This window comes from Bufo bufo, chromosome 10 (genome assembly GCF_905171765.1).
Source record: "Bufo bufo chromosome 10, aBufBuf1.1, whole genome shotgun sequence".
NCBI lineage: Eukaryota > Metazoa > Chordata > Amphibia > Anura > Bufonidae > Bufo > Bufo bufo.
This window is the reverse complement of record NC_053398.1, coordinates 141,119,799-141,191,887: the sequence shown is the minus strand read 5'-3', so window position 1 is coordinate 141,191,887 and position 72,089 is coordinate 141,119,799. Positions and strand designations below refer to the sequence as shown.

Here is a 72,089-nt window from a genome sequence, read left to right as displayed (position 1 = left end):
CTAAATTTAATTATGGATTCCGTTTGGTGAAGAGAGCAAATAATGAAAAGGACTATTTCGTCCATATATTTGCCATATCTATAAGGTACATTCTACATTATGGTTTAATTCCTGTTCACTGAAGACATTTGTGAACAGAATACCATTACACAGTTTGTGGATATGTGCGGAAAAGATGTTACCAACCAGTGCAACTACCAAGAACTTTTTGGATTCTCCACTCAAGAAAAGACCATATCTGAATACTGGATTATCTACTCGTGAAGAAGAAATTACTACAGAAGGGATTGAGACTCTTTCTCCGATCCATTATAACCAAGTTGTGGAAGAAAATAATTCTGAAGACTTATCCCAAAATGTTTCTGAAATTCGAACTGATAAAGATGATGAAGGCTACGCTCCCGAAATGCATAGTATGGATACGTTGGACCTCCATGATTGTGCTTCACTTTTTCCCGACCTCCTGAAGCTTCCACCGTTATCTTTTGAAACAAGCGACGAACTCACCATTGTCGGTGATCGAAAATTCCTTGTTTTTGAGTCGTGTTTGGACAGTCTCATCCTAAAAGTTAAGTGTCAGCATAAAGAAGATTGGAATTATATAGTTCACAGCTTCAAGAAAAAGATAGAAGCTACATACTGTAAAATTACCGGAAAATGTTATCAAGGCCACACGTTTACTATATTCGAGAGTCAGCCAAGAGTTGGTAGGTATTGTGCCGGTAATGTTCTAACCGCAGCAGCAATCCTCTTCAGTGGGCAACTCAAGAGTTTTTAAATATATTGGGCATGGTAAGCATCAGATATCAAAGTCTATTCCTTTTTCCAGCGATAGATAAGGCTTGGACAGCTGAAAAAGAAGAAATGCAAGCATCCATGCAAAGCAGACCATTGTGTATTGCAGGAGACGGACAGTGCGATAGCGCCGGTCACAGCGCAAAGTATTGCGTTTACACCATGATGAACACGCTTAACGACAAAATCATCAACTTTGAAGTGATTCAAAAAACACAGTGTGCATCTTCGGTTGCAATGGAAACATTGGGATTTGAGAATGTAATGGACGGAATCATCGCCTCTGGTTCCAAAATAAAGAGCTTTGCTTCGGATCGTCATGTGAGTATAAGAAAAAAGATGCGTACAGACTACTCCACGATAAACCATCAATTTGATGTCTGGCACTTTGCTAAATCCATCAAGAAGAAGCTTCATAATGCCAGTAAACTGAAGTTCTGTAAAGAGATCACACCATGAGTGGTTAAAGTCGCGCTACACTTTTGGTGGTGTGTGAAGACCTGCGACAACAATCCTGATTTACTGCAAGAAAAATGGCTTTCCCTGCTACATCACATCGTGGACGTGCACCAGTGGGATGGAGGACTTTATGGTGAGTGCAAGCACGGTCCCCTTGAAAACAAAATCTTTTGGCTGTCAAAAGAAAATCCATCATATAACAATATAATGAAGATAGTCTCCAGTGATGTTCTACTAAAGGATTTGCCTCATTTGACTCACAACTGCCATACCGGCCTATTAGAAAATTTCCATAGACTTGCACTGAAATTCCGTTCAAAGCGCATCCATTTTGGAATTGATGCAATGACCACATTGTTGGTAGACAGCAAGCAATTGTGAATGTGTCCCGAATAAATGCAGAAACAGTGGGAGCAAAGCGTCCTAGAGTCATTCTCCCCAAAGGAAATTCCCGGTGGATCATTAGAAACATATGTGAAAAGGTGTCTGTGAAATTTATGGAAGACATTTGTATGGATGTGCTTAAAATCTCCAAAGGATCCTTGCAATCTGATTGGAAGTCAAGAGCTCCCAACACAATACAGCAAACATGGAGAAACCGACCAAGGAGGATGTAAAGAGGCAACAAATTAGTCGATATCGAGCGACGGCAACACCAACGGTGTAACTTTTAAAATAGGTATAATCCTTTTAATCGATCAGTTTTCAATGTCCTAATTGTTATTTTACCTTACTTTGTGCGTGTTTTTGTTTTTAGGCAAACCGTTTAGTTGCAGAACACTAACAGTTATTTATTTCTGATACTATGAAAACCAGACAGTATAAGGAAATAATTTGGTAATTTTTACCAATATATTTTTATTTCTATAGTGTAATAAATGATTATATCATTGTGTATTAATCTATATTTTTTTCTTTTAACAGGATGCAGCAAGAGGTCAAGATATTTTCGAATGATGTTATGAGAGTTAGTTACCAGCCTATTTATTTTGGTCCCTAAACTTTAAGTTTACTCCTTTTAACGATTTTTAAGTATATAATCAAAATATCCAAAAATATAAGTAACGATCTATAGAAAGATAGAGTAATATCACTTCTAATATAATACAATACTGTACTTCTTTAACTGATATTTTCTGAACTCTAATAACATTAGATTAGCTAATATCGGTACATGTAGTTGAAAATTATAAGATATGTAACCTAATAGACCATAGTTTTAGTTACGTTTATAGGTTTTGTTGGTTTTGCCGGTTTACGTAAATTTCACAAATTTCCAATAAAATATTTTCATTATTGTAATCTTTGATTCAATTATTTTAATATAACAAAAACCTGCTAAATTCCGGGATTTTTGACCTATGCAAAAAATGTCAATTCGTAGTAAGTAATGGATAAGTAACGCAGGCTAGCCGATTTGAGTGGGCACAAGATAAATGTGTATTTTTAAAAGGTTACCCTTAATCTGACAAATCCAGGTTAGGGTTAAAAAAAATTAATATGTATATTGACCTTTTTTACACTACATGTGTTTAGCCTCCAAATAATGTCCTATCTCAGAATCAGTAATGGCAAATCGATGACCAAATCGCTGATGAGATGTAATGGCTATCAGTATAAGTAAAAAATGCTTTTATTATCTTATATCTATGATGTGTTAGTGTAGTTATTAAAGTTTATTTTAAAAAAATGGCAAAATTTGATCGGCCTAATACTAAATAAAAAGGGTTGGTCGAGTTCAGAGCTGAACCCAGAAATACATATTTAGTTCGCCCATGGAGCCACACTGAATTTAAACAAAGTAGCAAAAATATATACAATCAAACACTGCGACATGGGATTTCAAGCGCTAAAGCCCGGCCATCGGAGCCAAAGACGTCAATGAATAGACTGCTGGGTGGAATCCTCAGTCTGGCAGCCGCACCGAGATCCCGGTACGTCTCCGTAATTATTAAAAACGGCTTTGTCCTGTGCAATTCGACGCATGACAATGGAGAGCATTGGAGCATGAAATGCTCCAATGCTCAAGTTAGTCTTGGGCTGTGGCTTAAAATATGGGCATGTATGTGTTCAGCTGTGACATTTTAATTAAATATTTGAGATTGGCATGTGATTTAATAAAAAAAAAATCGAAACTAGTTTGGACTCTGGACTCTTTATTTTTAGATGTGACATATAAACAAAGGTATTTTGAAGATGTGATAACACATAATGGCAATGAAGATACAATGTCACTTGGGACATCCTTGATAAACAACTTTATACTGCTTTGGGGGTTAGTTTAGCTAACATGCAAAATTCTATAAGGCCGACTTTGTATCGGCTATTACTACGTCATATCAACAGTATGTTGACGTGGACTAAATTCAATGTCAGGTGGCTACCTAGCAAATAAGCCATCAAATCAAATTGTGTGACGTCAATGCCATTCGCATCGATGCATCTAACAACTCCCAAAGCATATAAAGAAAAACAGTATTATTTTGAACAACATCAGAGGTGTATAGTTGTGGAGGGGAAACATAACTTATTGAAAGTAATAACTTTGAACTAAAATTGATTAACTGTTTTTTCTAGAATATGTCAAGTCCTAAAGACTAATAAAACTCTCTGCGTAACCTTTACTTTGACTGATCTATGATGCAACACTTGGTTGTGTCTATCTGTATAGAAGAGTTTATTGTCTCAATAATGGATGTCCGAAAGTACAGTATCCAGAGTGTGGAAACCATTCACAGTACGATGTGCTGTACGCTTCTGTTTGTCTCTCCACCGGACTCGGTGCATGACCTCACCAATAACCATTTGTGCTGGCCAAAACGTTGAAAGTTTACTGGTGACCCTATGCATCGATTCACCGAGAAGTAGCGCACTCTCTAATCATTAAGTTAGAATTGGGAAGGGATGGTGTTTACACTGCACCGACATTCCACTGCGTGGCAGATTGTGAAAATGTACTTTCCAATCAACCAATAACGGTCGAGTATAGAAGAAGATTGGAACTTTAGACATAATAGACCATTTTGACTGTATGATCACGTGCCTTAGGTTGTTAACCGATTCAGTTTATCGTTATGTTTGTAATTACACGAGTAAAATACAATCAAGTACAAATGAGGAAGTGCTTTTAACGTATTTCAAAGAAAAGTGCTATCAAGGATGGCTTTTCCATAGGAACAAGTCCCTTTAGGGAATCTGGAGACAGACATGAGAATGATCCTCTTCTCAGGACACTGCTTTTATTGAAAGAGCAAAAGTCATTTTCATGATTTAGAATTCGGTGTGCGCCTCTGCATGATCTTACCTCTATAGCTTCAACGTAGCAACTTTTATTCTGTGTATTCTTTGATAGAAAACAAGGAGGCACTCATCATCGTAGTGAACATTCCTGGTGTATTCTAACATACATAAAACATGCTCCTGCTGACAGTTTTTTATGTAGGTTTGTCCGCCACAGCTTTGTAATCCAGTAAGTATATATAAAGGATAAAACGAAGATTTTTCAGTACGATGTAGAGTCCTTCTGTCACCGCCAGTTCTGTGAGAAGGTCTGTTAGACGTTCTTCTCTACCTCTTGCATGAGGTTCTTTGTTTTGGTTTCACTTTGTCATCTTCTTTCCTTCTCCCAGCTGTCACCTATTTACACTAATTGTCTCCCTTTATATTCCCTCCCATACTGCCTCACTTTGCGGTTTAAACTTCTTCCTGGATGAGTTGTTCACTGCTGGAGGCTGCTACTGCTGATTCCTCAGATAAGTCCTTTTCCTTTATTTGTCTTTCCTTGCTGGCTTGATTCTAGGTGACCCTGACTCCGTCCGTATTAAGTGCAGGTAGCCGGTGGTCGTGTCCCCTCACTATTATAGGGTTTTCAGGTTTCACACAATATAAGGTACGTGGGCATGCAATCGTCTACCATAAAGACCTTTGCATGGGCATAGCAGTCAGGGAGAGCTCTAAGGGTTTTATAGGGCTCACCCATATGCTCCTTAGTTTGTGATTAAGCCAGTCGGATGTTTATTTATAAGTTTCAGCTTTCTGCAACACCATCCGTGACACCCTCCTTGTGTTCTATTCATAATTATTCAAACTTTTTCCATGTGCATTAGCAACATCAGTAGTGTGATAGAAGGCCCGCAACGGAGACGAAGTATGCTATCGTAATAGAGTACAGTTCATAGGTAAGCAAGCACTGCCACCGCAATTTTGATTTTTATTCTTGACTTTCAGTATGAATTGGTATACGAAAGGTCAAGCAGAGTCACCAAACATTAGAAATCACGAACATTACATAACCAGGCATAATAAACATGGTGCAGGATTCACGCAAGTGATTTGCTCAATTTAGAGAGCCAAAAAGAAAGACATCAATAGAAAATGTTTTGTCTTATTCAAAGGCCATGAACTCGGCAGGGCTATCAGGATGCGGTTTGTAATCCATGTATTCATGGTCAGGGTCTGGAAAAACAATTCCGTACAGTTTTCAAAACGCACGATGGAATTGGACGCCCAAGTATCCATGTATCCAAGCAGTGAATGACCTGTACGCTGCCTTTCTTTGAAGTCTGTGAAAATAAAGATAAAAGAATATTCTTAGTCTAATCAACAAAACGAAGGAGGGATGTTGACAACTCTATGACCATTATAAAATGTAATTTGGAATCATAATGATTTTTTTTTAACTGTTATCAACAGCTACTAGCAATGTCCCATCAGCACCAACCCAAAAAACTTCTCATGGTCCCTGCACCTACACGGTGTGTCTGCTTTAACCCTTTCCCAAGGCTCTTGAGCTAATGAACTGTCTGTACGCTGACACTGCACCCCCGGTCATCTCCACCGTCCTTTTCCAATTTCCTTGCAAACAATGCCAGACATGATCTTTCCATCTTCCCAGACGCACAGACTTGCAGACTCCGGCACAGCCATGCCATCAGGAAATACCAGATGGATACTTTTCTTGCCTGCAGGGCAGTGCCACGCTCCCTGTGTTCTATGCCTCCGCCACATCTGGTGACAACTGTCAGTAAATGGCCACTAACTTCATAGGAGTCAAGCGTCGAACAGAGTCAAGTGACGGTTGCCTTACTTTATTTTTGGAGACACAGCAGGATGGAATACTAACGTCTACTACTCTATTCCATACTTGTACCAGTCCGATAGAGGGCAGAAGGATACTATTTAGTACTCAATCACACTAATGGACCTCTATTCATATGTTTTAGGTGTCCATCTTGAGGTTCACAAGTGTTCATGATAAACCTGTTGTGCACCCGCCCGAGGACAATGTAAATCATCTATTAGTCGGTCATTACTTTATCGGTTTTGATTATAAGTTAATTCAAAAACACAAAAGGAATCCTTCTAGAGGCATTTCATTTTGTTAAATTTAAAAAATATATATATGTGCAGCATAATGGATCACTCTGGTTTGTGCCGACAGGACTCTGTTTTTCCCGTTAGTACAAGGTAAAACAGACGGATCCATTATGCTGGCCAATAGACTGCTACTCTGTTTGATCAAAATGTTTCAAAAAGGCTTACATTTTGAATTCTATCTGGGAAGTCATTATATTCTGTTATAAACAGAAACTGCATCGGAATACTGTAAACCTTGTGTAAACTGTGCAATTCAGCGGTTATGATATGATAGCAGTCAGTCCTTAGAACAAAATTCAGTTTAAACTTGGATCACAAAGCGCTAAAGTCATAAAATGCATGGTAATGCATAGGCGGCGGCAGTGGCAGGTAGTCCCTGGTACGCCAGTTGTCAGACTGCTGCACATGTATCCCCATGATATGTTGACAATGCACCGCAAAGTGCACATAAAAGGGAAAAGCACCTCTCCCGTTGACATCCTTTTCAGCTGGTGTTGTTCGAACTTGTCCAGTTGTCCTTAAAACAATATTTACTGTGTCCTCTCGCTGACAAAAAATGTCAAAATACTCATGTTGAATAATGCAATTAAAGTCACAAAGGTAGGGTTCCGCATTGGCCAATTTCTTGACAACAAATTGACTCTATTGTTGGTCGGCATCTGTGTACAGTTAGAACAAGTACACCAATTCAATACTCCACTTCGCTGTTCTGTCACCTCCGATGGAAAGATAATGTAGGTGGAATTTTGGCTCAATAGTGGATTCGATCGAAAACATTCTAGATCAGATGCATATTTTAGCTTTAGTTTGTTTAATAAGGTCAGCATCTAAAAAACAAATATATATTATTATTTACTTTAAATGATACTTTATATCATTTGAAATAGTATTAAAATACTAAAATTTGTGGGAAATTAAGGTGCTTACATGACCTCCTCATCCGTTCCACTTCTTTGTGATTCAACATTTTTATTTGCAATGTTGGTCAATAATAATGGTTGGGTACAATTAGTGTTGGTGTCATTATTTTCAAATAGCCCCTTTAGAAAAAGATAAATACTTTGTCATTCTACATACGTCCATGTCACCGAAAAATAATACACTAGAGACTGACTTAATTATCTCCGCAACCCAACAAATATGCAGAAAGGTTTAGGGAGGAAACGCAATGTGTGCAGCCTGATTTAGGTGGTTCTTTCTTGCCATAATAGGGGGGTTGTGTGTACCCCCTAATAGGGCATATGGCCAGGGGTCTCCTTTATGAGAAGCCCCTTTAAGTGGCACCCTCGTCTGCAGACAGTGGGCAGCACCTTCATTCCTAGAGAAGAGCACAGTGACGGTCACCTTAGGAGATCGGTCCCCAACAGCTTCCTTACCTACAGCAGAACAGAATCAATGGCGGGAAAAGCGATCTAGACCGAAACACCTGAATGATTGAATGAAGAGCCTCTAGAAGCCCAACACTCCGGAACGTTCCGCAGCTGACCGTGACGTGAAAGAACCAGCCTCTCAGTGGGAGTTGTTACTTAATGTTCTGGAAAGTACCAGAATATCTATGAATTTCCTTATATACCCCCTAATACGGTATATGGCCATGGTCCGACGTTTAGATGGATTGCCGGGGTCAATAGTGTAGTCCATTCCTAATAGATATGGCTGGATGTTATGCTTATGACATCATCCTGCCGTATCTTGGTAACGCTAAGTTGAAACTATCATCCTGGACATAGCAAGCCAAGACTTCATCATTTCTATTGACACGAATGGAAGGATTGTCTGGGCTAATTCTTAGTTCTAAGTCCTCATCTTGCAAGATGATTTCTCCGTCAATCTTTTAAAAAAATATTATAAATATGTAATTATTAACGTATAATTTTTACATTGTACATGAGTCACAAGATACTTAAACTTTCACTACCAAAATTGCTAACAAGTAATCTATTGCAATGATTAAGATCCGCATTAGTTATTGTTAAAACCTGGTGGAGCGAGAGAAAAACAGTACATTGGCGCCATTATATATATTGGTACTGATAGAGCTGTTGCCACAAACATGTATATTTATATATATATATATATATATATATATATATATATATACACACATACATACATGACCTGTGAAGGCCTTTATTAGGCTAGGGCACTTCATTGACAGTTCACAAAGACTGTTCCCTTGCCAAAATAGGCAGCAGAATTTGCTACCACTGTAAACTCTATTAATATGTTATTATTGTTGTATCACACACCTATTGTCCATTACACTTCATAGGTGCCGAGTTCAGCTAATATATTGGGCCAATTTTATTATAATACTTCATATACATTCCTCATATCTTTGGACCTTGTGAAGCCACCGTATGGACAGCATGAATGTGCAATAGTTTTGTTGTCACTGTAGTAACATAGGCACCAATAATTGTAAAGTATAATAGTATAATAACCTCGCTTACAGATTCTAGCTGTACTGAAGTGGATGGTTGCATGTCCTCCGACTTTAGACATTTTTTTTTTCTATTAAGCTATACAGAACATATATTAAACAATAACTTTTATAGCAATTTTTTGGTATATTATAATAGATCGAAACACACATACTAAGTGAACAATGGCCCCCTCCATTGATTTAAGTGTGTTTCGAAGTGCTGCCATATGTTCCTTGTCTCTGTGCCACCACTACCACCACCGCCATACCCCATGTGACTGTGGCCAAACACCTTGATGCATGTTTATGTGCCACCGCCATACCCCATGTGACTGTAGCCAAACACCTTGATGCATGTCTATGTGCCACCGCCATACCCCATGTGACTGTGCCCAAACACCTTGATGCATGTCTGTGCCACCGCCATACCCCATGTGACTGTGGCCAAACACCTTGATGCATGTCTATGTGCCACCGCCATACCCCATGTGACTGTGCCCAAACACCTTGATGCATGTCTATGTGCCACCGCCATACCCCATGTGACCAAACACCTTGATGCATGTCTATGTGCCACCGTCATACGCCATGTGACTGTGCCCAAACACCTTGATGCATGTCTATGTGCCACCGCCATACGCCATGTGACTGTTCCCAAACACCTTGATGCATGTCTATGTGCCACCGTCATACGCCATGTGACTGTGCCCAAACACCTTGATGCATGTCTATGTGCCACCGCCATACGCCATGTGACTGTTCCCAAACACCTTGATGCATGTCTATGTGCCACCGTCATACGCCATGTGACTGTACCCAAACACCTTGATGCATGTCTGTGCCACCGCCATACCCCATGTGACTGTGGCCAAACACCTTGATGCATGTCTATGTGCCACCGCCATACCCCATGTGACTGTGCCCAAACACCTTGATGCATGTCTATGTGCCACCGCCATACCCCATGTGACTGTGCCCAAACACCTTGATGCATGTCTATGTGCCACCGTCATACGCCATGTGACTGTACCCAAACACCTTGATGCATGTCTGTGCCACCGCCATACCCCATGTGACTGTGGCCAAACACCTTGATGCATGTCTATGTGCCACCGCCATACCCCATGTGACTGTGCCCAAACACCTTGATGCATGTCTATGTGCCACCGCCATACCCCATGTGACTGTGCCCAAACACCTTGATGCATGTCTATGTGCCACCGCCATACCCCAAGTGACTGTGCCCAAACACCTTGATGCAGGTCTCTGTGACAACTCCATAGACCATGTGACATTGCCCCCCGAACACCTTGATATCTGTTTGTGTGAGAAATTGAGCCACCCCATGTGTCACTGATCTGTGACATGGATTTTACTGTAGCCTGTATGCAGCTGAAATGTTTATTGCTGCAGGGGCCCCACATCATTTAGGGTATACATGAGCACCCGACCACTATGGTTTTCTAAGTCCAGGATGATTTATTTTTGAATAATGTCTCCCATTATGACCTTTCTAGGATCTACCAGAATAATGATAGCTCCTTGAGGAAACGCCGGGCGGGCAGAAAACATCGGAGGTCCACAGCGACCCCCGCAACCGAATGTGACAACGCGGTCTCAGGTAGGCGACCCTCGGTGGTAATCTATCTTCTAAATCTATCGATGTGAACACTATGAATATGTCGGAGAGGGGCTTGTCATTTTCCCCGATTAGTCACTTTGATACATTCCAGATGGACATTAACCTCCAACAATTGTTTCGGAGGGTGAGATTGAAGGCGCACTTTTCTGGGAGGGATTCTCCTTCACGGATGGTGAATGCCAGTGATAATAAAGAGGGATCGGTGTTGAAGCTGATGGATATAAGCTTACATTTGAAAAGTAAATTTACACCCCCTAAAGTGCATCACCCTGTTGAGACATTTGTCCATCTCGTGACCAAAGAGATTCAATCTAAGATGGAGGCGGCTAGAAGAGGCGAGCTACGTATAACTAGCAATATCTCCACTGAAGAACGACAGGCAGTATATAATTTGATGAAGGACCAATCCTTGGTGGTGAAGCCCGCCGATAAGGGCGGCTCCATTGTGATTATGGATAAGGATAAATATATACAAGAAGCTGATCGCCAATTATCCGATACCACCACGTATAAAAGATTGGACTATAACCCGGTATTTCGCATTAAAGCGAAAATTATGGAACTAGCATCGGGCTATAAGATTCGTGGGGTTATTGATGACAAGTTATACGAGTTTTTGATTAACCGTTCACCGGTGACACCTGTGTTTTATCTTTTGCCAAACGTGCACAAAACACTTATAAATCCACCCGGACGGCCAATCGTGGCCTCGGCCGACTCTGTACTGTCTCCCTTGGCAATTGTATTGGAGAAAGTTTTGACACCGTTGGTAAAAAACACTGAATCATTTTTGTTGGACACGTCCCACTTTCTGACTATCATTAAGGAGTTAAATAATATCCCAAATGACTGCTTGCTTGTGACGATAGATGTGGTGAGCCTCTACGCCTCTATAGAGCCTTCTAAGGGGTGGAGGCGAGTGGCTACTCCAGTGAACAACAGCAATTTTTGGGGGATTGGTTACATTCAGTTCTCCATGAGAACTATTTCCTATTTGGCGACCAATTTTATGTGCAGGAACGCGGGACGGCGATCTGCTCGAATGTGGCCCTGCCCTACGCAAATATATATATGTCGTCATTCGAAAAGCACCATGTTTATACACATGAATACTTTAAGAGTTTTGTCATGGTATGGAAAAGATACATTGACAACATTTTTTGCGTATGGGCGAGGCCCCTCGAGCCCCTCCTCGTACTGCTGGAACATCTAAATAACGTCTGGGAAGAATTTAAAATTGACTATGACGTATGATTGCCATACCATTAGATTTTTGGACGTACAAATATCCAAACAGACGGATGGGTGTTTGGCCACAGATTAGTTTCTTAAAGAAACAGATAGGAATAGCGCACTACACTACCAGAGGGCACATCCACTTCCCCTGAAAAAGGCTATTCCCCAAGTCCCAATTATTAAGGGTTAAAAGGATAGTGTCAACTCCTGAGATACAAACCTTGAGAATGGAAGAGATGTCTTCCAGGTTCCGGGACAGAGGTTACCCAGAGGGGATACTCAGGGAAGCGAGGAGGGCTAGTGAAGGTATAATTGCAGCCAGGGACAGGGATGCAGGTGCCCGTATACCATCTGTTCATAAATATCATCCATATAACCATCTTTTTGATAATATTGTGCTCAAACACTGGCATATTCTGGGCAACCCTATGGTTGAGGAGTTTAAAAATCCACCTCTCATATGCAATAAACGTAGCCCCAACCTGAGGGATCATTTGGTTCACTCAGATATTGGAACCAGTACGAAAACACGGATTCAGAGAACTTTGGTCAGTCAAAAGGGAGGTACAGTCAAAAGGGAGGTACATTTCCTTGTCTCCACTGCATGCAATGCAGTAATGTACAAAAAGGACAATATTTCCATCATCCACGCACTGGGAAGGCCTATAAGATTAGAGGCTACTACACCTGTGACACAAAAAATGTCAATTATCTTATCAAATGCCCGTGCGGGTTATTGTATGTGGGAGAGACAATGCAAATGGTCAAAGATCGCATATCTAAACATAAATCCACAATACGGAAACAAAATTTGCTGTTACCTATTCCTTCTCATTTTCACAACCATAATCATTCTATCGCACAATTGAAATATCAAGTCATAGCGCAGGTAGGTCAACCAAGGAGGGGAGGTGATCTGAAGAGATTGTTTTGGATTCATACGTTGGATACATTATATCCAAGGGGGCTTAATAGCGATTATGAGGTCATGTGTTTTTAATTTGGTTTTCACATTTGTTATTTTCCGCAGACTGCAATGCCACGAAGTTGGCTTAAAAAGACACGAATCAGGACGTCAGGTGTTTGTACCATTAGCTAGTGATGTCAGTTCCTGTGTTACTAATTGATTGATGATGTCATGATCATGTGACTGCGATCCATGTCTATAAAATGTGAGAAAGTATCAGTTTGTACTGTGCAGTTGAGGAAGGCTGACATGCCGAAACGCGTTCTGTGAACCGTTTAATAAAGCATATTCTGAAGAGCAAGTACGTCTGCTGGGATCATTTCTTATGCATCTTATGGGGATTGCTCCTTTCCCGTGCGGACCTCGATACTGAGGTCGTGAGCTGTCTGATTTTGGAATCCTTTGTAGTACAAGACTTGAGTTCCTTGTACCTTTTATGTAGGGTAGTTTTCCCCAAATGGCTCCCCAGTGGCTGGCTCTGTGGCGTTGCTCTGCTGCTTCACCTACGTCCTCCTCCTGTGAGGTGAACCCGCGCCACTCCGCAGAAAGCCGGCGCATGCGCGATTCCCCTGCATCAGGCTGCTGCCAGGACACCGCGCGGGCCCTGACGTGCGTATCAAGGGCGCATGCGCGAGATTACGGCACACCGGGAAAAAAATAAAAAGCCGAGGAGAGGAGTGAATAAATAATAGCGGGGCGGCGCTGGGCTCCAAGATAAGGGGCGGCACTGGGCTCCAAGATAAGGGGCGGCACTGGGCTCCAAGATAAGGGGCACGGCTGGGCTCCAAGATAAGGGGCGGCACTGGGCTCCAAGATAAAGGGGCGGCGCTGGGGTCCAAGATAAGGGGTGGAGCTGGGCTCCAAGATAAGGGGTGGAGCTGGGCTCCAAGATAAGGGGTGGCGCTGGGCTCCAAGATAAGGGGCGGCGCTGGGGTCCAAGATAAGGGGTGGAGCTGGGCTCCAAGATAAGGGGTGGAGCTGGGCTCCAAGATAAGGGGTGGCGCTGGGCTCCAAGATAAGGGGCGGCGCTGGGCTCCAAGATAAGGGGCGGCGCTGGGCTCCAAGATAAGGGGCGGCGCTGGGCTCCAAGATAAGGGGCGGCGCTGGGCTCCAAGATAAGGGGTGGCACTGGGCTCCAAGATAAGGGGCGGCACTGGGCTCCAAGATAAAGGGCGGCACTGGGCTCCAAGATAAGGGGCGGCGCTGGGCTCCAAGATAAGGGGTGGCGCTGGGCTCCAAGATAAGGAACGGCGCTGGGCTCCAAGATAAGGGGCGGCGCTGGGCTCCAAGATAAGGGGCGCTCCAACGGCCGGAGGGACAGCCCCTTGGGCTCCTTATGAAGGTTATTACCATATGAATAAAAGCGATTTTTAGCAAAAACGAAAAGACATGTGGGGGTAAGACTAGTATATTTGTATCTAGATCAAGGAGACTGATGTGATAATATTTAAAGCTCTGCAACTAAAATCTGGCTGACAGAATCCCTTTAACATCACTACATTGAATGAAGTGGGTCTAGACAAGGAAGGCCATGCCTATCTTAAAGGGGTTTTCCGCGGCTCTCTGGAACAGGCACAGTCTGTACATGGGTTGGTGGCCATGACTGGTACTGCAGCTCTCTTCTGATTCGGCATTATTAATCAGATTATTATTTTTTTAAGCACCTTTAGGAGGAGAACCCCCAATGGTGTACTTCTGCTCATCTGCAGTTTAGGATGTCTTGTACTCTATTCACATCCAGAGCTGCATTCCAATTGTGAACTTATTTCCTTGAAAGAACTGCTGCTAAAACAGCAAATCCATGGACAAGTAATGTGCACACAATCCCTATGGATGCACTTTATGTAAGCAAACACAGCAGTGCCAGTAGCCGTGGGGCCTGACACTACATCTCAGAGACCAGTCTGTGACATATAGCATATTACAAAGCTATACCGCGTCCTGCACGCTCCTCAATAAACGTTATTTACATCACCCAACAGAGGCTGCAGTTTGTATTGACAGAATCACTGTTACAAAATCACTAGTGTGTCGGCGGTCATAAAAGGTTATAAGTATCTACTGGAAGCGGAGACAGATGGCGGTATTTCTATAAAATTATTGCTTCTCAAGATAAAGGAGATCCTATAGTAAAGGAAAAACGTACAACATTAATGTGTGGCCTTATACCAGTGTATATACAGTACATGTAATGGATTACATAGTTATATTCTCCTACAAACAAGACAGTATTATAGCAGTTATATTCTTGTGCATAGGAGGCAGTATTATAGTAGTTATATTCTTGTACATATGAGCAGTATTATAGTAGTTATATTCTTGTACATAGGAGCAGTATTATAGTAGTTATATTCTTGTACATAGGAGCAGTATTATAGTAGTTATATTCTTGTACATAGGAGGCAGTATTATAGTAGTTATATTCTTGTACATATGAGCAGTATTATAGTAGTTATATTCTTAACCAAATTTATTTTTATTCAAAGTAAGTAAGGCATATCAATCGATCACAAACCATCGTAGCATCACTTGTAAGGCAAAGTCACAAATCGGTCATGGAAGTGACCACAAATGCATGTCAGTGCAACACATGTTGTACAAAATGATACATCAAATGTGACAGACAATAAAAATCTAATATAACACAAATAAGAGGAAAAGAGAGGGACAGGAAGGGAAAGGAAAGGGGGGGGGGGGTAGGGGAGTTTTCCCCAACTCCGTCAGGGGAACTTCCTATATGTCTTCCAGGGCGACCAGATTTTCAGAAAGCGGGAACGCGTGCAAGATTCCCAGTGGGCCAGCTCTTCAAACCTGTAGATCTGATCCACCTTATCCCTCCACATCGAAACAGTGGGAGGTTCAGTATCCTTCCAAAGCAGCGGGATGAGCAGTCTCGCCGCCGTGATGAGCATAGTAGGAAGATCGGATCTACAGGGGGAAAGCGAGTCATTAGGGCACCAAAGCAGAATCAGTTTAGGATCCAGCTTAACCTGCTTAGCACACACCTCATTTATCAGAGCTTCTATACTGGTCCAGAACGCTTTAATCTTTTCACAGTGCCACCAAATGTGTGACAGAGAGCCTACGTCTTTTCTACACCTCCAGCACTCACTTGGGAAATCTGCATTAAGCCTATGCAAGAACTCCGGGGACTTGTACCATCTCGTGAGCAGCTTATACGAGTTTTCTTGTACCTTAATACAGCGGCTAAAGCCGTGAGAGTGTGTAAGGACAAAAGCCCTTTCCGGGTCTGTAAGGTGGATGGACAATTCCCTTTCCCATGAAGAAAGGAAATGTAGCTCAGGAGGGGAGGCTGAGAGTAACTCCTTATATATGGTAGACAGCGGTTTAGGGATCCTACGGGCATCTGATAGTCTCTTAGACAGCCAAGAGGGGGTTCCAGAGGTGGTGGGGGGTGGTAGCTTAATCATCTTAATCTCCTTCTGCAGGGCAAAACTCTGTAGGAAGGAAGCTTTTTTGACTTTAGGGTCATTCAAGACCGTGGACCAATCCAGGGACCCATCCGGGGACCTAATCTCACTTAAAGGGATCTCGGCCAAAAGAGGCCAGATACCTGAGGGCTTCTCGGCTTCCGGATGGACATAAAACTGTAAAGAGGAAAGCGGAGTACCCGGTATGGGAAACTCAATTGTTCTATCCTTAAACTGCTTGGCCCACTCAACAAACATACCCTTCCATAGGAGTGGCAAAGAGGAACTACCCGGAGAACAAGGGGACAGCCCCCAGAGAATCCGCTTCATTCTAGTGGAGAGCAGAGAGCGCTCAAGACACACATATGGAGCACTATAAGTGCTATTGAGGAGGGATAGACCTCTAAATAGTTGAAAGGCCACATAGTAGGAACGTATGTCGGGCAGACCAAAGCCGCCAAACCTCCTCTCTCTGGTCAGCACCGAATAAGCAATTCTGGAGGGTTTACTTCCCCACAAAAAGAGGGAAAAAACTCTGCGGATGTCTACAAAAAATGAGTGCGGCAGCCAGATAGGCAACACCTGCAGAAGGTACAAAAATTTAGGAGCTATAAAGGTCTTGAGGTAGTTCCTCTTGCCACACCAGGAAATAAACGGCAGTCTAATAGAGTGCAGCTGCTTCCTAACTGAGGACAATAAGGGGGCATAATTCAGAGCAAATAAGTCCTTCGCCTGAGCCGGGACGTGCACTCCCAAAAATACTATGTCTTTTGTAGCCCAGTGAAAGGGGGTAGTATTCTGAAGGGCCTCTTTAACCGATTCTGGACAAGTAACGTTTAGTGCCATTGACTTGCTATAGTTGATTTTAAAGTTTGACACATAGCCAAACTCCTCAAAAAGAGACAAAAGCCTAGGGAAGGATGTTTCGGGATTGGAGGTCATGATAAGTAGGTCATCTGCAAATGCGGCTGTCAAGTGGGTCCGAGAATCAATGGTCAAGCCCCTAACCGCAGGATCCTGCCGGATCTTACACAGCAAAGTCTCCATCACTATGACAAACAGAGATGGGGAGAGAGGACACCCCTGCCTCGTCCCATTGGATATGGAAAAGGAGGGAGAAAGCGTACCATTTATTTTGAGTTTGGCAGACGGGGCTGAGTACAGAGTGAAGATCGCAGATATAAACGAGTCTGGGAAACCAAACCTCGACAGGGCCCGCGACATATAATGCCAACCGACCCTGTCGAAGGCCTTCTCCGCGTCCGTGCTCAGCAAAGCCAGAGGCGTAGAGGAGCTTCTAGCCCAATCCATAAGATGGAGCAAACGTATCGTGTTTTCACAGCCCTGTCTGCCGCGCACAAACCCCACTTGCTCGCTATCAATAAGATCCGGCAGGATCAGCTGTATTCGCTGCGCCAGAATCTTGGCCCACCACTTGACATCCGCATTTAGCAGTGAAATCGGGCGATAACTGCCACAGTGGAGGGGGTCTTTGTTTTCTTTATGGATTATAGTTATGTGGGCCTCTAACGTTTGGGGGGGTAGAGAGCCTCCAGACAGGAGGAAATTACAGAGTGCCTGAAAGTGAGGAGTCAAAACGTCTTTGAAGGTCTTGTAATACGATATAGGGAGTCCATCCGGGCCTGGACTTTTACCTGAAGGAATGGAGGAAAGGACCTTGCCAATTTCCTCTCTTGACACAGGGGCGACTAGTTGGGAAGCTTGTAGGGGACTAACAGAGGGCAGCTTCAGAGTGGACAGGAACTCATCTGTGGCTTGCTCAATAGAGGCTGAACCAGGACGGTCTGGAGTGGGGAGGTTATATAGATCCGCATAGAAAGCACTAAACGCTTTCGCTATATCGTGAGTCGACTTGTGCTTATTGCCTTTCGCATCTAGAATAGCAGGGATAAATGAATCCGCGTGGCGTTGCTTAGCCATGGCAGACATCAGTTTATTCCCTTTGTTCCCATGAGCATAAGCTTTAAACCTGGAGCGGAATATAAGTTTAGCTGATTTGGCGTTGAGCAAGTTTTTCAGTCCCGTCCTGGCCTCCGCTAATTCAGCAGCCACAGCCTGAGCCTGGGTTTGCTTATGGGTCAGTTCAAGACTCGCTATGCGGGACAGCAGGTCATCTACAGCCTTGGAGCGCAACTTTTTAACATGCGAGCCCAGGGAAATTAATTCTCCTCTAACCACTGCCTTATGAGTCTCCCACAAGATGGAGGGGGAGGGAGGAGGGTCGCCCACAGCATTAAGAGAGAAGAATTCAGACATAATCCGGGAGATTCTAGCTGCATTGGTAGGGTCGGAGATCAATGTGTCATTAAGACGCCATATTCTCTCTCGTTTAGGAAGAGCTGTCATAGACACTCGGAGAAATACTGGGGCGTGATCAGAAAGCGTAATGTTCCCAATCCTCGTGTCTACCACCTGAGAAATATGGGGGGAGGATAAAAACAAGTAATCCAACCTATGGAAGGATTTTTTAGCGTTTGAATAAAACGTATAATCCCTACCAGAGGGATGCATAGTGCGCCACACATCAATAACCCGCAACTTCTTCAGCGCAGTCTTCAGACGTCGCAGAAGTTTGTGGGATAACTCAGACCTCTGAGAGGACGAGTCAAGGTCAGGCTCCATAGTCACATTAAAGTCACCTCCTAATATAAGCATGCCCTCACTAAAAGCCTGTAATTGCTCAAGAGTCCGAACGAGCCAGGGGATCTGACCCCTATTAGGGGCATATAAATTAGCCAGGGTAACAGGCGCATCAGCGATGTGCCCCTTAACGAATAAGAAGCGACCATCAGTGTCCGCAAGGACAGCGGAGTGTTTGAAGGGTAGGCGCTTGTGGACGGCCACGCTGACACCCCTGCTAGCCGAGGCAAAAGAGCTATGGAACCATTGTGAGAATGCGTTTTGGGACAATTTCGGGATCTTCCCTGATTTAAAATGAGTTTCTTGGAGGAATACAACGGAGGCTTCATCTTTCAGTAACAAGGAGAGCACCTGAGACCGCTTACATGGCTCGTTCAGACCCTTGGCATTCAATGAGGCAACTACAATAGAGGCCATAGTAAAGACAGAGGAGGCCTGTCGGCCCAGAGCAAGAGGACATCCAGTCTGGAAAGCCACGGACGGAGTAAGGAGAAGAGAGGGAGGAATGAGGAGGAAGGGAAAGTCAAAAGAAAAATAAAAGACATAACAAATGAAACAGTAACACAACCCAAATAACAAAGAATGTCTCCCCATGGACAGGGAGCACGTGACCCCACCCAGCATCTGACACAATGGAGATCCTTTTTCATAGCGGCGGACAGCCGGGATCTATCAGAGGGGGGCTCCTGTGGGGCCACCGGGGGTGAGGGAGAGGACATAATCAGTAACATAACTGACAACAGTGCAGACATATAACCCCCGCATAACTAACAGTGCGTTCAGTGCTCTAATGCACAGCTCGTAACCCGCATCTCATGCAGGCAAGGTAGTAAAGCATAGGGTCAGGCCCAAAACCCATGAGAACGGGGCAGTGGGCCAAGACCTAAAATAAGTCCAAAACCAATGGACAAACGATGAAAATTCAGCTCAGACAGAGCCAGACAGAGTTCCTACGTCCTGGGACCCAGCAAAGTCACAGAACATTGAACTCAGTGAAGAGTGAACAAAAGCGCCTTCAGCGCCTCCCGGAACAGAGTCAGGTAACAGGTGCTTGCGACCGGCCTTTTCCTTGTTTCCCAGCTCTGGAAGGTGAAACTTGCTGCCACGAATCTATACCCGGAGGGGTAGGCAGGGGATCCCCTTGATCAGCCGGCATCCACGAGGGAACTGTGATGGGTTCAATCCCAAGAGGGCCCCAAATAGCTTTCAGGTCACCCGGGGTCCGCACCGTATACTGCCTCCCGTTTTTCAAGATGGCCAGACCGAAGGGATAGAGCCATCGGAATGGCGTAGCTGTGGCTTTAAGGGCCTCTAGGAGCGGCTTCACGATGCGCCTCTTGGCTAAGGTGGAGGGGGCCAGATCCTGAAAGAATAGGACTGGGGTCTCACCGTACATGATGCGGTCGGCCTCCCTTCCCGCCTTGAGCAGTGCAGCAGTGTCCACGTAGCTTAATATGCCGCAAACAACATCCCGCGGCGGCTCACCAGGTTTTGGCTTGGGCCTTAAGGCCCTGTGGATGCGCTCGATCACAATCGGAGCTGCTCTCTCAGCTCCCAGCAGGGAGGAGAAAATTTCGCATGCAACTGAATGAAGCGCGTCAATCGCAATATTTTCGGGTAGGCCGCGGATGCGAATATTTCGCCGCCGGCTCCGGTTCTCCTGATCCTCTATGCGCATCAGCGCGTCGTTTAGCAAGTCTCTGTGGGTTTGCAGGGCTGCACGGGTCTTACCCTCATGCACCAGGATGGCTTCCTGTGCTAGCTCCAGGGACTCCACACGATTCCCAATTTGCCGCAGGTCTCCTTTTATCTCCTCCAAGTCTTTTTTAAGAGGTGCAAGAGCAGATTCCAGAATGTTCTTGAGATCTGTTTTGGAGAGTGAGGAGTTTGTTCGCAGTGGTCTGCAATCTGATACATCAGAAGTGCTTCCTGCCTCTGAACCTTCCTCTGCTTCAGAGAGCTGCCGAGCCCTTCTGGTTGTTTCAACAGCAGGATTCCTGGACTGTTTCTTGAGGTATTTATCCATCTCCGGTTGCCTGGAACGGGCCCCAGTCGGCTCTGGAGTCTCAGGGTGTCGATCCTTGCCTGGTTTCCCCATTGGCACCGAGTAAATAGCTAATAAAAGGGGCTATAATAGCTGCCAGGGAGAGGAGCTCAGGAACAAGCAACCATTCAGCTCCAAGGTCAGGCTCCGCCCCCTATAGTAGTTATATTCTTGTACATAGGAGCAGTATTATAGTAGTTATATTCTTGTACATAGGAGCAGTATTATAGTAGTTATATTCTTGTACATAGGAGCAGTATTATAGTAGTTATATTCTTGTACATAGGAGGCAGTATTATAGTAGTTATATTCCTGTACATAGGAGCAGTATTATAGTAGTTATATTCTTGTACATAGGAGCAGTATTATAGTAGTTATATTCTTGTACATAGGAGGCAGTATTATAGTAGTTATACTCTTGTACATAGGAGCAGTATTATAGTAGTTATATTCTTGTACATAGGAGCAGTATTATAGTAGTTATACTCTTGTACATAGGAGCAGTATTATAGTAGTTATATTCTTGTACATAGGAGAAGTATTATAGTAGTTATATTCTTGTACATAGGAGGCAGTATTATAGTAGTTATATTATTGTACATAGGAGGCAGTATTATAGTAGATATATTCTTGTACATAGGAGAAGTATTATAGTAGTTATATTCTTGTACATAGGAGCAGTATTATAGTAGTTATATTCTTGCACATAGGAGCAGTATTATAGTAGTTATATTCTTGTACATAGGAGGCAGTATTATAGTAGTTATATTCTTATACATAGGAGCAGTATTATAGTAGTTATATTCTTGTACATAGGAGCAGTATTATAGTAGTTATATTCTTGTAGGAGCAGTATTATAGTAGTTATATTCTTTGCCAATTTTCTGTTTATTCAATCGATTAACAAAAGCTCAAAATTACAGTCTCAGGCAAGTATAACGAGTATAACAAATACATTGTAAACGTTACAATAAAGGCTCATTATAGATATTCTTAGATAACATCCAAGAGTATGCTTAGTGAAGACGACGCTGGATTACAAATACATGAACATCTGAGTTTGATTGATAACGTTATTGCTGGGTGTCAAACAAGAAGACATATACACAAAGACGTGAACAGACAGGGGAAGGCCCTGAAGCAGTATTATAGTAGTTATATTCTTTAACATAGGAGGCAGTATTATAGTAGTTATATTCTTGTACATAGGAGCAGTATTATAGTAGTTATATTCTTGTACATAGGAGGCAGTATTATAGTAGTTATATTCTTGTACATAGGAGGCAGTATTATAGTAGTTATATTCTTGTACATAGGAGCAGTATTATAGTAGTTATATTCTTGTACATAGGAGCAGTATTATAGTAGTTATATTCTTGTATATATAGGAGCAGTATTATAGTAGTTATATTCTTGTACATAGGAGGAGTATTATAGTAGTTATATTCTTGTACATAGGAGGCAGTATTATAGTAGTTATATTCTTGTACATAGGAGCAGTATTATAGCAGTTATATTCTTGTACATAAGGGGAAGTATTAGAGTAGTTATATTTTTGTACATAGGAGCAGTATTATAGTAGTTATATTCTTGTACATAGGAGCAGTATTATAGTAGTTATATTCTTGTACATAGGAGCAGTATTATAGTAGTTATATTCTTGTACATAGGAGCAGTATTATAGTAGTTATATTCTTGTACATAGGAGCAGTATTATAGCAGTTATATTCTTGTACATAAGGGGAAGTATTATAGTAGTTATATTCTTGTTCATAGGAGCAGTATTATAGTAGTTATATTCTTGTACATAGGAGCAGTATTATAGTAGTTATATTCTTGTACATAGGAGCAGTATTATAGTAGTTATATTCTTGTACATAGGAGGCAGTATTATAGTAGTTATATTCTTGTACATAGGAGCAGTATTATAGTAGTTATATTCTTGTACATAGGAGCAGTATTATAGTAGTTATATTCTTGTACATAGGAGCAGTATTATAGTAGTTATATCCTTGTACATAGGAGCAGTATTATAGCAGTTATATTCTTGTACATAAGGGGAAGTATTATAGTAGTTATATTCTTGTTCATAGGAGCAGTATTATAGTAGTTATATTCTTGTACATAGGAGCAGTATTATAGTAGTTATATTCTTGTACATAGGAGCAGTATTATAGTAGTTATATTCTTGTACATAGGAGGCAGTATTATAGTAGTTATATTCTTGTTCATAGGAGCAGTATTATAGTAGTTATATTCTTGTACATAGGAGGCAGTATTATAGTAGTTATATTCTTGTACATAGGAGCAGTATTATAGTAGTTATATTCTTGTACATAGGAGGGAGTATTATAGTAGTTATATTCTTGTACATAGGAGGCAGTATTATAGTAGTTATATTCTTGTACATAGGAGGCAGTATTATAGTAGTTATATTCTTGTACATAGGAGGCGTATTATAGTAGTTATATTCTTTGTGGGGGGTTAGCTCTTCTCCGGGGGTGATTCACATAAATATCGTCGCCAGACACCAAGTTTCTGGTCCAAACATCACTTTATTTGGCTCCTCAGCAATCCAAACATAAAAGGTACAAAATAAACACCTGCCCGGCTGGGCTCTAACTAAACATATAATATCCTGACTCACCTAAAGTCACAGTTCACACCCTGTGAACACATGCGGCTTTGTCAGCCAATGTCCCACAGCCTCCTGGCTGTACAGAGCACAGTACGCCCACTGTCTCCAGTTCAGTATTTCTTGTGGGGGATTGGGGCTCAGTAGTTTGCCTGACTATGGCCCTGCGACCCTCCCAGGCGTCGCTGCGTCCCCCAACTCCAGGCTATCTCCCAGCCTTGTGGTCCCTCAGCCTTGCCCAGCTGAGACCACACAGACAGAGCCTCCAGGCCTCTGTCCACAGGTAACACACTACTCCCTTTCTGACACTCTGGGAGGTGCCTTATGCCAGGCTGATTACCTCCAGCTTGTCTCACCTGAGGTGGAACAGGGGTGTGGACCACATTATCCACCCCTTCCATGCCTCTAACCTGAGTGAGACCTGTCACTGTCTCACATATCCCCCCCCTTTGTTCAAGCCCGTGAGGGTGAACACCTGCATAACCACGGGAGGCTGGTGAGAGGGTATCGACCTGGCCTGGACATGGGGAACAGCCACCCACCCTGCTCTTTGGCTGCTCCCAATAAGAACCGGCCCAGATTGGCTTTACAGCCACACTAAGTAACCCAGTGTCAGCGAGCACTAGCTGCCGCTGACACAGAAAATTACCGGTTCTTATTTCACCGAGGCCAGGAACCTCGGTGACACGTACCTTCCCTTTGTTCTGCCAGACCCATGCCAGCAGAGCTTGGTTTATCACCAAAACCAACATCTTGCCTAACCGAAACTGCCTAAAGGCCTCATGTGCCCATCTCATGGCCAGATATTCTTTTCCTACTCTTTCCCGAGTGATAATGATGCGCTGTCGTATATTTTGATCTCTCTCTCTTTTTAGATCCTCTGGCTCCTGTACATGCGCCTCACGTCCTTTCTTGGACTGCTGCAGCTCTTGCCTGAACTGTTCCGAGTCATGGTCATATCCCGACCCTTTCTCCTTTGCTTTGCAGGGCTCCTTCAGCAGAGCATGCTTGCCCCTACTCGCTTCTTTTACGTGCATCTGGGTCACTTCTTCCTTCTTTCCAACAGTAGTTACGCTAGCTACTATGACAGTTTTAGAGACCTCTGCTTCTTTAGCGGCTTTTTCCACTTCGGCCGCGGCTCCCTTTGGCTTAACTTTGGTCTCTGTAGAACCTGGGGACTTCATGTCAACCAACATATCGGCCTTAACTTTTTCAGTCTTTGTCTTCTTGAAGTCTCCAGTCTCTTTGACCGCCTTCTCACCCTTCTCGGACATGGCACCATACACTTGCCCTGTTAACCCCTCCCCCTCATCGAGGCAGGAGGCACCAGGGTCTTCAGCAGACTCCTCGTCTTCTGTCATTTTCTCCAGAGGCTCACCCAGGACCCTGTTCTCATTTTGTGGAGGATTCAGGAGATACAGCCCATTGTAATAGCCCGGATCCGTAAACTGATCGTTCACCTCCTCGTACTTCTTCCCCAGCAGGCTGCTGGCTATTTGGAAGGCCTTGTATGCAGAGGGGACGTCTTCCAGGCCTAGGCTACACGCTACCACGGGTCTGTGGTTTTCGGCATCCACATCAGCCCCATCATCTGGTTTAGCAGAAGCATCTTCCATCTTCTCTGCCACAGCCAGCACCACAGTGCCACCCTCTCCAGTCCCATTTTTAACAGGCTCTGGCTTCTTGACATCTTCCAGAGAACTCTCCTCTTCAGGTTTCTCACCTTCCACCTGCTGTTTGAGAGCACACTTAGATTTCTCCAACTCATCTTTTAAGCTCATGAGATTTTCATTCTCTGCTCTGAGTTGCTTGTTCAGCCTCTCCAATTCAGCATGCTCCTCAAGCGCTTTTTCCAGGGCTTTAGCCAAGGAGAGCGCCTTGGTCTCCTTTTCCCAAGCATCAGTCTCTGTTTGGTCACGTTTTTCACCATATCGAGCAGAGATGTATTTCTCTTCAGCTAGGAGCCAGTCACACTTCTCCTGTTGCTTCGCTGGATTAGACATAACTTGCTTCTGGTGGTCCAGGTCCACCATCAGATCATCCAATCCTCGCTGAAGTTTGTTCTTGGTTTTCTCCCCCTTTTTGTATGTCACACCCTGTTTCTCCAGGCGCTGAACCACCAACTCCATGTTTTTCAGCAGTTTCTTTTCAGCTTTTTGCACAAGCTTGTGGGAAGTGCCCCGCTTTTGGGCCTCCGGTTCGAGCTGCTCCTTGCTCGGCTCTGCTGCAGCAGATGTAGGAGTATCACCATTCTCTTTCTTTGCCCTTTCTGAAATTTTCTTCAGTTGCTCTGTGAAGACAGCTAGTCCCGTCTCTAACGTTTCTAGGGAGCGTGAGGAGAGAGAGAGAGATCATCCTCCTGTTTGCAGTTGTACTGTCCTGTCAGGTCATCTACAACTGTCTGGATATGGGCTTCAGACCCTAGGCTGACGTCACCCGACTTAATTCTCATCTCGTCATATATAACTGTCTGGTCGCTACTAGTAACCACCTTTGTTTCACAGGACCTTGACATGGTAGCTTCACTCTCTGGGTTGCTATCGATCACAGCACATACGTCACCTATACCGCTCGTGTCATTATTAATTCTGACCTCTAGGGGCACTGATGAGCTAATCCCCACCTCGGACACTTCCTTAGTAACCAACCAACATTGTGGGGACTGCATTTCCACCTCTGGTACGTGCGGTACACCCTCTAGCCCTATCATATTTTCCTGCACCTTCAAACACTGAGCTGGAGCTGGGCTTTGCTCCACACTACTTATAGGCATGTCTTCAAACCTTTCGATTACGTCATATCGCGCTTCATGAAACATAGCAGATGCAGAAAATAAAGCTTCATCATCATTTACATTTTTACCACCAGGGGGCGCTTCTCCCCTGACCACAACCTGCAACGGAAAAGTTATATCACTGTCACCACATATTTCATATGACATCATATTTTCCTTATGCATTTCCGCACTTTTGTCACCATCACTTTGCACTTGACCAGCACCATTGTTTCCAATGGTCAATATTCTTTCCCCATGCAGGTCAAAGTGCAACTCCCTTAGATCCTCACTTAAAGGGACAGGTACAGGTTCTGCAGGAGTTTCGTCACTATCTGCAGAAGTGTCTACCTTACCCCACAGTAACAAACCGATATCACGGCCCAACACTCCCTCATGCATGAGCGTATCTGTAACATCAAGTTCATAAGTCCCTGTTCTCATTGGAGTCTGACGCTCAGTGAAAATCAGCGGATAGTCCTTATACGCACGACTGTCCAGCACCTTTAATATTTTACCAGTATCAGGTTTCAATATGGTGCTACCTCTTACCCGGGCTAGCATGGGATCCCGGATCCTTGTCATCCCAAAACTAGCTTTGGTCATGGGCAACTGAGGTAACACAGAAACCTTCTCCTCTGTAGATTTCTGCGAGGGAGCGATCACAGCAGGCTGATCCGCCTGTCCAGACACAGACTTATTACCTACCGGCCCAGCAGGTCTCCCCTGCCGCCGGCTCACTGTCACTGGGTCTGCCACATGGTTAATAACAGGAACAGTCTTACCCTTTGTAATCCACCATTCTGGTAAAGCAGTGACATTCTCTCCCGCAGACTTATCAAGGTTGTGGTTGCTCCTAGCAACAGATTTACTGCACCTCCGCACTCCCTCTCTAGGACTCCGGACACAGTCGCAGGGAAGATACGCACTCCTGAGAACCGCGCCGCTCTCCACCTCTTTGTCTTCCCGACGGTTGCCCTTGGCAACGGCATATCTTTGCCTTTTATCAGGAACTCCGCTCCACAACTGCCCAAACAATGGAAAGTCCTTGCCCAGTACAAATTCCACTTCCAGTGTCTCACATTTTAACAGCTCCCATTGCACCGAGCTATAGTCCGTCACAAAGGTCAGTGACACCGTAGTTTTGGTCTCTGGCCCCCTTGTTACAAAGTCCAGAATTTCAGGCAGGACCCAAGACACTTGCTGGCGGGAGTCTAGACTGACCCCCAGCGGGATTCCGCCGATCACTAACTCGCAGGATTTCTCCCACGGGCTATACCATTTTGCAGCCATTTCCACTGATCAGTCTCTTGTACTGGGCTTCTGGCCCTTTAAATCCTGCACTGTTTGCACCACAGAAAAAAAAAAAAAAAAAAAGTCCAGTTTAACACCAGCGGTCTCTGCTCCTGCAAACTAGCAGGCTTCCAGCACTTTTACTTATCAGCAGGGACACCTGCCCGCATCCGACACCAATTGTGGGGGGTTAGCTCTTCTCCGGGGGTGATTCACACAAATATCGTCGCCAGACACCAAGTTTCTGGTCCAAACATCACTTTATTTGGCTCCTCAGCAATCCAAACATAAAAGGTACAAAATAAACACCTGCCCGGCTGGGCTCTAACTAAACATATAATATCCTGACTCACCTAAAGTCACAGTTCACACCCTGTGAACACATGCGGCTTTCTCAGCCAATGTCCCACAGCCTCCTGGCTGTACAGAGCACAGTACGCCCACTGTCTCCAGTTCAGTATTTCTTGTGGGGGATTGGGGCTCAGTAGTCTGCCTGACTATGGCCCTGCGACCCTCCCAGGCGTCGCTGTGTCCCCCAACTCCAGGCTATCTCCCAGCCTTGTGGTCCCTCAGCCTTGCCCAGCTGAGACCACACAGACAGAGCCTCCAGGCCTCTGTCCACAGGTAACACACTACCCCCTTTCTGACACTCTGGGAGGTGCCTTATGCCAGGCCGATTACCTCCAGCTTGTCTCACCTGAGGTGGAACAGGGGTGTGGACCACATTATCCACCCCTTCCATGCCTCTAACCTGAGTGAGACCTGTCACTGTCTCACATCTTGTACATAGGAGCAGTATTATAGTAGTTATATTCTTGTACATAGGAGCAGTATTATAGTAGTTATATTCTTGTACATAGGGGGCAGTATTATAGTAGTTATATTCTTGTACATAGGAGCAGTATTATAGTAGTTATATTCTTGTACATAGGAGCAGTATTATAGTAGTTATATTCTTGTACATAGGAGCAGTATTATAGTAGTTATATTCTTGTACATAGGAGCAGTATTATAGTAGTTGTATTCTTGTACATAGGAGCAGTATTATAGTAGTTATATTCTTGTACATAGGAGGCAGTATTATAGTAGTTATATCCCTGTACATAGGAGGCAGTATTATAGTAGTTATATTCTTGTACATAGGAGCAGTATTATAGTAGTTGTATTCTTGTACATAGGAGCAGTATTATAGTAGTTATATTCTTGTACATAGGAGTAGTATTATAGTAGTTATATTCTTGTACATAGGAGCAGTATTATAGTAGTTGTATTCTTGTACATAGGAGCAGTATTATAGTAGTTATATTCTTGTACATAGGAGCAGTATTATAGTAGTTATATTCTTGTACATAGGAGCAGTATTATAGTAGTTATATTCTTGTACATAGGGGGCAGTATTATAGTAGTTATATTCTTGTACATAGGGGGCAGTATTATAGTAGTTATATTCTTGTACATAGGAGCAGTATTATAGTAGTTGTATTCTTGTACATAGGAGCAGTATTATAGTAGTTATATTCTTGTACATAGGAGCAGTATTATAGTAGTTATATTCTTGTACATAGGAGCAGTATTATAGTAGTTGTATTCTTGTACATAGGAGCAGTATTATAGTAGTTATATTCTTGTACATAGGAGCAGTATTATAGTAGTTATATTCTTGTACATAGGAGCAGTATTATAGTAGTTATATTCTTGTACATAGGGGGCAGTATTATAGTAGTTATATTCTTGTACATAGGAGCAGTATTATAGTAGTTATATTCTTGTACATAGGAGCAGTATTATAGTAGTTATATTCTTGTACATAGGAGCAGTATTATAGTAGTTATATTCTTGTACATAGGAGCAGTATTATAGTAGTTATATTCTTGTACATAGGAGGCAGTATTATAGTAGTTATATTCTTGTACATAGGAGGCAGTATTATAGTAGTTATATTCTTGTATATAGGAGCAGTATTATAGTAGTTATATTCTTGTACATAGGAGCAGTATTATAGTAGTTATATTCTTGTACATAGGAGCAGTATTATAGTAGTTGTATTCTTGTACATAGGAGCAGTATTATAGTAGTTATATTCTTGTACATAGGAGCAGTATTATAGTAGTTATATTCTTGTACATAGGAGCAGTATTATAGTAGTTATATTCTTGTACATAGGGGGCAGTATTATAGTAGTTATATTCTTGTACATAGGAGCAGTATTATAGTAGTTATATTCTTGTACATAGGAGCAGTATTATAGTAGTTATATTCTTGTACATAGGAGCAGTATTATAGTAGTTATATTCTTGTACATAGGAGCAGTATTATAGTAGTTATATTCTTGTACATAGGAGGCAGTATTATAGTAGTTATATTCTTGTACATAGGAGGCAGTATTATAGTAGTTATATTCTTGTATATAGGAACAGTATTATAGTAGTTATATTCTTGTACATAGGAGGCAGTATTATAGTAGTTATATTCTTGTACATAGGAGCAGTATTATAGTAGTTATATTCTTGTACATAGGAGCAGTATTATAGTAGTTATATTCTTGTACATAGGAGCAGTATTATAGTAGTTATACTCTTGTACATAGGAGCAGTATTATAGTAGTTATATTCTTGTACATAGGAGGCAGTATTATAGTAGTTATATTCTTGTACATAGGAGGCAGTATTATAGTAGTTATATTCTTGTACATAGGAGCAGTATTATAGTAGTTATATTCTTGTACATAGGAGGCAGTATTATAGTAGTTATATTCTTGTACATAGGAGGCAGTATTATAGTAGTTATATTCTTGTACATAGGAGCAGTATTATAGTAGTTATATTCTTGTACATAGGAGCAGTATTATAGTAGTTATATTCTTGTACATAGGAGCAGTATTATAGTAGTTATATTCTTGTACATAGGAGCAGTATTATAGTAGTTATATTCTTGTACATAGGAGCAGTATTATAGTAGTTATATTCTTGTACATAGGAGCAGTATTATAGTAGTTATATTCTTGTACATAGGAGCAGTATTATAGTAGTTATATTCTTGTACATAGAAGGCAGTATTATAGTAGTTATATTCTTGCACATAGGAGCAGTATTATAGTAGTTATATTCTTGTACATAGGAGGCAGTATTATAGTAGTTATATTCTTGTACATAGAAGCAGTATTATAGTAGTTATACTCTTGTACATAGGAGCAGTATTATAGTAGTTATATTCTTGTACATAGGAGCAGTATTATAGTAGTTATATTCTTGTACATAGGAGCAGTATTATAGTAGTTATGTTCTTGTACATAGGAGCAGTATTATAATAGTTATATTCTTGTATATAGGAGCAGTATTATAGTAGTTATATTCTTGTACATAGGAGGCAGTATTATAGTAGTTATGTTCTTGTACATAGGAGCAGTATTATAGTAGGTATATTCTTGTACATAGGAGCAGTATTATAGTAGTTATATTCTTGTACATAGGAGCAGTATTATAGTAGTTATATTCTTGTACATAGGAGCAGTATTATAGTAGTTATATTCTTGTACATAGAAGGCAGTATTATAGTAGTTATATTCTTGTACATAGGAGGCAGTATTATAGTAGTTATATTCTTGTACATAGGAGCAGTATTATAGTAGTTATATTCTTGTACATAGGAGCAGTATTATAGTAGTTATGTTCTTGTACATAGGAGCAGTATTATAATAGTTATATTCTTGTATATAGGAGCAGTATTATAGTAGTTATATTCTTGTACATAGGAGGCAGTATTATAGTAGTTATGTTCTTGTACATAGGAGCAGTATTATAGTAGGTATATTCTTGTACATAGGAGCAGTATTATAGTAGTTATATTCTTGTACATAGGAGGCAGTATTATAGTAGTTATGTTCTTGTACATAGGAGCAGTATTATAGTAGGTATATTCTTGTACATAGGAGCAGTATTATAGTAGTTATAGTCTTGTACATAGGAGCAGTATTATAGTAGTTATATTCTTGTACATAGGAGCAGTATTATAGTAGTTATATTCTTGTACATAGGAGGCAGTATTATAGTAGTTATGTTCTTGTACATAGGAGCAGTATTATAGTAGGTATATTCTTGTATATAGGAGCAGTATTATAGTAGTTATAGTCTTGTACATAGGAGCAGTATTATAGTAGTTATATTCTTGTACATAGGAGCAGTATTATAGTAGTTATATTCTTGTACATAGGAGCAGTATTACAGTAGTTATATTCTTGTACATAGGAGCAGTATTATAGTAGTTATATTCTTGTACATAGGAGCAGTATTATAGTAGTTATATTCTTGTACATAGGAGCAGTATTATAGTAGTTATATTCTTTTACATAGGAGAAGTATATTTTTATTTGGATTTTTTTTTTCTTAAGATGTTATTCAAAGAAAACATAGAAATGGACTTGGTGTAATAGACTTCCATGATTGCCAGTTCAAAATGTTTTCAAATCTCTAGATTTGTTCTGTTTTTCCTTTCCCGTGTTCCAGGGGTGCAACCAATTATGACAAATATGCAAAAGAATATCTGGAAGGGAAGGGGGTTAATACTTTTCCATTTCGGAATGGGCATTTCAAATTCACAAAGGCATGAGACATGTAGTCACTGCCCATACGTGTAACATGGCCGCTCTTCTCACAGTATGTACGCAGCATTCACACTTCCACATGTTAAATAAACTGAAGTTAGCAGAGTTAAAGAAAATGAGATTTTTCCCATAAATGACTCAATGACTAGTCTATTGCAATTGGAAAATAAGTGAGGAAAAAGGGAGCAGATCACTGTGTCCTAGCTTAGCTGGGTCATATTAGCAGAACATAAAATATGTCATAAAGATGCCAAATGGGCTATATATTACCAGCCCTGGACTGAATATGCATGAAAAATACTTGTTTTTCATAGCAGTAATAACAGTAATGCTGCTCATGTGTAGGCCTTCCTCCATAGACAGCAGTGCGGCACCTGTGCCAGTCCAGCTTTGGTACCTTATGTTGTACAGCGGCACTAAATATGTTTGCAGTATAGCTGTATAGTGTGACGGTATTATTTTAGTTTGTGATATTGCACCACTGTGTATGCATTATTGGTAATCCACATTGCAGCTGCAGTCCTTGCCTTTGCACATGCGCAGCGATGCGAGGAGTAGTGTCCTTCGCTTGTTGCCACTGAAGAGGAGACTCTTCTCCCGCTAAGGGCTCATGCACAATTTTTTTTTTTTCTGTGTCCATTCAGTTTTTTTTTTTTTGCAGCCCATATGCAGAACCATTCACTTCAATGAGTCCGCAAAAAACGGAAATGACTCGGTGTGCATTCAGTTTCCTATCCTGTGCTTTTTCTGCAATACGGACAAGGATAGGACTGTTCTATTAGGGGCTGGCTGTTCCGTAAAATGCAGAATGCACACGGCCAGTATCAGTGTTTTGTGGATCCGCAATTTCCGGCCCTGTTCAGGGCTCGTTCACACGAACGTATTTTGCGTTCCGTATACAGTCCGTATACGGAACCATTCATTTCAATGGGTATGCCAAAGATGCGGACAGCACTCTGTGTGCTGTCCGCATCCGTTGCTCCGTTCCGTGGCCCCGCAAAAATTATGAGTCCTGTACTATTCTTGTCCGTTTTTGCGGACAAGAATAGGCATTTCTATAATGGGCCTCCTGTTCCGTTCCGCATATTGCGGAAGGCAAACTGGCGGCACGGTCGTGTGAACGAGCTCTAAGTATGAGTTTCATTTACTTTCTTTTGCAGGCACGGATGTTTTTTTTTATGGATTGTTTGGGACCCTAAACCCCTGCTGTATAAGTGCACCGCTGGTGGTTTAGTGACAGGTTCCTTTAAGGCTACTTTCACACTCGCGTTTGGTGCGGATCCGTCATTCGTCTGGCGGCCAGCAGAACGCTGCAGGCAGCCTCCAGAGCGGAATGGAGACGGAACGGAGGCAAACGGATGCGTTCTGAGCGGATCCTTTTCCATTCGGAATGCATTAGGGCAAAACTGATCCTCAGAGCCCTGAACGGATCTCACAAACGGACAGCCAGAACGCCAGTGTGAAAGTAGCCTTACATTAAAGGGGGATGCTACAGCTTTGCCTGGAATTGAGTGATTGTGACCAGTAAGCCATGCCTTATCTGTAAGCGCAGGCTATGGGGCCTCCTGATGGAACGTCTTCTACTCTCTCAGTAACTTTTTGCTTGTTGCTTTCCTAAGTGATCACTCCCTCGCCTCGTACGTATCTCAGATCCTTTTGCTGATTCTAGTAATGAATGGGTTATCTGAACTTCTTGTACAAGTGTGTGAAGGGAGGAGTCCGCCTGTCCAGACAAAGGGGGGGGGGGGGTAAAAACCGCAAGACATATAAAACGAGGTGGGAAGACAATTAATATTTATAGCAGCAAGTTATTGACGGCTCCTGCAAATGATCTCATTGATTGAAGTCTAAAACTACAGTGTTACTTTGGAGTATGGAAATGGTCCGGTGTGACTCCGCCGCGCTCTCCTACGTCGCCCTCAGCGCTCTCTTCAGTGGACTCGTCATTCACAAATTCATTAAGAACAAGGTGAAGATAGAAAATGCTGCCGTGTCTTGTCTGCTGTCCCTGCTCTTGCTGGAGATCATCTGCTGCTGCGTCCTCTGCAGCCGTCTGGGTCTCCCCCTCTTCATCATGGCGTGCGCCCTCTATTACCTCTCCATACCTGTCCGAAGGATGCTGGCGGCTGAAGACAAGACGGTGCTCATCACAGGTAAGGGTCCGAAAAAGTTATATCCTCACTTAGTCTTGTGTTTTTCACAAATGTATTCAGGAATTGCATGAGTAGCAATTACTGGGACTGCCTAAATATCAGATCCTCACGGGTACAAATCGCACAAATAGCAATTGCGTCACGTAAATCTGAAATTGTTTTAAAGCGATATAAATTGAGGAACTGCTTAGATAGCAGATTTGCTTTTTTTAAGGTATCTTAAGGAATCGCATACATCTGAAATCCTTTTATGAGCTATAGATGACAGGGAACTGCAGAAATTGCTATTTTTTTTTGAAGATATATTAGGGAATCAGGTAAATATCAAATCCTTGTGGGTGTATAAGACACTGCATACATAGCAATTGCTTTTAAGATATATTAAGGAATTGTATGAATCTGAAATTCTTTTATGACACCTACACTGGTAAAGGCTCATGCACACGACCGTATGTATTTTGCAGTCCACAAAAATACGGATGACGTCCGTGTGCATTCTTCCGTATTTTGCGGAACGGAACGTCCGGCCCCTAATAGAACAGTCCTATCCTTGTCCGTAATGCGGACAATCATAGGACATGTTCTATTATTTTTGCGGAACGGAAATACGGACGTACGGAAATGGAATGCACACAGAGTAACTTTGTTTTTATTTGCTGACCCATTGAAATGAATGGTTCTGTATGCGGTCCGCAAAAGAAAAAACTGAAAGGGACACGGAAAGAAAATACGTTTGTGTGCATGAGGGAACTGCATGAATAGCAATTTCCTATGTTGAACCTGACCTGATATATTAGGGAGCTGCAAAGTAGCAAAAATATCAAATTCCTAGACAAAAATTTATGGGGCTACATAAAGCAACTATTTTTGAAGTCGCTAGACCTGTGACCATCTGTGGTAAAACTACAAGATGCACTCTCGCTTGGCTGCTCTCAGAACTCCACAGAAATGAATGGAGCATGCTGGGAGTCGTAGTCTAACCACAGCTGGAGTGCCGGAGGTTAGCCATCACTGCGCTAGACTGATATAGTAGGTAACTGCATATATAGTCATTACTTTTGAAGAACCTGCACTGATATAAAATATCATCTATCTATCTATCTATCTATCTATCTATCTTATAGCTATCATGTATTTATCTCTCGATCTTATATCTATCTATCTATCTATCTATCTATCTATCTCTCTTATATCTATCTATCTCTCTTATATCTATCATGTATCTATCTCTTTATCTTATATCTATCTATCTATCTATCTCTTTATCTTATATCTATCTATCTATCTATCTATCTATCTATCTATCTCTCGATCTTATATCTACCATGTATCTATCGCTCTGTTTTATATCTATCATGTATCTATCTCTCTATCTTATATCTATCATGTATCTATCTCTCTATCTTATATCTATCATGTGTCTATCTCTCTATCTTATATCTTTCATGTATCTATCTCTCTATCTTATATCTATCATGTATCTATCTCTTATAGCGCATGATATTCCATGGAATCTCTGGTCTCTTCTGTTCACAGATTCTTAAGTACAAGTCATTTTCAGCTTCACTTTTGTCTAAAGATAATTGTGTAATTCGGGTCAGAATAACCTCAGTTGTGCATTCATATTTTTAGATGAAGCTTCTGAGACTTTAGGTATTTTCTATACAATCACTCCGTGATTGACTCGCAGCCAAAGAAGATGTCTGCCCCAGGATTAACAAACAGAGATTACAGCAGAGAGAACACTATGTGCTCTACATAGGGATTGAGAAGACATGCATTCTCGTCTGAACACAGCATTCATGTGTATAAGGTGATTGGGAGGAATATTGTAGCAGTTGTCCAAACAAGCTTCTGGTCGCCAGTTAGTAAAGATGTCTACTAGTTGCTGAGCAGCAGCTTCTTTGCCTCTGCAGATTAGGAGCACATGCACACTTGGCCAGTCTAAGCGTGCAGGTGTATAGAGAGACTGGGAAGAACAGCTTTCGACCAAAGGAGCATTAGGCCAACAGCTATTAAGGTCCCTATATGCCTTCAAAAGCTGGAGCTTGTTTGACCGACAGCTATCTTCTTCGACTCACCCATGCACATACAAGCTGGGCTCTGTATGTGTTTCTAATGGGGACAGAGGACAGAGGACTGCTGCCGGACACCTCAGGTGGTGGCTTATCTCCCAGGAGAACAAAAGGATTGGGCGCTGAAATTCCTTGTGTCCAATCCTTCTCTTCCCCAGCATATGTTGCTTGCTCTCCATACACATTAGACAGTGGGGATTTGGCCAACAGCAACCTCATGTGTACCGGCCCGTTAGTTGCATAGATCCAAGGAACATTACCTTGAGGACATCTCATGTAGACATTTGAGCTTCTTATTGTCACAGCATATAATTTATGCCAAGTCATGAATGGTCTTTGATAAACCTATTGAGGGTGGAGAAGTAGGAGAAGATAAAGGATGGACATGGACAATGTAAAAACGTCTCATCAGCTTGGACGTTTTGACGAAGTGAGTTTAGACGCTCTGCTCTTCCTTTGTGGAAACTTGCTTGAAGTGACGTTGGGTAAAGGTGACTATACCCTTTCAGCAACTCGTTTGGTTGACCTCTATACACATGCTTATTTAAGGTGAGCTTGCATATGTTCTGTATGGAGAGATGGGACTAGGCCAGTGCCAAACACCTTAGTGCATTGGCGCATTCCATGGTCTGCCGAAAGCTTTGTCTGACACAAGTCTAACGTGTATGGGCACCTTAAGGTGCTGGTAAGAAATTTGGGAAAATAATTTTATGATGCTTGATATCAGCAGCCAGTGATGGAGTGTGAACGTAGCTGAGAAACTTCTAACAGGGCTGGACGGTCCCACTGGAGCACCTGAGGTTCAGTGCTTGGACCCAAAGGTCCAGCAGAAGACAACTCTGTTTGGAGCCCAACCCTGTGGTCTATTTCTCATGGGATGATTCCCAAGTAACCTGTTAGACCTTATTGATGGCACGTTTTGTGGTGGTACCAAAGATTACATTCAAATTATGGACTTGCCCTGTATAGATGGAGGGTGGACCTAAGTGCCCAGACACGGACTTCTATGACTTTTCGGGAGCAACATTAGTAGTGGGTTAGGCAATAACTAAAGGTACCTTTAGACGGGACAATTTAGCAGGCGATTGTTGGGAAGGAAGCATTCCTTCCCGGCAATTGCCTGCTCATCAGTAGAAGAGACATCTGTATTTACATGCAGGGATCTCCTCCACTGTATGGGGAGGAGTGATCGCCAATGGCATCACTCTTCCCCATACAGACTCATTGCTTGCCGGCAGCAGAGTGTGTTTAAAAGTCATGATCTATTAGGTGCCTACATAATCAATCCAATTAACCAACGAATGAGCGTTTCAGAATTCATTGGGAAATCGGCGGCACCTTTACATCGACAGATAAACGCTAATGATCGTTACTGTGAATTCTGATTAGCGAATATCAAGTTGATTCTTGACCCTTGTAAAGTGCCCTTTAAAAGGCTTGGCTTTGGTTGATCCAGCTTGGTGAATATGGTCCTATATAGCTATGGTCCTAGTCAATACTGTGGGTGGTGAGTGATGACCTATGTTCTTAGGGGGAGATTTATCATCTCCCTTGTGCCTGAAAAGTGGTGTTAAAAAGTTGCAACTTTTTAAAAGATTGTTGTATCTCCTGGTTTTTATCCCACACTCATCACTTTTCACAAAGGAGGGGTAGCCTGCATCCGCAACAAATTTATCTTCATTTACGCCAAATAAAGCCAGAAATCAATCTCTGAGCTGTCGTAGATCTCTGATGAGGCACACAGACAGCTGGAGGCGCCTCGTCATAAATTAGACCCATCTTCCAGCAGCTCAGGGGATATCCAGACCGGTGCAGAAAGTATCGGCTTTGATAAATCTCCCCCATTGTAACTAATGCATGTTTCTAGATTGAACTGAATAGTAAATATAAGGCTCTGTTCACATTTACATCATGGCTTATGTTCAGAACAAGCACAGTAGATCCCAGTAGCGCCCATTGGACCCCATTCACTTTTTATGGGGTGCACTGTGATTCACGATAGTTGGCATAAAATCTGACCAAACTGCAGACTAACACTGAACAAAACCCAAGTAGAATTGCCTAAAATATCTATAAAAATACAATTTGAAAATTCTAACGACCTGTTCTGTAAGTATATCTCTTTGTGGGAAAGCTGCACGGCAACAAATATGGCTACCATTACAGCCCCCCATGCTAGCTGACATCCGTACTTCTGTATGCCAGAAAGCCGTACATCACTGAGCAAATTTGCAACTTGGGAGTCTAAGAAGATTGTTGGGGCAAACAATGGCAGTTTATAGCGGCCAGCTTCTCCAGAAACATGGCGGAATAAAATAATACAATACCTGCCAGGTGAACGTCTTAAATAGTTCTATTTTTATTAAAGCTCCTAATTCAAAATGCGCCGATACATGATTTACGGCCCAGCAGTTTTCCGGCGTGTAAGGGTAATCTCGGTATTTGTAGTCATCAGAACCCAGGGCTGCGATTTGCATTCTTCCTCATAAATAACTGTTGCCAGGGGATCTGCCTGCGAGTTCTAAGTTCCACGTGTGCTGATCTCCAGTTATTTGATTAACAGCAGTAGGGATTATCGGAGTGTCAGCGTTAAATTACGCCGCTTAACTGAACATGGCTCATATCACAGGCGCCAAGCCATTTTGTGGCGTGGAATTTAACCCTTTGGCCGCTATTGCAATTGCTCTATTTTTTGTTACATTTTGCTAATGGAGCTTCTTGTCCGTCTTCCTTGTCGGTTCGGCATTGACCGCAAGACAGGACATCACACTTTATCTGCGTTGCCCTGAGTAGCTCCCACCTCATCGGTGTCTTCAGATGACCCTCTGAAGTATTTACAGCATGGAACTACATAGGAAAGGTTGGTGTAACGGTCGCGTACACACACAGGGGGGAGGGAAGTGACCACTGCGCTCCACCCTTACCCCTGGCCCTGCCTACTTGCCTCGCGAGTCCTAATGACAGGGGACAACTGGACGGCAATCCCTAACTTGGAATAAGTACAGGGATGACAGACAGACAAACAAACAACAGGACGTGAACGGACCGAGTCAATACCAGGAAAGCTACAAAGTACAAATGGAGCAAGCAGAGAATTGTCAGGAGAAGCCGGGGTCATAAATACCAGGAGAGCAGCAAAGTACACAAGGAGCAGGCAGAGGATCGTCAGGAATTCAGCAGGAGGTAAGTACGCCAGGAAAGACCAAATCACAGGTGGAACCTAAATTAACAGGCAACCTGTGGCCAGCAGGCTGCCTGTATTTATAGTGGGGAGTGAGGATCATGTGACGTGGCCAGCGTCACATGACCGACAGACCAACCAGTCGAGCACCAAGTGATCAGCTCGGCGCTCAAGGCAGACTTAGGAGCAGGGAGCCACCCAGCTAGTAAAGCTGCCCTGGGAATGAGGTCAAACACAGATCATCATTCCCAAAGCTAAGCAACAGTTCTGCGGGCAATGGGGGACAGAGTGCACCTTCGGAACCCCGTTACAGTTGGTAGAAAGTGATATCAAACCAACCCTAGGTGTAATAGTCAGGAAGCCTTCTATGTATGGAAACCAACCCTAGGTGTAATGGTCAGAAAGCCTTCTATGTATAGAAACCAACCCTAGGTGTAATGGTCAGGAAGCCTTCTATGTATAGAAACCAACCCTAGGTGCAATGGTCAGGAAGCCTTCTATGTATAGAAACCAACCCTATGTGTAATGGTCAGGAAGCCTTCTATGTATAGAAACCAACCCTAGGTGTAATGGTCAGAAAGCCTTCTATGTATAGAAACCAACCCTAGGTGTAATGGTCAGGAAGCCTTCTATGTATAGAAACCAACCCTAGGTGCAATGGTCAGGAAGCCTTCTATGTATAGAAACCAACCCTAGGTGTAATGGTCAGGAAGCCTTCTATGTATAGAAACCAACCCTAGGTGCAATGGTCAGGAAGCCTTTCATGCATAGAAACCAACCCTAGGTGTAATGTCAGGAAGCCTTCTATGTATAGAAACCAACCCTAGGTGTAATGGTCAGGAAGCCTTCTGTGTATAGAAACCAACCCTAGGTGTAATGGTCAGGAAGTCTTCTATGTATAGAAACCAACCCTAGGTGCAATGGTCAGGAAGCCTTCTATGCATTGATTCATGATGGCAGGAGAAATGTTTCTCTGGTTGCTACTTTGTTTCCTGTCTGGGTGACCACATAGTGTATGCAGAAGTACTCACAGGAAGTTAGGCATAATTGGTTTTTGGTGCAGTTTTTGAGAGTTTTAAGAAGTGGAAAACGGCATTGTCCATATATAAAGGTTTTAGACATACAGTACAGGCCAAAAGTTTGGACACACCTTCTCATTCAAAGAGTTTTCTTTATTTTCATGACTATGAAGGCATCAAAACTATGAATTAACACACGTGGAATTATATACATAACAAACAAGTGTGAAACAACTGAAAATATGTCATATTCTAGGTTCTTCAAAGTAGCCACCTTTTGCTTTGTTTACTGCTTTGCACACTCTTGGCATTCTCTTGATGAGCTTCAAGAGGTAGTCCCCTGAAATGGTCTTCCAACAGTCTTGAAGGAGTTCCCAGAGATGCTTAGCACTTGTTGGCCCTTTTGCCTTCACTCTGCGGTCCAGCTCACCCCAAACCATCTCGATTGGTTGGCTGTGTATCCACCTGACTTCTCCTCAATGCAACTGATGGTCCCAACCCCATTTATAAGGCAAGAAATCCCACTTATTAAACCTGACAGGGCACACCTGTGAAGTGAAAACCATTTCAGGGGACTACCTCTTGAAGCTCATCAAGAGAATGCCAAGAGTGTGCAAAGCAGTAATCAAAGCAAAAGATGGCTACTTTGAAGAACCTAGAATTTGACATATTTTCAGTTGTTTCACACTTGTTTGTTATGTAAATAATTCCACATGTGTTAATTCATAGTTTTGATGCCTTCAGTGTGAATCTACAATTTTCATAGTCATGAAAATAAAGAAAACTCTTTGAATGAGAAGGTGTGTCCAAAATTTATGGTCTGTACTGTACATATTGCAAAACTTGGCATACACATAATATACATCAGTGTCAGTCGGGTATTTGACAACCCTGACTTGATTGGGGCTTCGCACGTGTGCAGGTAGCGGAAAGCTATAGCTGCTATTCATTTTTTGGGATATTGCCTAAATCATACATGGCAACTTTTTAGAAGACTTTCCTGGGAAGGAATGGAATTCAGAGCATGAAGCCGATGTTTTCTTCCTAGACGCACACCTTTTTCAAACCACACCCATTTTAAGGTGTGCCATGCCCCTTTATATAATTCAGTGCCACCCCCTCAGTGTCTGGACGCCAGGACTGATTTTTGGGAGGTGCCAGGAGGCTTCTGTGGTACCCATGAGATTTGCCAACTCTTAGGCCTCTTTCACACGGGCATCATGGATTTGGGCTGGATAAAATGCGGGTGTGTCGCGGGAAAATGCACGATTGTTCCGCGCGAATGCAAAACATTCTAATGCGTGTACCCAAACCCGAACTTCTTCACAGAAGTTCGGGTTTGGGTTAGGTGTTGTGTAGATTGTATTATTTTCCCTTATAATATGGTTATAAGGGAAAATAATAGCATTGTTAGAATGCTAAGTAAAATAGGGCTGGAGGGGTTAAAAAAATAAAATAATTTAACTCACATGGTGATGGATCATGTGACGGACCATGGGATGAGTGCAGTGACGTCACCACAGGTCATTTTCCTCATGCACAGCAAAGATGAAGACAGAGGAGAAGCCGGGCTGTGCGAACAAGTGGATTAAGGTGAGTTAAATTTATTTTATTTTTTTAACCCCTCCATCCCTATTTTACTAAGCATTCTGTATTAAGAATGCTATTATTTTCCCTTATAACCATGTTATAATGGAAAATAATAATGAGCAGGTCCCCATCCCGATCATCTCCTAGCAACGGTGCGTGAAAATCGCACCGCATCCGCACTTGCTTGCGGATGCTTGCGATTTTCACGCAGCCCCATTTACTTCTATAGGGCCTGCGTTGCGTGAAAAACACACAAAATAGAGCATGCTGCGATTTTCACGCAACGCACAAGTGATGCGTGAAAATCACCGCTCATGTGCACAGCCCCATAGAAATGAATGGGTCAGGATTCAGTGCGGGTGCAATGCGTTCACCTCACGCATCGCACCCGCGCGGAAATCTCGCCCGTGTGAAAGGGGCCTTATAGGAGTCTGCTAGGTCTCCTATTTTTTCATGAGCTTCCTGGACATTCTTAGAAAGTTGACAAGTATTGTCTAAATGCCACTGAAGTCCAGGCGAGGTGCAGATGACATAGGGTAAAAATTAAAATTTCTAGATGGAGAAGACAAAAAGTAAAGAAAAAGCGGGCAGGGGAAACGGCTGTGCGGAAAGGAGGGATCCTAAAGTTCGAAATGAGAATAGCAGTACAAAGATATTCATTAGCCTAGCCAGAAATGAGTGGACCTGCCTTAAAAGAAGTCCAGGTCAGTCCTGCAAGTACGGCCTAGTCAGACCTACAGCATCTTGGTCATCAGTCATAAATGATTTAAAAATTGAGCAGATCCAAAAGCCTACTCCCTAATCCAAGGCCCCCCTCGGGAGTCAGACATACTTGCCGGCATAGGTCATCAATATGATAACCCCAGAAAACACCGGCCTGGAGAGAAACTGTGTCCTGTTGGGAGCACAGTACAAAATCTATTTTTACAGACCGTGTTTAGATGCCTCAGCAATCCAGCTGTACCTCATTCTCCTTGCCACAGGCCGTCAATGACTCCCAAATACAGAGATTGTCCATAAATCCCAGGCAAAGTCTATAAAAACCAATGTTCCCATACGCCACAGCTAAAGGAAATTGTATTTCTCTTTAATGTACTTTTGAAAGTTCCACCAGCTAAACCATTACATCAAATTGTCCTTTGCTATTTGAATATGTTAGTCCTTTGCTATAACCGTTCCTCTGCTGCCCGGCCGCTTCCATTTAACGATTTGTTATTAAAAAGACTACTTACAGTTTTTATATATATTACAAAAAATATTAACATTACAAACAGTGAAAAAGGGGAAACGTTTCGAGGTCAGAAGCCTATTAACAGCCAGGGGTGACCTTCGCTATTGCAAACAATTTTGCAAAATTTGCCAAATATTTCTCAAGCAATTGGAATGTTGTATCCCCGATCCTTACAGAATGGGGAAAATTTCCAAAACAAGCATAAAGGCAACAAGTCAGGTGATTGTGCTGAGAAATCTACCTTTCAGGGGTCCAGGAAAACTGGGATGAAACCTCTCTTTTGTCAGTTGTCCTAAAAAAATAGGGATGCATGACTTAGGCTACTTTCACACTTGCGTTGTTAATTCCGGTATTGAGATCCGGCAGAGGATTTTCCGGTTTTATGACCGCACACAAAACCTCAGCTTGCAGCGGTTTTGTGTCCGGTCACAAAACATAATGGTGCCGGAACGGAAGACGTCCTGATGCATCCTGAACGGGATCTCTTTTCATTCAGAATGCCTGAGGACTAAACGGAGACGGCGGAGGATCTCAATACCGGAAAACAACGGAAGTGTGAAACAGGCCTCAACTGCTACCAAGGTGCTTTTCTAGAAGAGGACAACAATGGAAATGGTGGATATTATTATTAGGATGATATTATTAAAGGGTTTTCTGCTTTGCATCTGCATGCTTTAAAATAATCATTTATGAAGGTCGCTGTAATTTTGTAATGTATTTCTTGACCTTTTTTTGCTCCTATCCCCCGTTCTGGGCTGTGATCACATGACCACGTCCATGCAGCTCTTTCTTATTTCCTGTGATGTTATGTCGATGGGCGGGGCAGTGATGGGGGAGGGTCTATGTATCATGGGTTTGGTTGGATACAGCAACAGGAAGTGCTACATACAGGATGGAAACAAACCAGTGGGATTGGTTTACATGGTGAAAACGGGTCAGGAAAGTCCAAACTGAAAAAATAAACAAAAACATGGGAATATACATCAATCAATTATTCAAGTGATGAAAAAATGACAAATTGGCCATTTTGACCCTTTTTTCTGTTACGCCTTTTGCCGTATTGGAAAAATATTTTTATATTTTAATAGTACAGGCGTTTTCGGATGGGGTGATACCCATGATGTTATATTTTTTGTTATTTATGTATTTATTTTTGTATTCTATGGAAAGGGGGGTGATTTAAACTTTTATATATTTTACATTTTTTATATATTTTGTAATTTATTTTTTACTTTAAAAAACCCATTTATTTTTTAAATTCTGAACCCTCATAGTGTCACGGTCCCTCAGGTGACTGATGTCAGGAGATCAGAGAGACTGGCTGAGCGTGGAGGAATCTAACAGCCGCCTTGATTTCTCTTTATTCAGTGTTTATAGGGTTAATGACCACTTCCCTTTTCTCAGCTGTTGCTCAGTGGTCATCACTTCTACCCTTTATAGTCTCACCCCACCCTTCGGACTATGCGGTTGATAGCTTCATTTGGGTTTGGCTGAGCTGGTGTGAGATCCTCTCTGGTGTTCCTGTTCTTCCATCTCTACAGAAATTAAGTGTCTCGTTTGTTTGTATTTGTTATATTCCCTGTTGTTGTATCTGGGCCTGAGACAGAGACTTCCATTCTTCCATCTGGGGAGGAATGGGTTGTCTCTGGTCCTAAACTTATTCCAGGGCCTTATAGGGAAATCAGGGCCTAGGTATCCTGCATATGAATATTCCTACCTTCAAGGTCTATTCATATTGATAGTTAGTCAGGGCCCGGATTAGGGTTGTCTAGGAGGTGACCTGTTTCTTCCCTACTTTCCAGGCCCAGTTACTGTTTCCCTTCCCTCCTGTGTTCAGTGTGGAGTTTCGCCCCCCCCCCCCCCACACTGATCATGACACATAGGTCTTTTAGATCTATGATTTGAGGTGAATTGCTCATTTCTTATGTTGGCCTGCCACCTGCTGGCCAAAATTAGAATTGCAGCTTCAATACCATGGGTCTTTTCAGAGAGACCCAGTGAATTGAAACCAATTACCGGCATCCTTATTGGCCGCAGAGGATTCCGCTAAGAAGCTTAAGGAGCTTCTGTGTTTTTCACCCTTTAGATGACTTGATCACGGCATATAAAGGCTTTAATGACTGTGATCGTCATTATTGCCTGTCGCGGTCATTAGCCGCGGGTCTCTGCTGTTTGCCATGTTTGCCCTTCACTCCAGCGCCATACATGTACGCCGCTGGTAGCAAAACCAAACCAAAACCCCTTTACACATAGTAAACATAAAGGGTGACATTTACTAAGACCGGCGATTTAGACAAAGAGTACACAGGGGAGAACACCTTTGCAATAAAATCTGTGCCTTACATACGCCAAAAAGTGGCGTATATTTTTTTAAATAAATGACCCCCTAAATGTTTTATTTTAAAAAACACCACACTTCTCCACAGGTTGTATTGTTACTTTAAACTGACCTGCGATACCAGACACAATCCATGGACAAGTCTGGCTCTGTTTATAAGGAAAGCAGCCATGTTTTTCTGGTGCTGTACAATCCCTTTAAGCATCAGAAGGATTTGTAGGTGGGGCATTGATTTTTCAGTTAAAATAGATTGGTCCTGTATGAGACAAGTCTATCTCCTGTGGGCGCATTAGATATGTGTCTGAACGCTTCTCATCCCATATGGTGAACACATAGTGGGACTATAAATATCACGCGGCCCCATCTGGACAACTCAGCCATTGGCGACCGGAGTGATCGTTTAATTTGATAGAAAACGTCTTCTAAGCCGTCTGGTCACCGGGTCCATTAATCTTTACATAAATCATTCTTACTTTATTTACCACCAGAGACGTCGGCTGCGGAGAGATTTACAAACCGTTTGCTCTTTAAGGATTGAACAAGTCATCCGGGGTTTCACGACCAGTAAGTGTGCCATAGTCCAAAAATCCCCGGAAGAGGTCATTTTATCTAAAGGATCAGCCGCTTTGGCAAAATGAAAATATTTCAAAGCATCGTCCCCCTATAACAGGGATCAGCAACCTTTGGCACGCCAGCTGCTGTGAAACTACAACTCCCAGCATGCACACTTGCTTGGTGGTTCTTGTAACTCCCACAGAAGTGAAAGAAGGATTCTGGGAGTTGTAGTTTCAGAACTGCCAGAGGTTGCTGACCCCTGCCCTATAACCAATCTGTTTTATAACCCTCAATATGGGGAATTAGAAAAAAGGGGACAACTTTTTTTTTGTCCAGAAGCATCGCCGCTCTTATTTATAGGCTGAGTTTGGTGCTATTCAGTCTTATTCACTTCATCTGAGATACCAGACATAGCCCGTAGACTGATGTGGCACTGTTCCCGCAAGCAATTTTTTCCAAAGGATAGGTCTTCAATATTAGATTACTGGGGGTTCCAACTTCTGGCACCCCGCGGAGCTCTGGTGAGCGCCAAGATCTCCTTGCAGCTTACCAATCACAACACCTTCCATTGGATAGCGGCTGCACCCAGGCCACGTGACCGATGAACGGGACACCACATGGCCTAGGAATAGGCCTAAGCGCTCATGCAGTGCCGAGGCCTCTTCGCACAGCAGATCGGAGCAGATGCTGAAAGTCGGACCCCCAGCAATGGGATGTTGATGACCTCTCCTGAGGATAGGCCATCAATGTCAAAATTAAGTAAAACCTTTTAAAGAGTTATTTCCATCTTGGACCTTGATGGCGTATCCACAGTATATGCCATAAATGTCTGGTAGATGTGGGCCCCACCTATGGCTCCTCGGCTCCTGTGACGGGAGAGGTGGTTGCTCATGTGCATGACCCTCTCCTATAATTTCTATGGGAGTTAATCCAGTAAGCATATACATCTATTTGTCCAATAGAAGTGAATGCAGAGAACCATGTGCGACACAGGGGTCGGGGGGCATAGAGATGGGGCCCTCATCTCTTGGACATCTATAACATTTAGTTTGTTCAGTGGTTGACCTCCGTTTTTCCTAAACTCAATGGCCCCCTTATGAACAACATGCCATAAAGGTGTTTGCCAAATCCATGCAGCCAAGCATATGCAGCCTCTTCACCAAGAGTGGAGACCCACCACCGCTGGATTCTAAGAATTCTCAGGATCTTATGACAGCCGTTGAGTATGAGGCAAAAGGGTCCAAGATTTTAATATGAATCATTTACAAAATTGTTCCTGTGTTTAAATATTTCCGACCCCCTGGTGTCACCTAATCTGTTCGGTGCTGATACAAAGTAGCTTCAAGTGCTGAGTCTTACTGGCTGGACTATAAAATAGTAGGAATCAAGAGGATCTGGGTGGTCTGACTGAGCTACTGGGAATGTGTGACCACCGACACTGGACACATTGGGGGGCTAATTTCTTGAGCATGACAGATGCAACTTTTTGTGTAAACATTTGCTCAAAAAATCTGCTACAATTTACCATTTTGTGCTTTTCCTTGTCACTTTTTTATAGAATGATTAGAAAAGTCGGCGGTATTTAGCAGGATGGGTATGGCCTCCTGCGACTCCAAATATCTAATCTCCTGACCTTATAAACACTCATTTAAAGAAGAGTTCCTGCAAAAAAAATATTTTCTGACCAGCTAGAAAGGTGCATGATGTAATGTGTAGTGAATGTAATCTTCTCATCAGTGATTTTATTTGTGTGTTATAACCTCCCTTCTGATCCTCAGCTGTCATGTGACCAATTCTGATCGCCAACTGACACAGGACAGGAAAGTCGGTTACTTCTCTATTCATTCCTATGAGACTGACGTTGAGGCTCCCATAGGAATACATAGAGCAACTGACTTCCTGGCCACACATAAGAAGCTGTGTTATTTGCAAAGTCTGATTGCTGGTCACACGACACAGCTGAGGATCAGAAGGGAGGTTATAACTCACAGATACAGTCACTGGTAAGAAGATTACATTCACTACAGATTACATCATGTACCTTTCTAGCAGGTCAGAGAATAAATTTTTTGCGGGAGTTCTTCTTTAAGCCATATTCTTATCAGTTTGATAAGGGTTTAGCTATAATGAGTGTTTATGAGGTCAGGAGATCAGAGATAAGGCTTTAAATGAGCCATCAGCTGATGGGATTCAGAAGTGATAGTTTACAAACAGACTGATTTTTAACCCTTGTATCTCAAAAAATGTTAATAACAACCAATTGGAAAAATGATTTTTAGTTCAAAATGAGTAAAAGCAATCATAAAAAAATTGCCCCAAGTTTATCCATAGCATTTAAAGGGCTTCTGTCACCCCCAAAACACCTATTTTTTTTTTTGGGCTTGTTAAAATCCTTATTTAACTACTATTCCCTCTATAAGGATCTTACCTTTGTCTGTGGCTTCTTTTCCTTAAAAAACGATCTTTTAAAATATGCAAATCACTTCACTACCAGCAAGTAGGGCGTCTACTTGCCGGTAGCCGCCGCAAAAAACCGCCCCCTCCTCCTGTTGATTGACAGGACCAGCGAACTCTCTCCTCCTCCTGCTGGCCCTGTCAGCATTTCAAATCCTGCGCCTGTCTTCATTCGGCGCAGGCGCTCTGAGAGAATGACGTCTTCTCTTTTGGTGACGTCATCGGCGAGCCTCCTTCTCTCAGAGCACCTGCGCCGAATGAAGACAGGCGCAGGATTTGAAATGCTGACAGGGCCAGCAGGAGGAGGAGAGCGCTCGCTGGCCCTGTCAATCAACAGGAGGAGGGGGCGTTTTTTTGCGGCGGCTACCAGCAAGTAGACGCCCTACTTTCTGGTAGTGAAGTGATTTGCATATTTTAAAAGATAGTTTTTTAAGGAAAAGAAGCCACAGACAAAGGTAAGATCCTTATAGAGGGAATAGTAGTTAAATAAGGATTTTAACAAGCCCAAAAAAAAAAGTGTTTTGGGGGTGACAGAAGCCCTTTAAGAAAGAATTGTAAAGAGTAATTCAAACTGTTTTCTGTGGTGATAAGAATAGTGTTGATTAAACTTCCCTATGGTAGTTGCAATAAGCTAATGTGGAGTAGTAGATAGCATATAGTAATTTAATTAACACCACTAGGACAACGCTTGTGAAAGATCCTGCCGAGTACGCCAATTTATAGTATGTGCTATTCACAGGACAGCAGTGTTACAGATAAGTAATAAACTTGTACACCTTCTAAACCTTTTTTATTTAACAGCTAATGTTAAAGAAAAAAAATCCTAGGAAAAACTAATGCTGAACTGCTGGATTTAAAAGTGATGTCCGCTTTTGTAATAATGATGACCTATCTTCAGGATAGGTCATCAGTATCAGATCGGCGGGGGTCCAACACCCGGCTCCCCCAGCTGATCAGCATTTTGAAGAGTGCTTGCTGTTGATATTGCAGCGGTGTGCAGTGTGACTACAACGCCACTGTCCAGTTCACTTCAACGGGACAACTCCTTTCTATTCACTTGAAGCTGGAGCCGTCCCATTGAAGTGAATGGGACAGCAGGGTTATAATTACACTGCTCACCCCAGGTAAACAGTGAAGAGAAGGCAGCACTGATATGAGCGCTGCATTCTCTTCAAACAGCTGATCGGAGCAGGTGCTGGGAGTCGGGCCCCTGCCGATCCGGTATTGATGACCTGTCCTGAGGTCATCAAATATTACAAAAAACGGACAACACCTTTAATGGAGGTCAAAAAACAATGCTGATTTCTTCAAGTAACAGTGCCGGGGGTTGGCAGACTAGTTCAAACTATAAGATTTTTTTTTTCGTCCCATTTTAAGAACACATATGGAAACACCTAGATACCTATGTTCACAATATATTCCCGAACATATATGCAAAAATCAATTGTGGTAGGAATAGCTCACTCTTATGTGACAGGGAACAGGTGCTCTAGTCCAAATGGCTGTATCACCCGTACAGAGAAAAATATTGGAAATAATTGTAAAGTACGGACTGGCACTCTGTATGTGTGGATACAAATATAATACACAATGTATAAAGTGATCACACTGAATTTAATAAATGAACAAATATCAATAAAATGCAGATAAAAACTATTGCGAAAATATCATAAAAACATCAAACAAATACGTGCATGCTAGCACACATTATATTAAATTCGGAGGAAGCAAGCAATATATACGAAAAATGAAAAGAATTTCTTAGTAGGTAAATGAGGGTTTCTTCTTAATGAAGAAGTGTGATCACTTTATACATTGTGTATTATATTTGTATCCACACATGCGGAGTGCCAGTCCGTACTTTACAATTATTTCCAATATATGCAAAAATGCATGCCCATTTTAAGAGCGATAGCTTTCCTAATTTTTCCGTCTGCATAGTTTACATTGACATTTTTGCAAGATGAGTTGTATTTTTAATAGCATCATTTTGCAGTACGTGTAACTTGTTGATTCACCTCCTTTTAGGGGAAATGGGAAAACAGAAGTTCTGCAATTTTATTATGTTTTAAAGAAAATCTGTCAACAGTTTTGTCCATGCTAAACTGTTGACAGCACTAGGCAGGGGCTGGGGATAGCAGGATAAAATTAACGTTTGTGGAGCTTTGCTCATCAGGAGTAGTGAGAATATGAACTTTTATTCTGCCAGATTCTGCTCTCTCAAGTGCCCAGGAGGAGGATCTTCACTGAGAAGTGCTCACTGCATTGAGATGCTTTACAGACCCTCCTGCCTGCATGATAGCTGTAGTGGGCTCCTGGTTGGATGCTACAGCCGTCAATCAGAGCAGAAGGGGAGGGGCTGTGCAAAACTTCAGGAAAGTCACGGTACTCTTGTTCTTGAATCAAAGCTTAGTGTTAATTACACCGAAAAAAACAGCAACGTTTCGACACACAGGTCTTTCTCAAGCCATAACATGGCCTACCAGTCCCAGTAAGTGGTGCTGTCCTATTCTATTGAGAGGCACAGCTGTGTAAGGACTTTTTGCAGGAATGTACATTGTGATTGGTACTATTTAAAGGCTATGTACAGCTTCACAGGCAATTTTTGCTTATGATTCCATTTTACTCATTTTGGGCTAAAAATATTTTTTTATAAAAAAAATATTGAGCCATTCTGTCACAAAGGGTTAACTGTTTTTCTAGCTGCGTGACTGGTACTTTCACTTTGTGCCCGTCATCTAATAACCCTTATCTCTAAACTACTAAGAGGATATAAACACTTATATAAGCCACATTCTTACCAGTAAGATAAGAACTGAACTATAATAACTGTTTATGACATCAGAGATAAGGAGCCTGTCAGCTCCCTGACTGACAGAAAAAGGCTGCTACTAGAGCATCTCATCTCTGTGCAGAAAAAAGGGCTCCATTTTTAAAAAAAATAAAGACCAATTGAAAAAAAGATTTTTAGCTCAAAATGAGTACAATGCAATAATAAAAAAAAATTGCCCCCAAAGGTGTACATAGCCTTTAAGGGTGCATATGACTTTTTCAACACTTTTATTCCATTTTTGCAAGTCTGCAATTCAGGACACATTTTCTCTACTTCCTACAAAGCATTTGTTTTCAGGTGGGGTAGAGAGTGTCACATTGCCAACATTGGTGTAAGAGGACTGATTGAGACATTCATAGAGAGCTGGTTGCTTGTGTTGCGCCTGCGCTGGAGCATCTATCAGCCATGGTCCACAGTTTATATCATGGGCACTAGAAGAAATGTGGCTAATGCGGTAGTCAGCCCCGAAAACTAATGCAGGCGAAAGTGCTGGATGTAAACAATCTGGGCGAGCGGCGGTGGATGTGGTGGCAATATTTGGGGCAAAAACAGCAGAGAATAGGTTTTACAGAAATGTAATTTTTTGCTTGGAAAACCCCCTTTAAAGACCACCCCTGTATATGGACATGATAGAAGGGGGCTCCCCTGCTTGGGATCCTTCTTTATGAGCCAGACTGGAGAGCCGCTCTGTAATGCATCCTTATGACCACCATGTAATTTGCAGCAGAAAACATTAATCTTTATCATCGTTAATAATAAGCCTCAGCGAATACGAGAAGTTTTTTATTAGAAGCAGAAAGTTCTCTGCCTCCTTACCAGAAACTGGATTATTCATACCGCCTCTTGATAACGTGTCAGCGCCTTCACGCGCTTCAAAGCAACAACTTAGTCTTGCTCTTGATCAGCCGCACAGAATCAAAGCCGCGCAGTTTAATATGAGCAAACATCTTTTATCTTTCCCGAGGTCTCGTCAGACGTTTTCATATTAAATAAAGACGATGAGATTTCAGTGTAAATAAATCGAAATTATTCACCCCGACACAAATAAACAAGGCTGAAGCTGAAGAATAGCAGGAAGTGTATTAACACAGGCGCTCCAACCTGGAGCCTTTGAAGTCTGTGTTGATTACCTTACCCACATCAGATCAGAATCTAAAAAAGGTCTTTATGTTGGAGAAACAATGCCACTATTGGCTGCAGGTTGTGTGTGGTATTGCAGCTTATTCCTATTCAACTGAATTGGATAAGCTGCAATACTAGACAAAGCCTAGCCTAAAAGCTTTGCTTTTAAAGGGATTCTCCAGGTTTTTACAAGTGATGGCCTATCCCCAGGATACGCCATCACTATCTGATTGGTGTCGCACCTACGCCGATCAGCACTGGAAGTCAGCGCTGGAACTCCATCCATTTTTTTGATTGAAACGTCTTTATTACGATCAGTCATCATACTTACATACATTAGTACTGTGACGCAGCACAGGCCATGAAACAGTACATAATAAATTACTTACAGTCGTCTTTGCGAGCATGGCATTGTTATGTAAAGCACGGGCTAACCCACACTATACATCGCAATGAATGCTACACTAGCATACCTATTCAATCACAAAACCTTCCAACAAAGCATTTAGACAGTGATGAGGGGAAGGGGAGGTGGGAAGGAGGGGATAGGGAGGGGGAATCACATGTCCTTATCTTTATTGAGAAGACAAATACAAACGGGGGGAGAAGGGGAAGGAGAGGGGTTTAGTCCTCTTCTTCTTCGTCGACGTCCGAGATGTTGTAGTCCTGCAGCATACTATGGATAAGTCTGCGGCAGTCCTGGACGGACTTGTTCTCCCTCCTGAGAATGAGCCGGTTCCTAGCAAACCAAATAGCGTCCTTAAAACAGTTCATAAGGCGCCAGGCCTCCTGGATGGCTCTGACAGTATGGATTCCAGGAAATAGTCCGTACAGCACCGAAGTGTGTTGCAGGCTGTTCCTGGGCACTGAGTCTTTGAGTTCAAGTTCCAGGGCATCCAACAGGCGCTGTGCAAAGCGGCACCCCCAAAACAGGTGGTAAGGTGTTTCCTCCACGAAAGGGCACCTGGGGCAGTACCGGGTTTTGCTCAGATTACGGGCATGCATGAATGACCGGATTGGCAGTCCGCCCTGAATGGCCATCCATGACAAGTCCTTATGCCCGTTAGTCAACCTGTTTGACGACACATTAGGCTGGAACTCCATCCATTGTGTAGTTGACGGAGTTGGTCACGGAAGTGAATAGGAGCAGCGTTGCGGTAACCAGTTCCGTACAGGGGAGAGAGCACCTCAATCGGCTTGAGGAGACTTATAGGTCATACATGCTCCTCTGGAATTCTGGGAAGGACTGGATGCAAATGAGCTCTTAACAAGCTCCGCCTCTAAAGCCACCAGATGTAAGGCAGTAAGTTAGCACAGTGGGGTCATACTCGCTGATCCGTAACAGGCTGATGGCCAAATAAGAGTTCTGCTGAAAGCTACCTTTGTGTGTATGACCAGCCTTAGTTGGCTCTTTAATTTCCATCAACTATGGTTGCTTCTGTGTCGTACCAGTGTCTAGGTAACTATTTCGATTGGAATTTTCTCATTAAACTCTACAGAATTAATCACACAGATCAAGCTTCTCCTCATCTGGAGCTCTTTCTGTTCCCGAGCAGTCTTCAGACTTGCAGACACAATCCCCTCCTTTGGAATGTGAAATTTAACCAAAGTCTGTCAGAAGGTGTTTGGTATTTTGTTAAATTAAAGGATTATCTCAGAAGGGAAAACAATGTCTCCTTCAATCTACCGAGCCTTGGGCTATGGGGTTACTGATGTGGAAGTCTACAGTCAGCTAAAGCTTCCTTAGCGGTTTATAACTTGTAGTTACTGGCTGATGGAAGGAGAGGTGTTTGCTTTGGATGGGCCATACTAAATTTTCTCACTTTTTTCCCTTTTGTTTAGGGTGTGATTCGGGACTTGGACACGCACTAGCCAAGTACTTGGATCAACAAGGTGTTCTTGTCTATGCCGGTGTTTTGGATAAGAAAGGGCAAGGTGCCGAAGAACTTAGGAGGGTTTGTTCTCCGCGGCTTTCTTTGATCCAACTTGATGTCACAAACCCAGGACAGATAAAGACTGCTTACAGTGAGGTCAGAAGTCAGGTGCAAGATGCAGGTACATAACACCAAGAGAGCCACCACCAACCCAATGGAGGACTCTCCTCCATTTAGGGATATGGCACTGAACGTATGGAACAAGGCAATTCCTACAGTCTATAAGTCAAGGAGAATAATGTCCATAATTAAGACATTGGCACGTTGACCAAATTGGCACTCAGAGCCCTCTGTGTGGGCCGTGCGTAGGGCTGTCCCGTGTGCACTATAACTAATGAGCGCTTGAGTACAGTTTAGTTTTTTTTATTAATTATTAACACATTAGTACAGCCTTTGCTGCATCTTCTGCTTGTGTTAAAAAAATATATGTATTTCGCCATAGTGATGTGCACCTACATACAGGTTGTTCTGACTCAATCCCCCACATTTTTTCTAAAAAAATATATAATTAATTAAACTCATCCATTTGCTCGCGTTGTGGTGAACACTCGCTGATGACTGGAAGCTCAGGACAGGACCTGCGCTCCAGCGTAATGACGTTCCCTAGCATTGACTGGAAGCAGCAGGACCTACGCTGGAGCGCAGATCTTATCCTGCCCATCTGGTGAGCAGTGAGTGTTCCCTGCTGTGTGATCCAATGGATGAGGGGAGCTTTATTTATTTATTTAGCACAAGAAGAGTGGGAAAGGGGGCATTAATAATACTGTGGCCTCTAATGGGAGCCTTATTAATACTGGAAGCCATTATTTTACGGGGGGTAATTGTTACTGCGGACCACTAATGGAGGCCTTATTAATACTGGGGGCCACTAACGGGGGCCTTATTAATACTGGGAGACACTAATAGGGAATTGTTACTGGGGGCTACTAATGGGGGCCTTATTAATACTGGGGGCTACTAATGGGGCATTATTAATACTGGGGGCTACTAATGGGGCATTATTAATACTGGGGGCTACTAATGGGGCATTATTAATACTGGGGACTACTAATGGGGCATTATTAATACTGGGGGCTACAAATGGGGGCCTTATTAATGCTGAGGGCCACTACTGGGATATTATTAATACTGGGGGCCACTAATGGGGCATTATTAATACTGGGGGCCACTAATGGGGGCCTTATTAATACTGGGAGACACTAATAGGGAATTGTTACTGGGGGCTACTAATGGGGGCCTTATTAATACTGGGGGCTACTAATGGGGCATTATTAATACTGGGGGCTACTAATGGGGCATTATTAATACTGGGGGCTACTAATGGGGCATTATTAATACTGGGGGCTACTAATGGGGCATTATTAATACTGGGGACCACAAATGGGGGCCTTATTAATGCTGTGGGCATTATTAATACTGGAGGCCACTACTGGGACATTATTAATACTGAGGGCCTTATTAATACTGGGGGCCATTAATGGGGGCCTTATTAATACTGGGGGCCTTATTAATACTGGAGGCCACTACTGGGACATTATTAATACTGGGGGCCACTAATGGGGCATTATTAATACTGGTGGCTACTAATGGGGCATTATTAATACTGGGGGCTACTAATGGGGCATTATTAATACTGGGGGCCACAAATGGGGGCCTTATTAATGCTGAGGGCCTTATTAATACTGGAGGCCACTACTAAGACATTTTTAATACTGGGGGCCACTAATGGGGGCCTTATTAATACTGGGGGCCATTAATGGGGGCCTTATTAATACTGGGGGCCCTATTAATACTGGAGGCCACTACTGGGACATTATTAATACTGGGGGCCACTAATGGGGGCCTTATTAATACTAGGGGCCACTAATGGAGGCCTTATTAATACTGGGGGCCACTAATGGGGGCCTTAATAATACTGGAGGCCACTACTGGGACATTATTAATACTGGGGGCTACTAATGGAACATTTTTAATAGTAGGGGGCGCCAACGGGGGCATTCATTTTACTGGGGCCTGTGTTAAGCCACGCCCCCACACATACTGGAAAAAAATATTTTTCAGTATTCAGGTTAAATTGCTGTGTTGGCACTTTACAATAAATAAGTGGGATTTGGGTTACAGTTTGGGCACTCAGGGGGTCATTTATGACACACCGTTCTTAATAAAGCCCCTGCAACGGCGGTGAATCGCCAAAGTTATGAAGAGTCGCCGGCCTCTACATAACTGCCAAATGTAAGACAGCTTCAAGGATGTCCTACATTTAGAATATTTTCTACGTCTAAACCAGGCATAGAAAACGATGAGCGAGACGAGCCTGCCGGCCCTTCCCCGCCTACAACACAACCACTTTTGTAGACCTGGCGTGAGAAGTCGCAGATTGCGTTGCCATCTGTGCCTGTAATACGCCTAACATAGGCGTATTTCTGGATAATAAATGACCCCCTCGGTCTCTAAATGCCCTAGGCCATAGATTTAATAATCACGAATGTTTCCTAAGCAGTTGGCCACATTTGATGAGCCTGGATGATGAATGTCTAGTATGCATCCCAACTTTGATTTAGATATACATTACTGTGCAAAAGTTTTACGCCGGTGTAGAAAAAGTGCCGCCTAGCAAGAATATTTTCCAAAATTGAAGTATTAATACTTTATTTTTGTCACTTAACAAAATGCAAAGTGGATGGACAAAAGAGGAATCGAAATCCAATCAATGTTTGGTGTGACCACGCTTCAAAACAGCGTCAATTCTTCTAGTTACGCTTGCTCACAATTTTTAAAGGACCTCGGTACGAAGGTTGTTCTAGACATCTTGGAAAGCTAACCGCAGATCTTCTGTGGATATAGTCTTGCTCAAATCCTTTCGTCTCTTCATGTAATCCAAGTAAAAGTTTTGTACAGTACTGTAGCAGGGGCGATAATTAACAGCCCGTCTTTTGTCATTCATAGACCAAAAGAATAAAAATAGTTCTAGAGATCTCGATGACCAGAATGTGAAAAGCAACGTGCTCATTGTGGACCATGTTACTTTTCTGTTATGACTACAGTGTTTTACAATTTACAGAATTTTATCACCATATATTTCCTTTGAGACACATACAAACATCAGCTACTGTATCACGTGGCACCATCCAACATTACCATTCAAAGTGAATCTTGGTTCTCTGCGGCTCAGCATGCCATAATATTTGAGCTATGGTTGTCCTTCAAGAAAATACAGGTACCGGTAGGTTCCTCCCATGAGATTGCTTCACCAAGCGTACACATGCAAAAGCTTTTGGCCGACAGCTATTTCTACCGACTCCATTTGACTCCACCATGTTTGGCCAAGCATACATACTATTTCATTGAAGAAAGTGAAATAAAGCCACTAAGACACCTCAAGCTTCAATTTATCTCCTGTGGGATAATAGGATCTGACATATTGAAAACCAACATGCTCGATATCCACCAATATCTGAGGTTGGGACAGTCGGCAGGCCACCATGCACAAGAGATGGTTGGAGGATCCCATAAAACAGTTTTAGACAACTATTCTCTCATGTATGGCCAACTCAAGCCTTTGTTCTTGAGGACCATCATGACCCATTTAAATCAATAAGCCCCAATTGGCCTTAGTCAATATGATATGTGTATTGGCCATTTAACTTGTGTTTCCCCAAGCAATACAAGCTGTCCATGATCTGCATGCCTCATGGAGACCACCAGTACCATTAATAATATCTGCAACTGCATAAAGCTAAGGAGCCACGTGCAGAGGGCTCAGCGACCATTTCAGGTGCATGGTTCTTTTAGCCGCAGATTGTGGAACTAGATATCAAATAACGTTGAAATTTTGCATTGAGATTTGGGACTGGTGAGATAAAGGCCATGCATGCATTGTCTCAATGTAAATACGCTCTTTATAACACCGCACAACGGACGGACTGTCTCCTGACTGTGAATATAATTCAGAGTTTAATACTTTCCACTGAATTAAACATTGCCAACCCTGGGAGACCAAAGTCTAGCTAGAATCATTGCACTGTATTATTCTACAGACTATAGAGAACAGTCAGACGTAGGTTTGGACAATACGGGTCACACAGTGAACATTAATATTAGATGAGATACAGGAATTTCCCGAACTGTGGTTCTCGGCATTCCTTTTAATGGGAGTAAACAAAAATGAGATTTGCTAAACTCCCGGTGTTCTATAATGTATTCTACGTGCCGAGGACGTACTTACAGAATTTCAGTTTTCACTTAAACGTTACGTGATATTTTAAAGTTCATCTGTCAGCAGTTTTGTCCAGATATGACACTGGCTGACCTGTTCCATGTGCACTTGGCAGCTGAAGACATCTGTGTTGGTCCCATGTTCATATGTGCCCGCATTGATGAGAGAAAGGATGTTTGTTTTTTTAGGAGCAACGGGGGCCCTTTATGAAAAATTTTATGGAAAACTCAGTCTCATACTATCACATTGATGCCACCAAGAAATGCAACATATGTTTACAAGTAGCTGGCCCGTAATGCATCATTTGTAACAACCATTTCCAAATTGTCCCCTCTTGGGTGGAGCTTAGTTCTCACACAATCGTGTACATCTCCTACATTGGGACACATTTGCTTTTGTAGGCCACCAGTAGCTGCTGGTAGAAATTTTACTGTAACAGTAAATCCAGGAAGCACAACTTATTGTGCCGAGTTATCATGATTATTTTTGCTGGTGCTTCTTCCATTGTGTGATATAAGAACAATTACCAGACATAGAGGGTGCAGAAGTATCAGTCACAACAGGCCCAAAGAAACTTCTGCCACATAAAGACTAGAATTATATCTGGTAGGTGGGAGACATTGTTATAGACTTTGGGGCCCAGGAGCCTCGGTTACTCATTTGAATAGGCAGTAGTGGAGTGTAGACCCAAACCACCCTGTTCCATCACCGTCAATCTTGTAAAATAATGGGGGTCGTTTATTAAGGCTGGCGTTTTAGACACCGGTGTTAATAACCCCTATACCTGGCGGGGGATCTGCCGAAGTTATGAAAGGGCGCCGGTCTCTACATAACTTTGGCGTATCCAGCACCAGTCTAAATGTAACACAGTCTTATATTTAGACCATTTTCTACCCCTAAAACAGGCGTAGAAAATGATAAATGAGACAGGCCTACCACTCCCCCTCTGCACACCATGCCAACTTTTTTTAGACCTGGTGTGAGTTGGAAAAAGTTGCAGATTGCGGCTCAAATAACCTTTGGCCGCAATCTGCTCCAGAAATACGCCTAATATAGCCGTGGCTCTGGATAGTAAGTGACCCCCCCCCCAATATCTTTATTGGCCACACCAGACAATTGTCCTAGAAGGTGACCACCATACTCTAGACCAGGAATGCTCAACCTGCGGTCCTCCAGCTGTTGCAAAACTACAACTCCCAGCATACCCTAATAACTGTAGGCTGTCCAGGCATACTGGGAGTTGTAGTTTTTCAACAGCTGGAGGGCTGCGGGTTGGGCGTTCCCTGCTCTAGTGTTCTACTGGACAACTGTCTTCAAAGTCTAAAACCAAGCTTGTAAAAGGACAGACAGTCATTGACTGCATATATCCCAGGCTATGGGCATTTTCTTTACTCAATATTCTTCTCTCCATCACATTAATCATTTGTGGACACTGAACCTTCGAAATATTGTGCAGGATTGTAGACCCTTGGGTATCTGTGACTGTGCATCATTCTTAGCAAATTGGGGCATATGATGGAAATCTAGATCACCCTAATGCATATATTCCTTTTTGCATCCTTTGGTCTAGGTCTCTGGGGTATTGTGCACAATGCTGGGGTTCTCGGCTACGTGGCAGATGCAGAACTGCTGCCCATAAGTGTCTACAAGCAATGTATGGATGTGAATTTCATTGGCGTTGTTCAAGTCACTAAGATGTTTATGCCCTTACTAAGGAAAGCCAAAGGAAGACTGGTGACCATATGCAGCATGGCGGGTAAGTGTGAGAGTAATGGGATAACAAGGTGCTTCTTACTTTACCTCCCACATTCTTCTGCTTTAAAGGTTATGGACACCTTCAAGCTATTTTTTTATGATTACATTTTACTCATTTCGGGCTAAGAATATTTTTTTCAGTTGGTCTTTATCAAAAATGTTCAGCTGTTTTTGAGACAAGCAGGGGTGGATTGGCCAAAGAACTTACAGGGAAATTTCCTGGTGGGCCGATGCCCATGGGGCCGCCTGGTCTCTCCTCATGTCCGGCCAGTGGAAGTTTTTGGGGATCTATTTTGTGCTGCTGGCAGTATTTTGTGATGGACTGTGGTATTTGGCTCTGTTGGGGCGGTATAGTGTGCCACAATACGGTATTGCTGGCCCTGCCTTCCATCAATTTGGACCAGACTACAAAACAGGGGCCTACTTTTAGTATTTTTTCCAGGGCCACTTTAAGTTCCCAGTCTACCCCTGGACACAAGGGTTAAAAAAAAAATCTAAATGTGATCGCACACTACATCCAGCACTCTGCCCTCCATGCTGGATGAGACATTGGTTTATATTTTGGCCAAAGCATAGTAAGCCACTCACCGCGTCAAGGCTGTCTCATGAGTGGTCCCTAACTCTTGTTCCTACCTGTTCATGGGCCATGACAGCCACATAAAATCCAGGGAATGCAGGTCAGCATGCAAGCCAAGTACACTTTGCTTGTAACCCCGTCCGGTGCCATTACAGCTTTCATCGGATCCAGGGATGCAAATACCAACATGCATGCTGAACCCACCATATACTTCTCCTGGAGCCAGATGGCCAATGGTAGGTTCTATATAAGCAGACTCAGTTTTATACTGACTTTAAAACCAGCCTCAAGGACAGATTAACTGGTCAGGTGTGCAATGACTCCAAGGAGATCGCCACGCCTCCAATATATACTACAAAGAAAAAAATAAGGGGTTGGGTCAGCACAACCTACCTGCAGGTGCACATCACTATGGCGAAATACATATACAAACGGAAAATGCAAATGTGATCGCACACTACATCCAGCACTCTGCCCTCCATGCTGGATGAGACATTGGTTTATATTTTGGCCAAAGCATAGTAAGCCACTCACCGCGTCAAGGCTGTCTCATGAGTGGTCCCTAACTCTTGTTCCTACCTGTTCATGGGCCATGACAGCCACCAATGTCTCATCCAGCATGGAGGGCAGAGTGCTGGATGTAGTGTGCGATCACATTTGCATTTTCCGTTTGTATATGTATTTCGCCATAGTGATGTGCACCTGCAGGTAGGTTGTGCTGACCCAACCCCTTATTTTTTTCTTTAAAAAAAAAATCTGTCTATTTTGAACATGTCAGCTGACTGCTCATGTGAAGCCTTTTCTGACCTCATGACCTCATAAACACTCATTATACTGATAAGAATATAACTTAAATCTGCGTTTGAGGTCAGGAGATCAGAGATAAGGCTTCACATGAGCTGTCAGCTGACAAGACTGAGAAGTGATACCCTGCATCTATCTAAAAAAAACGGCAGAGTAATATAAATATATATTTTAGTCCAAAATGAATAAAATGCAATGTTACAAAAATGCCCCAAAGGTGTCCATAGCCTTTAAAGGTTCTGCCGAGAGGAGAGGCTTTTCTGCTTCATAAGCCAGGTGTCCAATGAGTATGAAGTGGGATTTGTATTTAATATGATATTAGGATTTGTTTAGTGAAAATCTGTTTAGTGACAAATGCAGCAGACGAGCAGTGAATCTCACGGCTCCACGTTTCACCTTTTGCATTAAACAGTAGATCCCAAAATCTGCATCACAGATCATTTTCCAGCTGATAATTCCTGCACTGTGCGGAGAAGAGTTTTTTAAAATCATTGCACAAAAATCCATGCACCATAGTCAAAGTGTGCAGGAACCAGGGCACTACAGAGGAAACTAGTAGCATCTATCATCTATCTATCTATCTATTATCTATCTATCTATCTATCTATCTCATATCTATTTATCTATCTATCTATCTATCTATCTATCTATCTATCTATCTATCTCTCCATTATCTATCTATCTATCTATCTATCTATCTATCTATTATCTATCTATCTATCTATCTCATATCTATTTATCTATCTATCTATCTATCTATCTATCTATCTCTCCATTATCTATCTATCTATTTATCTATCTATCTCATATCTATCTATCTATTATCTATCTATCTATCTATCTATCTATTTATCTATCTATCTATCTATCTATCTATCTATCTCTCCATTATCTATCTATCTATCTATCTATCTATTAATCTATCTATCTATCTATCTATCTATCTCTCCATTATCTATCTATCTATCTATTATCTATCTATCTATCTATCTATCTATCTATCTATCTATCTATCTCTCCATTATCTATCTATCTATCTATCTATCTATCTATCTATCTATCTATCTATCTATTATCTATCTATTATCTATCTATCTATTATCTATCTATCTATCTATCTATTATCTATCTATTATCTATCTATCTATTATCTATCTATCTATCTATCTATTATCTATCTATCTATTATCTATCTATCTATCTATCTATCTCTCCATTATCTATCTATCTATCTATCTATCTATCTATCTATCTATCTCATATCTATCTATCTATCTATCTATCTATTATCTATCTATCTATCTATCTATCTATCTATCTCTCCATTATCTATCTATCTATCTATCTATCTATCTATCTATTATCTATCTATTATCTATCTATCATCTATCTATTATCTATCTATCTATCTATCTATTATCTATCTATCTATCTATCTATTATCTATCTATCTATCTATCTATCTCATATCTATCTATCTATCTATCTATCTATCTCATATCTATCTATCTATCTATTATCTATCATTAATTTATCTATATGTCTGCTAATCTAGTTACCATATCAATGAATCTAGTATTAATGTATCTCATATCTATGTATCCATCATCCATCCATCATCCGTCTACCTCATGTCTATATCATTATCTATGTGATTATTTTTAACCCTATCATTATGTATCTCCTATCTCTATCACTCTCTGTCTCTCCGCAGGCATTAGCTTAACCCATCGCTCTGCGCACTTTATTCATGGCGTCGCCGTGTCTGGCCCAACAGACCCCGCACCTCCTCAGCATCGGGATTAATTCCTGGTTGTATTAATTGGAATAGCGGGGGGGATGAGTGATTGACAGCCGCCGGGGTAGGTCGCCCTGTGCACCTGCAGCCCTTGTCTACTACCCGGCGCTGCAGACGTACAATCATACTGTCAGTTATGTACAGAAATATTAGCGCCCGGATCAACCAAATCTGTAAATCCAAGTCTGAGATCCCGGCTATTAATTAATCAGCTCATTAGTTTGTCAGAACTCGCTTGTCACAGCTCAGTAATTGGCTCTTTGATTATTTAATTAGTTTGTTATGTGATTGTAATTGCACATACATAATGTCTCGTTTACATGACGGAAGGACAGAATGGAGGCACCGGGCAGAGCGGCCTCGTGATTGCTTAGATTGTTCCTACACAGATAAAACTTGAATGCGATCGTCTCGGTTCACCACCGCAATTTTCTACAGACATTCCCCGAATACATTAAAGGGGTAGTCTGCTTTGGACAAGCCCTTTTGGTTGGAAGAGTCTCGGGGCTGAATAGGGTTCTGGCACCCAGCATAATTATACCTAAATAATACCGTCATATAGCTCCAACAGAATACTGCCATATGCAGCACATAAGGCTGCATCCAATTTATGCTTCCATCGTCAGCTCACATAAGGCTGGGTTTCCACGAGGTGTCCAAAAACCTCTCACCCACAATGTCCACACCAATTTTGAGATTCACAACAAATTTGTGCCCCCCCCCCCCCCCTTCCTCATTGAGTCGTGACTGCCTCACGCTACAATTCAATTCTTTATTAGAGTCCATACAGACGTCCGTAGTTCTTGGTGCAATTTTACAGGACGGGCACAGACCCATTCATTTCAATGGAGCAATGGAACCCTGTGCTGTCCGCATCCGTAGTTCCGTTCCGTGGCCCCGCAAAAAAGATAGAGCATGCCCTATTCTTGTCCGCAGTTCTATCATGGGGCCGGTCCTTACGGACGTCCGAATAAACCCTTAATACACTGTTAGATAGTACAGGGTGTTATTAGTTTGCCCCCAGGGGTGCATAAAACAGGGGTCTTGCTCAGTTTGCTACCCCTTCAACTGGCCCTGAAGGATCCCACAAAAATAAATTGATCACGTGGCCTCCCACTGATGGTATTTCCATTCATCAGCTGTAATTTAGGAGGGGAAGCGCTCACTTCCTCGGCAATATCAATAATGGGAGCTTTGGAAACAACCGAGAGATGGCTGATCAGATGCCAGAATAAATGACATTTTAATGGCCTTTGAATTTCTTTTGTTTTTATTTGGGTCTGGCGGAATTACATTTTTTCTTATGGAGATCGCCAAGTTGGCATATAGGCCGAGCAATGCTCCCTGGGAAAATGGGAATGTTAATAAGTTCCCACCCACGAGGATAGCTGGCTGCCTAGTGCCACCTAGAAAGCCAGCTTTTGTCATCTTGAATAACAATCTAATGCACTTTGTTTGTTTTTTGACGAGGAAATCGCAACTCTCAGACGGCATTCGCAATGTCTTCATGTAACCCTAGCCTGAAGTCGGCCATGGATAAGCTATAACTACTGGACACTAGTCCAGTTACCTCCCATCCAAAGGAATGGTCGAACAAGTGGAACAAGATTAAAGAGGATCTCTCACCGCTCCTGACATGCCTGTTTTAATAGCTTCACGCATTCCCCATGTAATAACAATTCTGGAGCATCTATTCTTATGGCTCTATGTTGTGCCATTCCTGTATTATTTCTACTAGAAGTTATGAATGAATTGCTAGCAGTCTGCAGTAAGGGTACAGAGGGGAGGTAACAAGTTGGGGGGGTGTACCTGCACAGTGTGAAAATGGCAGCACCTATTGGATAGAGTGAGACTGTGCAGGGACACACCCCCAACTGGTTACCGCCCCCTGTACCCTTACTGCAGACTGCTAGCAATTCATTCAGAACTTCTAGTAGAAATAATAAAGGAATGATACAACATAGAGCCATAAGAATGGATGCTCCAGAATTGTTATTACATGGGGAATGCATGAAGCTATTAAAACAGGCCTGTCAGGAGCGGTGAGAGGTCCTCTTTAATATATGGAGACAGAATGATAAGTGGCTGCCAGACACCAGTGGCGCTGCTTATCTCATAGCAACTAATAACATGGGTCAGGGATGATCCAACCAGACTGCTCTCAAAGGCTCTGGCAGCCCCCATAGAATTGCAGAGGGCTCCTTTAAGAGTTCTCAGGGTTATAAGACCACGGCATGTTTGGATTATAGGCGTCTCAATAACCCGAACACATCTAAATACAGAACTACTTAAACCTGCTCGCACGCCCCAGTCATTTCAGAGTCATACAGGGCATGCAAGTTCTAGCTTGTTATCAGATGAAAAGGTTTCCTGCACAATGAACGGTACGTGTGGTTATGTCCTCTGACGGCATGTACGACCCAACGCTGTGAAAGAACTGGATCTGAGGTCGCCGTGACCTCCAATAAGCTATTCATTTCAATCAGGGATTAATTTTTCTGTGCAAAGTTGAAAAAAGCCTTAAAGAATTTAGCAGAGAGGAATCCTCCAGCGAGGCGTAGGCAAACATCACGACTGCAGGAGAACATGGCCTTACATGCCACGCTGGGTACAGTGTCGCCCATAGGAAGTCCTCATGCATATAGAAAGATGACTCGAGGGCACAGATGGGGGGGGTGATGAACGGGGTCTGATCGCTGCATCGGTTTGGTCCATGTCCGTTGCGTTCCGCTATTATAAGTGAGTTTTCCAGACATCTGTCGGATTCATTGCCCGGAGCTGCCAATGTGTAAATGTGGAGAGATCAGATTTAGGTCGCACTTGGTATATTCATGGGTATTAGAAAATGGCACTCCATAAATAGCTGCTAAGTATATCAATAGAACACTACAACCCCTAACATCAACTCAGACATGACAACGACTATAATACAAGTCTATTATGCTATATATGTAGAAGACTACTCTTCCCAACATGACCTGACCTGTGGACAAGACCATTTCTATTATGCCTTATATATAGAACACGATAACCCCCAACATGACCGACCACTGGATATGACCATAACACAATTCTACCATAATCTATAAATAGAACACTACAACTCCTAACACGACCTGACCACTGGACATGCCCATAAAACCATCCTATTTTACTCTGTACACAAGACACTACATGACGCAACCACTGGAGAATTATCGGGGGTCTCTTCTAGTTTGGGACTTGCTGCTTTTTAGTAGTTTTCTGCATTTTCTCCAGCCTGTCTCTCTGTCTTCTTCAGGACACTCTCCGATTCCTGGTTTTGCAGCCTACGCAGCATCTAAGGCAGCTCTGTCCATGTTTTCTGCAGTGATGCGCCAAGATCTCTTCAAGTGGGGAGTGCAAGTGTCTGCCATCCACCCAAGTGGTTTCAAAACAAGTAGGTATAAATGTGCAGGTTTGTGTTCAGGTCACCTTTCTGGGTGACTACCACTTGAATACATGCAGAAATGCCTTCTTCTCTATGGTATGTGGACTTCTTTTGGGTCCATGGGAAGCTATGGAAGATAGCAAAGCAATATATCAGGGAGCTTCGGAAATGTGGCCTAAATGTTTTGCCCTTTTTGGGACACCCTCATCTCAGCCGGCCTGTACCTGTGTTGTATTTAGTAGACATGCTCTATTTATGAAGGTGCCAACATAGTTGCAATGCTTTAAAGAGATGGGTTCACAATTACCTCTCTTAAATACATATGAGCTAGGGCATTGATTGTATGCCATCTTTCCCATCTCCATACTTCCCAACAAGTTCTCGGGCAGCATGGGATGGGGGAGGGGCTTAAAATGTCCCACAAATTGGGAGTCAAATGTTGAAAGGTATGCATCTATATCTTTTTGAAGTGTGGAAGGAATCCAGAGTCCCTGGAGAAAACCCATATATCACTTAAGTAGAACATAGAGACTCCATGGAGATATTGCCCCTGGTTGGCCTTAAACTCTGGACAGATGTCGGAAGGAGAGAGTGCCAAGCACCATGCTGTGTTTTAGATTATCTCCTGATTGACCGCCATGCTACCACGTGAAGCCATCCTTTTCCGTCCACAGGAGTTGGTTGACAAGGGTGTAGGGTGTAAATGATGCAGCCACTATGGGGACCTTGGAGAGATGGGCCTGGCCCTGGTTGGTCTTATTCCCTTTGTTATTGGGTAGCAAGAACTTTTGCAGGTCCTTCATCTCCAGAGGAATTGCATTGTTAGCAAAAAATAAAAAATAAAAATTGGAAGGTAGATTGGGCCGAGGTAATGGAAGGGTTTTAAGGGGTAATTAAACACTAGGCACTTCTGTCCTAGGTGGCAATATTTGACATTGTAATTGTTGCTGTGAGGTCCTCTTTCTTCCATGTACACCATTTCTGGTTGAAGATGAATTTATAATTAGTTTATTACAAAAAAAAAATCCAGCTCTCACCAACCTGACCCCCCCCCCCAACCCTAAATCTCTTGGAATAAGCACATTCCAGGCTAATTAAATAGAAGAGAGGCGTAGACTTAAATATCATAACCCGTACCGCAATATAACACCCATAAATACTTTTTGAAACCCATAAGAGAATCTCTCAGGTAATTTACATATTCATGACGCCATGTAATTACACACTATGTATATATTATATTCCAATTACTCCTCCTATAGGAGCCTGCAGCGCACTAAGCAGGCACTGAGGAGTCGTCCATAATTGATGATTGCTGGTTTTACATTTATGTTGGGAATATCCTTAATAAATTATACAAGCTCCTCAAACCAGACATGCTGTTTGCTTGCAGATATTTTTGGATCTCGAGAACACTGGTCAAGTCTAGACCAGAACATTCTAGACAACATCATGCCAGACGTCAAAGAAGATTACGGAGAGGAATATCTTGCGAGTTTGAAGGACCTTCACCATACCATGTCTACAGTCACCTCCTCAGACCTGTCTCCAGTCCTGGAGGATGTGTGCCATGCTCTTCTGGCTCGAGAACCCTACTTCTCCTACACCCCAGGCAGGGGTGCGTATCTCATCCCATGTTTATTCCGCTATTTCCCTCTCTGGGTTTATGATAACTTTGCAAAACAAACCTTCCAAATCCACCGGAATATCCTACCAAGATCCCTGCAGATATCCAAAGCTAATAATAAAATGGCCTAGAGCTTCCATGACAATGAGATAGTGGAATATTTTTTATTGTTTTTTTTTCACAAAACACATGGAAACCCTTATGAAACGCAATGCCAGACATGACTAACACACTGCTGGTAACACTATGGAACCAAAACTATTCTGAAACTGTACTATGGTCAATATCTTCCATGATCTGATCTTTTCCAGGTCTGAAATTTTTGGAAACTCCCCATGTGCTCAATTTAAGGACCGACGATTGGAAAGATTATTAATATTCAAGCTGAAAAAAAGAATCCATGGTCTGCATAAGAACATATGGTGTACACATAGGACCATAGTGAAGAAAATGTAGAAATTTTTTTTTTCACGGGCCAAAAAATAGAAACCAGCGTTGAAATGGTTATCATGAATGATGCATCCACATATCACATTACTTGTGATGTTAACTTTTGTAACCGAATACCTTTATTAAATGTGACAAGTTTTTGATTGTCTCCATAGTGGAAATGTACAGGAGTGGACTAAACGTGATGATGGGGTTCTTCACACCCCTGTAAACCCCTTGGCTTCCCACTCTAGGGAGGAACCAGTCCTTGACTAAGGCTATAGACCAACAGGTGGAAGTCAAGGCAAGACAGGCGCTTCCTTGGCTTTGGCCAAGGTTGGCCACTAGTCCCTGACCCTTGCAGGAGCCTTCTATCCTGGTAGGTTGGGGAATGGTTTATGGAGGGCCCTTCTCTTATGGAAAGGGCCTGCGATAGACCTTATCCTAGGGCACTCCTTGTGTGGAACTCTGCACATTTTTGTTACATGGGGTGAAGAAAGTGATGTTCCTCTGGCTTTCGAAACAAAAAAAAAGAAAAGAGATGATGGGAGCCCCTAACATCAGCCATGGCCATGAAGGCTAACACATTGCATTTGAGCAACATTTTAATTTTTTTATCAATTCCCTCTCCTGGCCCCAAGCCCTTAGGCCTTGCCCTGCAGAGTTACACATCCTGTCTAGTATATAGTCTGGGTAAACTTGGATGAGACAGTCACTAGATGTGCCAAATCTATCACACTGGCTCAATTTGGAGACTTTTTAGTCTAAGTTTATACCACCTATTAGTTGACTTACTTTGTGCCAGAATTTGGAAGGCCTTGCCACATCTTAAGCCATTAAAAGGAATTTGTCATCAAAAAAGGTCTTTTTGGTTAAAGCACAACTTTACGTTAAACATATATTTTTTAAATGTTTTGCCGATGGTATTTTAAATTTTCCATGTCACAAAAAAATCCTGGTCACTAAGCTTAATAATAGGAACCACTTCTTGTTCTGTGCATATCACTTTTCAGCGGTCATCTTATTATCATCACAGGCAGGATTACAATGGAAGGATATATACAGTACAGACCAAAAGTTTGGACACACCTTCTCATTCAAAGAGTTTTCTTTATTTTCATGACTATGAAAATTGTAGATTCACACTGAAGGCATCAAAACTATGAATTAACACATGTGGAATTATATACATAACAAACAAGTGTGAAACAACAGAAAATATGTCATATTCTAGGTTCTTCAAAGTAGCCACCTTTTGCTTTGATTACTGCTTTGCACACTCTTGGCATTCTCTTGATGAGCTTCAAGAGGTAGTCCCCTGAAATGGTTTTCACTTCACAGGTGTGCCCTGTCAGGTTTAATAAGTGTGATTTCTTGCCTTATAAATGGGGTTGGGACCATCAGTGGCGTTGAGGAGAAGTCAGGTGGATACACAGCTGATAGTCCTACTGAATAGACTGTTAGAATTTGTATTATGGCAAGAAAAAAGCAGCTAAGTAAAGAAAAACGAGTGGCCATCATTACTTTAAGAAATGAAGGTCAGTCAGTCAGCCGAAAAATTAGGAAAACGTTGAAAGTAAGGGCTATTTGACCATGAAGGAGAGTGATGGGGTGCTGCGCCAGATGACCTGGCCTCCACAGTCACCGCACCTGAACCCAATCGAGATGGTTTGGGGTGAGCTGGACCGCAGAGTGAAGGCAAAAGGGCCAACAAGTGCTAAGCATCTCTGGGAACTCCTTCAAGACTGTTGGAAGACCATTTCAGGGGACTACCTCTTGAAGCTCATCAAGAGAATGCCAAGAGTGTGCAAAGCAGTAATCAAAGCAAAAGGTGGCTACTTTGAAGAACCTAGAATATGACATATTTTCAGTTGTTTCACACTTGTTTGTTATGTATATAATTCCACATGTGTTAATTCATAGTTTTGATGCCTTCATAGTCATGAAAATAAAGAAAACTCTTTGAATGAGAAGGTGTGTCCAAACTTTTGGTCTGTACTGTATACATATATATATATACATACATCCTGTGGACAGGGGAGGTGCTGTTTTTAATATAATCTAATCCTGTAAACATTAGAAGCCTCTGACATGTTCTGTTGCGGTTCGCAATTGCTCTCAGATGTAGTTACTGCTGGATAAAAATTCCAAGATGTTTGTCTTTTGTTCCGGATAATTAAGTCGAAACACTAGTGACACATTTTCTTCTTGATACATTGTATCATCTTTTTATTTTCTGGTGTCCCCATGCTGGTAACTAGCAGGTAGCAAGCTGTGTGCGTCCAGCATCATATAGGTATTTCCACCATTATGGAACTTTCCAGCTGAGGATCTGAAAACCAGCAAATATCCATCATTCCCTTCTTCCTTCCATCCGCATGGAGCCAATAATCAGAACAGTTGGAGAATGTATTTTTTTTGTGTTGACAGGAACAAGAAAATGAATAATGGGAGCAACAGAAATAACGATATTAATCAAAATCACCCGACTGAGCGAATCCACGTCCCTCATCAGGGGAAATCCTATCTATTATATAAAGCTGTGTGTACGTGTGTGTGTCCACTAATCTGCACCATCGCATTTGCAATTTGCCACACAGGTACATCAGGTGTCCGGGGAGGTTTTAGACCGGGTCTCAGCTCTCTAGCACT

At 42.5% G+C, this 72,089-nt stretch overlaps 1 protein-coding gene across 1 annotated transcript; it reads left to right on the top strand.

Annotated features, from left to right (window-relative positions):
• The first annotated feature begins 34,216 nt into the window (after positions 1–34,216).
• On the top strand, positions 34,217–69,139 carry HSD17B2 (hydroxysteroid 17-beta dehydrogenase 2). Its single transcript, XM_040408962.1, has 5 exons — positions 34,217–34,490; positions 54,731–54,943; positions 60,609–60,794; positions 67,253–67,390; positions 68,775–69,139. Exons 1-5 carry the CDS (start codon positions 34,217–34,219, stop codon positions 69,137–69,139), a joined length of 1,176 nt encoding a protein of 391 aa, XP_040264896.1.
• Positions 69,140–72,089: the final 2,950 nt, after the last annotated feature.

Bases quoted from the DNA above. Each gene is read 5' to 3' on its own strand.
- HSD17B2 (XM_040408962.1), top strand. From the start codon at position 34,217: ATGGTCCGGTGTGACTCCGCCGCGCTCTCCTACGTCGCCCTCAGCGCT. The intron at 34,491-54,730 runs GTAAGGGTCCGA...CCTTTTGTTTAG, and splicing joins CAAGACGGTGCTCATCACAG to GGTGTGATTCGGGACTTGGA. The intron at 60,795-67,252 runs GTAAGTGTGAGA...TGTCTTCTTCAG, and splicing joins GACCATATGCAGCATGGCGG to GACACTCTCCGATTCCTGGT.